At 38.8% G+C, this 72,089-nt stretch overlaps 2 protein-coding genes across 3 annotated transcripts; one reads left to right on the top strand and one right to left on the bottom strand.

The window, feature by feature from the left end:
• Positions 1-49,769: 49,769 nt before the first annotated feature.
• LOC149028856 (auxin response factor 6-like) lies at positions 49,770-58,772 on the top strand. Of its 2 annotated transcripts, none has more exons than XM_089139216.1 (15): positions 49,770-50,198; positions 50,319-50,901; positions 51,372-51,484; positions 52,555-52,653; positions 52,745-52,801; positions 52,888-53,043; positions 53,132-53,216; positions 53,410-53,500; positions 54,064-54,228; positions 54,314-54,436; positions 55,134-55,209; positions 55,316-55,463; positions 55,623-57,016; positions 57,507-57,697; positions 58,313-58,772. In XM_089139216.1, the coding sequence occupies exons 2-15, from the start codon at positions 50,859-50,861 to the stop codon at positions 58,509-58,511; spliced, it is 2,940 nt and encodes a 979-aa protein (XP_088995342.1). In that variant the 5' UTR covers positions 49,770-50,198; positions 50,319-50,858; the 3' UTR covers positions 58,512-58,772. The 2 variants fall into 2 exon arrangements, with proteins under 2 accessions (XP_088995342.1, XP_088995348.1); XM_089139222.1 differs by having other exon boundaries at positions 49,770-50,204.
• A 4,957-nt stretch (positions 58,773-63,729) lies between these two features.
• Positions 63,730-67,151, bottom strand: LOC149028855 (uncharacterized). Its single transcript, XM_089149314.1, has 6 exons — positions 66,986-67,151; positions 66,376-66,526; positions 65,476-66,174; positions 64,704-65,151; positions 64,432-64,513; positions 63,730-64,098 (listed from the first exon to the last, which is right to left on the bottom strand). Exons 1-6 carry the CDS (start codon positions 67,013-67,015, stop codon positions 63,892-63,894), a joined length of 1,617 nt encoding a protein of 538 aa, XP_089005440.1. The 5' UTR covers positions 67,016-67,151; the 3' UTR covers positions 63,730-63,891.
• Between the last annotated feature and the right edge of the window lie 4,938 nt (positions 67,152-72,089).

Raw genomic sequence — 72,089 nt, 5'->3', positions numbered from 1 at the left:
TATTTTGCCATGATTGCCCTTTTTCTAATAAAAAATTAATTGCCCCTTGAAGTATGTTAATATGAGGAAGTTAACTTCTTTTTTTTTGTGAAAGAAAAACTTTAATTAAAGGAAAGTTAGTGCTGATTGCACATACATATTGTAGGTGATGTACTACTACAAATATCCAGCTGTGTGGCTGCAACATAAGCAAAATTTTCAAAACACAATTGGAGCACTGGGTTAGGGAAGTCAACATAAAGTACATGTTTTGTTGTTTCAGCTAAGTCCATTAACTTTGGTAATTCCTCAAGAGACCACTTTGCTGTTGACGGGCTTGGTAAGAGCTTTGTAATTTGATGATGATTGGTCCAAATTTCATCAACCCTTATCCCCTCCGCTTTCGCAATATGCATGCCTAACTGTAGGCCAAAAAGCATATGAGGAAGTTAACTATTTAGTTAACTTAGGTGACTTTTTTTTGGGTATACCATCTACAAATTGGAATATATTTACTATTATTTGTAACATTTGTAAATTAATATTCGTTTTTTATATTTTTACAGAAAAAAGAAGAATGCGGACTGAATATGTAATGACTATGCATCCATCAACGTGACTTTTGGAGCCACTAGCAAAGCTAACCCAGTCCATTATACTCAAATAAGACAAATGTTTCTCGTTAGATCTGCTAAGAAATTGATTTCTCTAACTAAGAAACATGCGGAAATGAGTTTGTAGATTCCAAATTTCTTTTACAACTGAAAAAATATTTAAGGAGGTTTTACAAACTTATTGAAAATAAGGAATAAACAAAATGAAATCATAACCCCTATTGAAGAACTCATACATCAGTTGCCTATATTCAAACTACTACATTGCAATTTCTATTATTTTCTCATTTTTCTAGAGTTTCAATTTTGAGATATAAATCTTTGTTTGAATGATGAGAATACCAAAAAAAGGTTTTGTGGGTTTCTCAATTTCCCATTGACCTGGGAATCAAATGCGAAAAAATGATTGGGCCTCGTGTGGGCTTTTTAGCTCTCATTCTGAATCTAACATAGTCATAACCCGGTTTAGATTCTAGCCCCTGGGAACATTACTTGAACCGATACCGATACTATCATGTATTAGTCAAATTTGATCATATCATATATTTTCTTTTCCCTCAAAAATGCTGACACAATTAAACATGGATTTCAAAAATTTTAAAATTTTTAAGTAAGTGACTTCCAAACTACAACACATGGAGTCTTTGAGATCCAATGGCTGTAGTTTCTCTTTACACTAATCACAGCATGGATTTCTAACATTTTGCATGGGCCATTCAGCCAGATATCGTGGGCTGTTGGATTGAGATCATCGAAGTCAAGATTTCAATCTCGATTGTTGAAAATGAGCTGTCGATATTGAAATCTCGACCGAGATGTGTGATATGACAGCTGATGATCACGCTGAATGGTTCAACGTATTAATTACGTTGAACTAAAGCACCATCGGGATTTCTCACGCCGCATGTCCCAATCTAAGGTAGTCAACGACAACGATACTCTTGCGATGACAAAGAAGTCTTCAATATCAATCAAAAGTAACAGGAATGGTATTATACCAATTAATGTACAAATTTTTGTCTGATCCATTTCTGATGGACATGTGTCCTTCATCTAAAGAAAAATGGATAGCATTATTATAAGAGTAGCTCAGGCTCAAGAGATGTAAGTTTGGCCTTGACAGACAAACCCTAATAGGACATGATCCTAACCCTAAAAGAGTATCAAGGTTGAGGCTTTGGGCGATTGGGCCGAGTCCATTCCAGCCCAACCTGACCTGACTCAGTCTTTTTCTCTCAAAAATGATTTTTTATTTTTGCTCTCAAAAATGATCGATCTCCTTTTTCTATATTATCTTAATTAATTTTCCTTAATATGCTTCTGCTTCTTCTTCTGAGCCTTTGCAGCCCATGAATCTCCCTTTCCACCCATGATCAGGTTGTCAGCTTGAAGTTTTCTAACCTTAAATCAGGGATGGAATCAACCGAATTTTTATCTTGGAATAGGGTTTTGAAAACCTCGACTCATCACAACCATAATTAATTAGTAGGTATTTAACCTTGTCAGGCTCATCACTAATATGAAATTAAAGAAAGCAAACTGGATCTGTAAGAAACCAAAATTCCGGCGGATCCAATGCAAGGGTGATTAAGGCCTTTTGGACTTAATTAGATTTTTCCAACGTCAGCAGATTTCCCTTTAAATTAAAAATCAGCTTCTTTTGGCCCCAGGTGTGAGTGACTTCCAGTGGTGAATCTGGTGATCGATAGATATATTCTACACTATCCTCTTTTCCTCTTTTCCATACCTACCAATATTGTTTACTGCTCTCCCCCATCATCGTAAATACAAAAAGAGAGAGAGAGATGGCCCATGCATGGATTAGAGAGCGGACATGAAATCACCATTTAGATTCTGGATTAAGCAAGTGTGACCCATAAGTAGTTGGACCCATTTGGTGCAAGCTTGTTCTATTCACATACATGAAAGAGAGAGAGAGAGAGAGAGGTGGGGACGGAGGGATTTGTTTGGATATTTTCACTGACTTTGGTGCTTCAGATAAGATAGCACAGAAGAGGTTTATCATGAAGGGCATAATTAGAAGAAGAAGAAGAAAAATGCACTTTGTGAGGTTGTTTGGTTTGTCACCCAAAACAAGATCAAGAAAAGAAGAAAAACATACAAGATTGCTTGTTTGCCTGTTTGCCTCTTCCAATTTGAATATTATAAGAAACCAAAGAAGAAGGAATTAAGAAGATAAAACTATTTACAACAAGAATGATTAGAATAAAAACAACAGGTCAACTTGTAAGGGAACGATTATGTCGGGCATCTTGTTGTATTAAGTGGTATTCTAACAACCAAGGAGACATAATTAAACAATAAAAAAGATGACCCTTTTGCTAATCATATCATTAACTTCCTTTTCAACCTTCCTTAATCATCTTAATTCCATTGTTTTGCTCTTCATACAAATGAACATGTGGGGTTCTTGATTAAGCATGCTCCCTTAATTCTTGATAAATTGAATGAGAAAAAAATAATTAGCGTGATACGGAAGTTTCCTACCCGACCGGGGCTCCACACATCCTCAGTCCGGCTGGCATGATCAGGCGCGATATACACCTGACTAATATAGCAACCATTCTCGATGAGGAAGGTCAACTCTGTCACTGATCGAGCGGAACCAACGACATGAAGGCATGATCTCAGGAAAAACAACAGCCTCGGTCGGGTAGACTTACCAAATACATAAAAAGTAACACTTACAATATAAGAAGAAGGACATACCCCTCCGGTAAGCATCCAATACATTCTGAGCATAGTCTTGTGTAATCCTTGCACGGGACCTTAATCTGTTCATTGTCTGACTTAGCCATTGGAGGCGGTTGCCTGGTACTCTAGCCGGTCCGCATCTAACTCTTTTTGCAGGACTCATAGTCTTTGGCTTGAAGGGGGCTCAGTCGGGAGCAGCATCAATATAACTGTTACACATCAGTTTGGCGCCGTCTGTGGGAACAACAGTTTCCAAGTCATGGTGAGACGAGCAAACAATGGACACACTCCGCAGGAAATTGCAGGGGATGACCATCACCGGGACAATCAAACACATCAAGAAGAAGGGGTCGAACACTCGATCCGAGTGGACAGGATCCTCCCGAGGACAACCCGATTCCAGAAGACCCACACGGGGAAGGTACGTCAAAGGATCCTCAGGGACATGCTACTACAGCAGATGTAGACGAACTTCGAAAGGGCATGCTTGAAATTCAAGGAGTGCTGAGGGACTTGGTTCATCAAATTGGAGTGGAACAAGGCCCAAGGCGAAACACTCGAGCGGGAAGGTTACTAAAGGCCTTCCAGGACAACAAGAGGATCCCGACCGAAAAGGGGTATCCCGAGAGGGAGATAAGCTGAAGGTCAGAGATCAATTCACAATGGTCCTGACCATCGCCAAAAAAACTCCGAATGGGACTAGGATCAGTGCCTTGGATCGTCTTTCGGTACCTTCCAAAACTCGATCTTTGCCTCAAAGGAGTTACCGGGAAGATTTTGAGCATCAAGGCGAAAGTCACCCGCAACCAACCCGATCGAGGATGTCACTGCACGAACACATTCTCATCGGGAGGATACTTGCCGAATCTGATGTAGTAAGGCAAAACCGCCTTCGTCGGGAGGATGGCAGGAGGTCGAGAGCAAGTTGGAGGATCGGGATCATGACGAGGATCTGGACGTGGTTGATCGGGAACCTTTTTTAGATGAAATTATGAACATGCCACTTCCTCAGAATTTCATCATGCCAACCTTCACACCTTTTGAAGGAAAAACCAACCCGAAGGAGCACATAAGCTACTTCAAATTGGTAATGACGGTCCTCGGGCGGGAGGACGAGTTGCTTTGTAGAACATTCTCGGCTTCACTCAAAGGACCAGCCATTAAATGGTTCAGCATCTTGCAGCCGGGATCCATCAACAATTTTATAGAACTTGCTCGAAAGTTCATTGCTCGATTCAAAAGCGCAATCGGGAGCAAAAAGACATCCGATAGTCTATTTGCCATAAGGCAAGGACTGAGTGAATCGATTCGGGATTTCCTGAAGCAATTCGATGAGGTGGCCATCGAGATCGAGGATCTAGACTACCAAGTCGCCTACAGTGCACTTTGGAGTGGCATCACACACCAAAGACTCTTGGAAGTCCTTTTGACGGATAAACCAAAGACGTACGGGACGTTGTTACGCAAGTGCCAGAAGCAGGCTAGGGTATATGAAGTGATTAATGCTCAGGTGAAAGCTGATCGAGATAGAAGACCCGATCAGGACACAGAGAAGAATTCCCCGAATGACAGAAATCAAGGATCAAAGAATAGATGGAAGCATGATCAAAGACGGGAAAGTTACACTCCCCTTAATGCTAAGCCATAAGAGATCTTGATGGACATTCAGGACAAGAAATCTTTGAAGTGGCCTGGGAAATTGCACTCTCTTCCAGAGGATCGAGATATGACACAATATTGTCGCTTCCATAAAGATTATGGGCATCACACACACAGTTGTCGAATCTTGAAATCAGAGATCGAGAAGCTGATCCAGGAAGGCAAACTTGGCCAATATGTGCGAGAGACCCGGGAAGCCTCGTGAGAGATCACCCCAACCAAAGAAGAGAGCCCAATCGCCTAGCTCGACGGACGTAGCTAAAAAAGCTGATAAAGGAAAAGAAAAAGAAGACCGAGAGGGGTCACCAGTTTATGTTATAATGGGTGGCCCGACTATGGAATCAATCAGGAAAGCAAAGCAAAAAGCAAGGTTCTTGGGGGCTGTGCATTTACCAAAAAAAGGCCAAATCCAGCATGCCCAGAGCCCATAACATTCACAGATGAGGACCTGAGCAAAGTCATAGTGCCACACGATGATGCAATCATCATCAAAGTCAAAATTGCAAATCGGGAGGTTCACCGGGTCCTGGTTGATACAGGATCATCAGTTGATCTAATATCTTATGAGGCTTTTAAAAGACTCAAGATAGATGACGATCTACCGACCCCTTCATCAACTCCTCTTTATGGTTTTGCAGGATTTTCGGCGATAGCGGAAGGAACGATCCATTTGGATCTAAAGATCGGGAAGTCACCCCGAGACACGCTGGTTCGGGTCAACTTCATGGTCGTGAAAGATTTATCAGCATACAATGTGATATTGGGACGACCAACGCTCAATGCACTTGAGGCAGTTGTGTCTCCCCGACACATGAAATTAAAGTTCCCGACCGATGCAGGGGTTGGTGAATGCAGTTTCGATCAATCTACCTCCCGGCAATGCTATGTTAATTACCTGAAGGAAAAATGGAGGTCAGAAAGTTCGGAAAGGGCACTGTCTATTGAAGTTCGTGACGATCGGGACGAAGAGAATACGCAAAGAGCGGAGCTAGTAGAGAAACTGGAGAGAATTCAACTCAACCAGTCGCTACCCGATCGGTGGACGTTCATTGGATCAGAGCAACCAGAGGAATTCAAGCAGGAATTGAAAAAGTTCTTGTGCGACAATGCTGATATCTTTGCATGGTCTGCAAGTGACAAGCCCGGGATAGACAGACGGGTAGCAGAACTTAAGCTCTGGATCCAGAAAGATGCCACCCCGGTCATTCAAAGGAGAAGAAATTTTGCAATAGAAAAACATGAGGCCATCAGAATAGAAGTTGAAAAACTTGAGAAATCAGGCCTCATTGAACCAATCAAATGCCCGACTTGGTTGGCCAATGTGGTAATGGTCAAAAAGGCAAACGGGATGTGGAGAATGTGTATTAATTACACGGATCTGAACAAAGCTTGCCTGAAGGACTGTTATCCCCTCCCGAGGATTGATCTTTTGATCGACGCAACCGTTGGACATGAAGTTCTTAGCTTTATGGATGCATACTCGGGGTATAATCAAATCTTGATGAGTCGGGAGGATGAAAAGCATACATCCTTCATGACCGATCGGGAATGTTACTACTACCGAGTAATGCCATTCGGGTTGAAGAACGCGGGTGGTACTTATCAAAGGGCTGTCAACAAAACTTTCCAACACCAGATTGGGAGAAATATGGAGGTATATGTTGATGACATGCTGGTGAAGAGTCTTGTTCGGGCCAAACGCTTGGCAGACCTTGAAGAAACTTTTGACGTTTTGAGAACTTATCAAATGCATCTAAATCCGGATGCTTTTGGAGTTTCCTCCGGGAAGTTCCTCGGGTTCATGGTTTCTCAAAGAGGAATCGAAGCTAACCCGAAGAAGATCCAAGCACTGATCAGAATGCAACCGCCCGTTCTTGTAAAAGAAATCCAATGCTAAACAGGAAGGGTGGCAGCGCTAAATCGGTTCATATCCCGAGCAGGGGAGAAATGCAACTCTTTTTTCAAAGCGTTGAAGGCTACACCAAGCTTGGGAGGAATCACTTGGACAGAAGAATGCCAACAAGCATTTGAACAATTGAAAGCATCACTCGGGACAACACCTGTCTTAGCCCGACCAGTAACAGGGGAGCCTCTAACTGTTTATCTTGCCATTTCACCAACTGCAGTAAGTGTTGTATTGGTAAAAGGAGAGACAATCTAGAACTCGGTCTACTATGTGAGTCATGTACTCATTGATGCTGAGACAAGGTACCCGGACGTTGATAAGCAAGCTCTAGCACTTTTGGTAGCCTCGCGGAAGCTAAGGCCTTATTTTCAGGCACATCCAATAATAGTCCCGACCAACTTCCCACTCAAGAAAATACTCCAAAGACCTGATGTAGCTGGAAGGATGGTCAGGTGGGTAGTGGAGTTGTGCTAGTACCAGATTGAGTTCAAACCAAGAATAGCCATAAAAGCTCAAGTTTTGGCTGATTTTATTGTGGAAAGTAGCCTACCACAAAATGGAAATCAAGGAGTAATTGCCGAGACATCAGACTTGTGGATTCTACATGTTGATGGCTCGAGTAGCCTTTCTGGCTCAGGAGAAAAGCTAACACTCAAAAGTCCCGAGAACTTCACAGTCAGCTACTCTTTAAGATTCAACTTCCCGACCTTAAATAACGAAGCCGAATACGAGGCTGTTATAGTAGGCTTGAGAGTCGCCCGAGCACTCAGAGTACGAGAGTTAGAAGTGAGAAGTTACTCCCAACTCATTGTGAATCAAATAAGGGGGGAGTATAATGCAAAAGATGAAAGAATGGCCAAATACTTGGCCAAGGTAGAGCAACATCAAACACTCTTTGACCGGGTATCATTCCATCAAATACCCTGAACAGAGAATGAACGGCCAGATGAATTATCTCTGCTATCTTTAGCCAACTACAAGAACCTGGACTCGGCAGTCTATATTGAAGAATTAGATTTCCCGAGTACACAAGAAACAACAGTTTTTGAAATCACCAGCAATCCCGACTGGACCACACCTTTGGTTGCTTACCTAAAGGAAAACAGTCTCCAAAATTATTCAAAGGAAGCAAAGAAAATAAAGAATCCAGCTGCTTGATTCACCATCATAGATGAACAGCTATACAGAAGATCCTTCACCAAACCACTTTTAAAGTGTGTTGGACCTTCCCGAGCTAGCTATGCTTTAGCAGAAATCCACTAAGGAATTTGCGGCGCACACATGGGTGGAAAAGCTTTGGCAGAAAAAAGTATTACGATCGGGTATATACTTGGCCAACTGTACAAAAAGATGCTATTGAATATGGTCGCAAATGTGAACAATGTCAAAAGCATGCCAATGTTCCAAAAGTACTTGCAGTGCCCATGATGCCCGTCTCCAGCCCGACCCCTTTCGCAATGTGGGGCATGGACCTGATCGGGAAATTACCGAAGGCTTCAAGAAACCAGGAGTATCTTGTGGTAACCATAGACTACTTTACAAAATGGGTCGAGGCAGAACCGTTAGCTTCCATTATAGAGAAGCAAATGGAGAAGTTTTTTGAGGAAAAAGTTATCTACGAGTTCGGGATACCCCGAATCCTCGTAACGGATAATGGAAAACAGTTTAAAGGAGTAGGATTCAAAGCTTTACGTAAAAGATATCACATTGAGCATCAATTCGCCTCGCTTGCTTACCCCCCAAAGCAACGGACAAGTTGAGGTCTCCAATAGGACACTATTGGACGGGATCAAAAAGAGATTGGAAGACAGTCGGGCACTATGGGTCGTGGAACTCCCGAGTGTACTATGGTCATACAGGACTACTACCCGAACCCCGATTGGAGAAACACCATTATGCCTTGCATATGGAACCGAAGCCCCGGCTCCCGTGTGGAAGTAGTGGCCGAGTCATTCCGATACAACACCTTCAATGAGAAGCAATACGATAAAGGCCTAAGGGGAAACTTGGACCTTCTACAAGAAACCCGAGAAAAAGCCGAGCAAAAAAATCAGCTGTACCATAAAAGAATGGCTCAACATTACACTTCCCGGGTTAAAAGCCGAAGGTACAGATCAGGAGATCTAGTGCTAAGAAGAATTGGGGCTTCCGATCCAAAGAACCAAGGAAAGCTAACTCCATCATCGGAGGGTCCTTATATCGTTGACAAACAAACAAAACCGAGAGCATACCGATTGAAAGACTCAAAAACTAGAAAACCGATTAATCTGTCATGGAACTCCACTAATTTGAGAAAGTTCTATCAGTAGTTTTGTATCTTTTTCAAAACAAATAAATTGATTCGGGTCCTTCCCGGTTATATTTGCACCTTTGTTGAGGACTTGCACTTTTTTAAGGCTAAATTGATTCGGGGCCTTCTCGGTCATCTTTGCACCTTAGTATAAGGACTTTTTCAAGACTAAAATTGATTCGGGTCCTTCCCGATCATATTTGCACCTTTGTTAAGGACTTGCACTTTTTTAAGATTAAAATTGATTCAGGTCCTTCCCGGTCATATTTGCACCTTTGCTAAGGACTTGCACTTTTTTAAGGCTAAATTGATTCGGGGACTTCCCAGTCATCTTTGCACCTTAGTATAAGGACTGTGCTTTTTTAAGACTAAATTGATTCGGGTCCCTCCCGGTCATCTTTGCACCTTTGATAAGGACTTGCACTCCTTTATCCAGAACATGTTATATCCCGAATGAGTCAAAAAAGACGGTAGTTGAAAAACACTTCAAGATATAAGAGACGTTACATAACTTGGGAACAAAAAACTGAACAACACATGTTAGTTAATTACATGACTCCGGAACAGAGATAGTTTGAACATTTGCATATATGACTCGGGAACAAAGACAAACATGACTTGGGACACAAAAAACATTAAGATCACTCCAGCAAAGAGATGCTTCATAATAATTGATATACTAAAGCATCTTTGAACTCTTCACAGTCGCCGAGAGCAAGATTCATGTGCCGATCAAAAGCCATGAACTTACCAATGAGCTGACGCCCATCTTGGATTGTCACTCGTATTCAATCCCGAACGCTTCAGTCAACCCTCAAGGAAGGGCTCGGGGGAGTTTTCTCTTCAGCAGAAGGCCCGACCAAACCTTCATTGGACACATTAGTGTCAACAACGGTGTCGGTCGGGGACCCCCTGGCTTCTTCTTCAACAAAAGACTTCTTCGGGCCATCACCCTCAGCCTCTTCCTCGGACTCTCCTTCAACCTCGTCTTCAGCCTCTCGCTTCCTCTTCATCTTCCTCCTCAGCTTCTTCCTTGGGTTGGTCTTGAGGAGGAGGATCGATGTAGTCTGAAGCATCAGGATACGGGGTGACAGGAAGTTTGGGAAGATCTTCTGGCCAAGGAAGCTTGAGTTCATCATATAGTGTGGGATCCAAAAGCTTTTGCAACTTCTCGAGATGGGGTAGCTGGTTTGCTGAAGGGTCAACTTGAAGGCTTGGCGTATTCCTCTCTTGAGGCGGGAGTAGAAATGGCCACGGACAAATCATGGAATTCCTTGGTAGTGAAGTAATTCTCCAGCACCTCCCGCCTAAAGATTTGTGGCCCGACGGCCTTAAACTCCTCCAGCTCTTTCCTCGGTTGCACATTGTTCTCTTTTTCCTCGGCCAAGAGAGTCTCGGGAAGTTTTCAAATCCTCGTAGCCTTCCCGAGTTTCTTGTCAAGTTCATTGACCTTTCCTTTGTATTTACCTTTGCTTTTGGAAATGTCGTCTCTCTCCTTCTTCAGCTTGGCCAACTTTCCCTGAGCCTCCTCCAGATATTTCTTCGCTTGACCAACCCGAACGTTGGTGTCACATCCACCCAGCCGGTATCCTATTTGGCATACCCGGGAATGTGATCCACAGCCCGAGGATCAAGGATCGAGCAGCCATGCCTCCCATATACACGATAACATAATCACGAACAATATAATCAATGTTTAAAGCAAGTAATAATCAGATCAAGTGAATAAGAAAAGATAATCAATCAAAGTGCGGAAATTATCAAGTATCAATTACATATTAAAGTAATCTCAAAAGAGAAAGAGTGATCGGGAGCCACTCCTTCAAGAATGAATGGAAAGTGGTTAATCAAATTTAGTTACAACCAAGATCAAGAATAAATCCATAAGAGTTAATACAACATATCCAAGTGTTTAACAGTAATCCAGGGAAATGGGGCACTAAGCAAGGGTTTCTTCTATTTTAATGATTATTTCTTCATAAGTGTGGACGAAGTGAACCCAAAGATGGCCTGTCACATCCTCCCCAGCCGGTACCCTATCCCCCCCCCCCCCCCGGGGGGGCCCCCCCCCCCCAGATCGGGTTTCGAGTAATCAACCTCCCACATAAACAATAACATAATCATGAACAATCATAATAAAAGTGCGGAAGATAAACCATAGATCCAATAAGGAAAGAATGAATCATAACTAAATCAGAATACTAGATATAATCAGAGTGTCAAACAAATAAGTAAAGTGAGGCAAAAATCCCACTCTACAACCAGCGGAAAAGTAGCTCTAAAAGATAATAAACTAGACAAAATCTAATCCCAAAGCAAGTACAATGGGTAACTAAATTGTTCTCCACTTTATAGACAACATCCTTATAAGTGTAAATCTCATAAATGGCACAAGGACGCTTCCACTCAATGGTCGGACTAAGCATCGTACGGAGCATAACCACTCGCGGGATCTTCGGTGTAATTGTGGTAACCGCAATCACCTTCCCCGGAGATATGCCTCTTCCCCTTGCGCTTCTTCATAGGAACCGTCATAGTATTCGGACTCACAGGATAGTCTAACAAACATTGTACAATAAAGGAATGAGTTTCAAAGAAACTCAAGGAAGGCGATTAAATCCATAATAACATAAATGGCAAGATTTCGAACAAACATAAATGCAATATGATATGAGACAAGCAATAAATGAATGAATCTAACTCTATGTATGCTGGTCTCTATCGGCGCAGACATGCTTTAAGTCATAGCACCGTACTTCTTTAGGGAGGTCTCAATCACTCATCATCAGTTGGTAATGGGTCCGGCATCCCTCGGGACATTCCATGGCTGGGGGTTAAGTCACCACTCTCTCACATCACCATTGGTCTAAGTACCGGCGCATGTCGTGGTAAAACCTAGCCAAATGCAAGTCTTCTACTTAGTTACATCAAGTCGATCCGAGATACGTCCATTCCTCGTCCCCGACGATCCTTTCCGGTATCCTTCACACTAGAGTCCTCATAGTCCCCGACTACGGACTCATCAACCCTATTGATCATCCACATATGGTAAACGGGAAGCTCTCACGTCCTCTCACGGGTTGGTTACCGGTCTTAAGCGCCCGTGAGCCCAAGTCTAACCATATGCAACCCTACCAATAAATGGCCCCCACAATGTGATTCCTGTCCTCTCACGGGTTGGTTACCGGTCTTGAGCGCCCATGAATCCCCATTGCTACCACGGGTCGTTCGGGTCTCAATACCCCTCCGATTAGGGTCCGACATAACAGGACATCCTAGCCAAACACTACTAGACAATCCTAGATATGTCATCCAACAGTTTAGGAAGGTGTCCAGAGGGCATCTTCGGAAACATCCCATAATATTCCCGTAGTAGTCCAAGGACAGAAGTGTCAAAAGGACACCTCTCCTTTCCAAACCATACTTAAGCATACACATGCATCAATTCATATCATCACATATATGGTAACTTCATATATGGAAAGAAATCAATAATTACAATCACTTTGTATATAATTGATAAGTAAATCAACATGAGTCAATTCAATATGAATAAGTAATGCTACTGTTATCAAGATAGTACCACAGTAGTATAACATTATAAGAATCTAATTAAAGAAATAAATTAACAAGATTCAAATATAGAAACTAAGATATGCAATTTATGTTGTTAAAGAAGTAACCATCCTTACCTTTTATAACTCGCAAAGGAGTCCTAAGAAATCAAGTAAGATCTTGGCAAACTTGAGAAGAAGGTCCTAAACAAGTGTATACAACATATTAGGAAAGATCCCTAGCAGAAAAGATACCAAAACATCCAACACAGACCAATTCCGGAGTTGCTGTACTCATTCGTCGAGTGGATTGGTCGATCGGTCCATCGACCAATCAATCGACCAATGCAGACGATAGCCTAAAAAAAACAGAAGTTTTAAGATATGAAATCCGAATTTGGTGGTACAAAAGGGTACTAATCAAGGGGTAAACTACATCAGTAGTATTCTAACATATAGGGGACCTCAAAACACTAATCCAATCAAGCCATCAAGATCCAAATTAGGAAACAAAAAGTTACCATAATTAGATCAACCATGGATCTTGATTAATTCGAAATAGAAATCAAAGACAAGAACAATAGGAGGATGGATCATTGCTTCAGGTAAAGGTATCATGAAAACATACTTAGATCTTCAAGGAAATAGGCTTAAAAGCATAAATCTAAATAAGAAAACAAAACCTACCATATATGTAACTACCATGATTCATGAAGAACACATAGTATGGTAGAAGAGAACAACTAGAGATTGATAGATCATGGATCATGAAAAGAAAACACAGCAATTAACTACTAACATGATCAATATAGAAGATCCAAGGAGATCGGAATTCAAATCAGAAGTTTAACAAAGATTAGATCATGGTTTGATCATGATTCCTTCAAAAGCTTGCAATGATCATGGATAAGATCATTGTTCTAGCCTCTAATCCTTAGGATGATCATGAGAGACAAGTCCAGAGATGTTTGCAACAGAGAATGCAGCATCTCCTCTACCGTCTCAACTCAAAAAGGAAAGAAAATAAGAGATAGAGGAGAAGAAGAGAGTGTAGACATACCTTTTGATGAAAAGGAAGAGTTTCGACGAAGATCCGTCAAGAAAATCACAAAGGATGCAAGGGAGATGACTTGCAGAGGTCTTTGGTTCGTTCCAAAGAGTTTGGAGGCAGCAAATACGAAGTGGACTCGAGATTGGACTTAAATAGAGCAAGAAAAACCTAATTGCCAAAGACAAGACACTCATTGGTCGAGTGGATTGGTCGATTGGTCCCGTCGACCAATCAGTCGACCAATGTCGACAAAGAAATCTTCAGGGCCCCCCCCCCCCCCCTAGGGGTTCCCCCCCCCCAGGCCCCCCCTAATAGGGACCCCCCCCACCCAAGGCGGGGCCCCCCCCCCCCCCCCCCCCCCCCCCCTTCCCCACAACCCCCCCCCATAAATAGACTCCATCATCACTTTCATGGATTCAAAGCCGGACACCAAGTCCTCCACCGGGATGGCCCAAAGCTGACTTCTTACTTTACTTCGGGTCATCGGACCTACAAATAACAAGGTTTCCGGGTCAAGGTTAGGGCTGGGTTTTACATGGCCGCTCCCTCACCACAAAGGGGCTAACCCCGGTACGAACAATAATCCTCTTCGGCACAATAACCCTAACTCTCATCGTAGCTATCACCCGAAGGGTAGTATGCGGGATCATAGCTCGTCTCGTAGAGTGCGCCATCGTGGTCTTCTACACTTGCAGGATAATCTAACAACATTTGTACAAAAGGAATGAGTTCAAAAGAACTCAGCAAGGCAAGTCGTTTCATAATACACAAATCATACAATACAAGTCACGATATGATGCAAGATGATCTCGAGACATCGATGAAATATGATTCTAACTCTAAGTATGCTAGTCTCTAAGGTAGACATGCTTTAAGTCATAGAACCATACTTCTTTAGGTCGTCTATCACTCCCCCTCAATCATACATGATATCTTGGGTCCGCCGGCGTAATTGGGTAAAGTCCTCATCGGAAACCATGGTTGGGGATTAAGTCACCACTCTCTCACATCACCATTGGTATAAGTATTGGCGCATAACAGCGAAGCCTAGCCCAATGCAAGTCATCTACTCAGTCGTATCATGTCAGATCCGGATACTTTCCCTATGGCACCGACCAACTAGGTTCCGTATCCTTCACACTAGAGTCAGCGTATCCTATGGCTACCACCAACTCGGACTACGGACTCATCAACCCTATTGGTCATCCACAAATGGTAAACGGGAAGCTCTCACGTCCTCTCACGGGTTGGTTACCGGTCTTGAGCGCCCGTGAGCCCAGGTCTATCCATTTGCAACCCTACCAATAAATGGCCCCTTTCGGGTATCCGCAGTATGGTTTATGTCCTCTCATAGGGTGGTTACTGGTCTTGAGCGCCCATCAACCATACCCTACCACGGGTCGTTCAGTCTCAATACCCTTCCGATTCGGGTCTGATACAACAACGATAATCCTAACCATACATCTGGACAATCCTATGTATGTCATCCAATAACCCGGGAAAGTGTCGATGGACACCTTCGGAGAATATCCATACTATTCCCCTCGATGTCCAAGGACAGAAGTGTCAAAAGGACACTTCCCAATCCCAAGTCATACGTAGTCACTCACAAGCTCAATCTCATCATATCATACATAATCAATAATTCATCATATAAACAAAGGCATATCATAACATGATTAATCATATATATAATCATAAAGAATAATTAAGCATGATACTCCGAATGACATGTAGCATACAATTACTGATAAAAATGCATACAATAGTCATTCATGGTTAAGGAGTACACATAGGAAGTATATCTACTAAGTTTTCAAAGTAGAAGTATATTTGCATAATTAACGTACTTGAGGTAACGACCGTCCTTACCTTAATCGAGTCGGGAATAAAATCAAGAGTCACCAAGAATAGCCCAAAAGTCAGTGTTTGTACCCTAGACAACATATAATCAACATTAGAAAAGAAAGCAATCGTATCGGAGGTCAAACGAAGCATTTCGGCCACAAATAGGGATGCTGTCGTATGTTGGTCGACTGGCTGGTCGTCTGTCAGTCGACCAAAGCTTAACAGTAATGGGCAGAATTGGGGATTTGGCCCGAAACTGATCTTCCGGTGCTCCGATCGACATGAGACTTGGAGGGCATGATTTTGGCAATATGGGGACACTACACACCAAAAATTATCACAATCCAACGGTCCAATTGTGAATACCCAAATCGAAACCGTATGTTATATATGCTAAACATCATGTATCGAATTGAAATTGATTGTAATTGCAAGGAATGATGGTGAATTAGTCAAGGGAATGGTAAGAACTAAATTGAAAATCATGAATTCGTAGTAATTTAGACCTAGCATACAACTACATATCAGTTTTGAATCAAGGATAGGTTGAAATGAAAGAAATCAAAGCAATGCAATGTAAGCAATCTTAATGGGAGTATATCATAGCAAGAGTGGGGTGATAATCATGGAATTGAAAGGGGGAAACTCATGGCTAAGTGTTTGCAAGGTTGCAGCACTTCAACCATGGTCTAAAGATCATAAATTGATAGAATAATGAGTAGATTAGAAGGAGAATAAGAGGAATCATACCTTAAGTTGATGATTGAGGTGGAAAACCAATGATTGGAGTCAAGGATCTTCACAAACACCAAGGAAGGCCCAAGAGAGTGTCACTTTTCGTTCTGGAGTGCCAATGATTGGGGTAGACCTTCATTCACGAGTTCCAAAAAGGTAGGGTCAAAATGGTAAGTAATTTTGTGAATTTTTGAAATTCATAATCTCTGGTCGATCGGTTAGTCGACCAAGCGGTCGACCAAGGCTTGACAGCAACTTCAAGAGTGGATTTGGAAGGCCAGACTGATCCGAATTGAGTTGGGTTTTCTCCTACAAGTCAATCAATAAGTCTAGTTTCAAGAAATACCTTCGGATTGAGCACGGGGGTTCAATAGGTGCTTGAACTAATTCAATCTTCTTCGAAGCGCATATTTTCACTAAACACCGACAATGTGCTCAAGTAAGGGGCATCATTGTCAATGTCCATAGGCTCGGATCAAGCATCGAATCTTCAACTAAGAGGGCACATAAGTCTCTTCTACCTCCACTTCCGGTCTTCGGACCTACAAGCAGTTCAAAATCCGGGCCAGGTCGGGGTTAGGATAAGGCCGGATTTTACGCTTGGCCTCGTTGATGAAGCTTCACGGCAAGCGCCAACTGATCAGATTGGTCCCGAGCTCTATTCAAAGACTCGGCAAAGATGTGAACAGCCTCAGCCACATACCTAAAGGAGAAACATTAGACGAATAATAACAAAAAGAGGAAGAAGACAAAGAGCAAACAGGAGGAATATTACCTATATCCTTTAGGAAAAAATTCTCTGTTGGGGAGATTCTTCAAATACTCCCGGTCGGGGTCTTCGGTGGCACCCTTAAGCCATCGCTCAAAGATAACTCGAGTCACTTGACCCGAGTTAAACTCGTGGACTCCAACAGGGGTGGAAGGCCCAACATTATGCTCGAGCTCGTAGAATACGAACCTTCTTTGGGGGAGGAGGAAGAACCCCCTCCAATTTTCTTTTTTCACCTCCCGAAGAAGGCGCTTTCTTCTTTGGACTTTTTTCAGTCCCGGCTGAAGCAAAGAGTCTGCAGATCGGCCCTTGGCCACGTAAGATCTAGCCGGGACAAGCTCGGGCTAGGGTCTTGGTCTTAACAACCCCGAGAAGTTGAAGCCTTTGTCTTAGTGACCGGCTTCCTTCTCCAGGCCTCTTTCATTCCCCCCGAGCGCCGCTTTCATAAGATCCTCATCAGAAATATTGGTGGTCACTACAAGATAAAGAGATATAATCGAGTAAGAACAGGGAATACAAAGTAAAGACCATAGAAACAAAAGCTTACCCGGGAAAAAGCCCCACAGCTTGAAGGACAAAAACATAATCCATGGAATAACCTTGGACTGCAAAGTCATCCCCCTCAACTTGGTTAATGATCCCGACCCTTTCTTCTTCATCGGGATCCAAATCAACAGGGTGTTCGGGAGGTCAATGTCATCCTTGGACCTCTCCCGAAATTGTGTAAGAAAGGGCTCGGGAGCAGGGGGCTTGAAGAAAAAAAGAATTCTCTCCACTTCTTGGTGGTAGACGGGAGAGAATCCTTCAAAATGAAATTCATGTGAAAAGAAGACACCCTCTTTGCTATAAAAAACGAGCCGCTACTGGGTGTGAGGGTGCAAAGAATAATAATGATGAAACATGCCAAAGGTCGGGAAGACACCTAAAGCTCTGCAAAAACCAACTAAGTCGATCATGATACGCCAACTATTCGGGCTCAAGTTGGATGGGCTGATGTCATAGTGCTCTAGAAAATCAATGAAGAGATCGTGTAAGGGAAGACATAGACCCCCGATGAAAGCATCATAGTATAGAGGATAGAACCCCCTCCGGGGGACTATTCACCCTCTCGTTGTCATTCGGGAGGATAACTTTATACCCCTCGGGTATACCAAAAGAAGAAATAAACTTATCTAAGTCATCAAAAAAAGGGAGCAAAGATAAAATTCAGGTCCCGAAGAAGATTGAACAAAATCAACATGCCAAGGAGTCAAAGGATGGGATTTTGCTAAGGCCAAGGCATCCTCATCCAAGGTTCTCTTATCGGCTTGCGAGGAATGGCTCCCCCGGAAACCACTAGGACGCCAGAAAGGGTGGACGGGGTGGAGCTTTTCAGAAAGGGAAACTCGGGACTAGGCCGAAGTATCCGGCCTCAAGAAGACTCGGGGAGAAGAAGCCGAGGGGTCACAAGAAGTGGCCGTAGATTCAGGCCTCAAGGCACTTTGAGCAGAAGGAGTGGCTGACTCGGAAAAAATAGCAGACCCAAAACCTTCCTGAGGTTCCACATCCCGAGACTCAACACTAGGGACATCATCAACTTGAGCCTGAGCCGCCTGGGACCGAGTGGTTTGAAGCTCCTTATCCCTACGATACATCTCCCTCATCTCCTCAAGAATCCTAGGATCCTCATTGGGAGAACTATCGCTAGACGTACGAGAACTCTCATCATCTGAGGACTGCTCATGGAGGTCCTTCAGACGTTCCCCGGTCAAGTTAAACCTCTTTGTCTGATCACTATCGCCTTCACTCGCATATCCTTCGGCCAACGATGCCTTTTTTCCTGATATATGGGAACGGGAACCTTAGGTTGATACCTAAAACCTCTCAAACTCACTTTAGGTCTCTTCGGGGCCATGAAAGGAAAGAAAAGAACTTACTGCTTAAAGACTTGAAAGATCTCAAGAGCTTAGTCGGGAGCAATTCTTAGTCGAGAGCGATGGAAATAGTGGATTGAAACAAAGAAGGAGAGGAACTATTTATACTACTGGAAAAAGCGTTACCTTTCTCGATCGGACGGTTACAACGTTACACGATCAACTGTTCAAGAGAAAAGACGTTATAACTCCTCGAGTCAGTCATTATGGCTATACACATAGCCATTTGACGTGGCAAAGCAAGACTAGACGAGGGCTTCGAGGAAAACCGACGGCAAAACTCCCTTACACTCCCGAATAAGCAGAACAACATTTGGGATAAGACGGTTTTGATTGACCACTGGAACCACGTTCCCGACTCATAAGACCTCGGGCACAGACTTGGTCGGGATTGAGGACGAGACTACATATGATCATAAGCAGATACGTCTCTTACTCTTAACTTATCTTTCTCTACATTACATACAAATGTCCTCGGGACAATCACCGACAGTTTCCTCAATCATGGATAACCAGTACCCTCTCAAGAACCGGGCAGATTATGAGATGATATTGTATGAGGAGGACCCATTAAGATTAGACGTCGGGAAAGACAAATACACCCAACAGCTTAACTTCCTTGCTATCCCACACGTTGTAAACAACGATCGGGATAGGGGGCTTATGATATGGAAGTTTCCTACCCGACCGAGTTAGACCCGGCTGGGGCTCCACACATCCTCAGTCGGGATAATAACCAACTGGCGTGATCAAGGCACAATGTACGCCTGACTAATATAGCAACCATTCTCGATGAGGAAGGTCAACTCCGTCACTGATCAAGTGGGACCAACGACATGGAGGCATGATCTCAGGAGAAACAACAGCCTCCGTCGGGTAGACTTACCAAATACATAAAAGGTAACACTTACAGTATAAGAAGAAGGACATACACTCCGGTAAGCATCAAATACATTCTCGAGCATAGTCTTGTGTAATCCTTGCACGGGACCTTAATCATGTCACCTGTCCGACTTAGCCATCGGAGGCGATTGCCCGGTACTCTAGCTGGTTTGCGTCTAACCCTTTTTTGCAGGACTCATCGTCTTCGGCTTGAAGGGCGCTTAGTCGGGAGCAACATCAATATAACTGTTACGCATCATAGCGGTTCACATTTTTTACTTTCCTATCCTAGACATATAAGATAGCTAGCTAGCTGCCCTTCCTGAACTGCATTACTGCGCCATCTAAACTTGAACCACAGAACAGAAAGAAGCACACTGACCCACCAAAACAGAAACCCTATAAGAACCTTTCTGAATTGCTTCTGCTTTAGCAACAACAACCAAATTCGCATCCCTTCATTTTAAGATCAGCAGATGAGAAAAGTTATTACTAATGTTGTCTAAGCTCTTCTAAGTAAGTTCTCAGGAGATACTTGTCCAACAGATGTACTTTTTATCATCATCATGAGGAAAAAGTTTCAGACAAACCCAAGAATCTTACACATGCATGGCAACTTAAGTGGTTGACAAGAACCCTAACCTGTCTAATTGCTAGGGTTGAAGGTGAGGTTAGGGAACAGTCTCTTGAGAGGGACTATGAGATTCCCATAGGCTATAGCATGATTTGATAGTAGATCAGAAGTCTCTCCATGGTATAAGTAAGACTCCCCATCATGAACTACTCATCCACCCATGTCCCTTTGACCATGTAATCAAGGATTTGAAGCTATAAATATATAATCATAATGGACAATGATCAAGGAAGAAGTTTTCTTTCACTGCACATTGAGTGAATAGGATTTTCAAAACCCTAAAAAAAGAAATCTGGCAAAGAATGCTTTCTAAAACCAGAAGCTCTGAGGAGTCTCAATCAAGGGTGGCTGTCACTTTGGGTTGCTTTGGAAATTCAAAGAGCTTTGAAAGTTGATGTGTTAATATCATCACCTAACAGTGCAGCATTATTTGCACCGTGTGTATAGAGCCTTGTCAGTGCCCCCACAATTTTGTATCTTATTTCTTGTGGGCTCTTCATGTTTGAAAATGACACGGGAAGATTTCACTTCCAAATCTACCAAATATGGGTTAACACATACCACTTTATCAGTGCATTTAGTCCATAGAAGAAAGAATTACAGAGAACAAATCATAGACTCTGGGAACATTATAGGATCTGGAATATTACTATACAGTTCATCATACAGCATGACTCAACTCGGATGATTCAAACTCAACTCTATTTATTAATTGTTTCAACTTAATAAAGAACAAAAGTGAAGGAAAATTAAATTTTGAGTGTTTCACATCTTCTTTTTGGACCAGTGTCGTAGATAGTTGATGATGAATTTCCAACTACCAACTCCTAGACCACAGAGGTCACTGATTCACCATAGTGAGAGAGATGGGTTGGCGTCAAAATTCACAAAAATGATTTGATGAATATGGTGTGGGACCTGGAAATCTAGCTGGGTTTGCGAGCTGTTGCTTTCTTTTATCTTGACGTGTAGAGACTTTAAACTCAGAACAGGATCGGTTGTCTTTTTTTCCCATACTTTTTCTCCCTTTTCCTCATTTTCCTTCTTTCCGTTTTCCCGTGATTCTGATGGGTAAAAGCAAAACACTTTCCCCAACAACTACTTCAAACTCAAGGAGCGAAGAAGAAGATAGAAGAAGGAAACTCTTTTGAAACGTATGGTAAATGTTAAACATGTTTTTCTTTTCCCCAAGAGAAAAAGACTGTTCAAATCTCGGCTTGCATGAACTTCTTTTACCATCGGAAAGGAACTGTTCTCTTCTGGCCTTCGATGGGTCTCCATTAGGAATAAGATATGTTCTCAACCTTTAATGATACCATACAAGCAAATGCAAGTTTTTGTTTTTTCTTTTAGGTATTTCAACGAAATTTCCTAGTTCTCAACTAGTAAAGGACCCGAAATTGAGTGAATTGACCCATTGGAGTATGGGGCACGAACAAATAATGAGTGTAGATCCCCTGACGTATGTGCTCTCTCGATGGCTTTACAACCACAAATTATGTAAAGCCCAAAAGCAAAAAATAATAAAAATAATAAACCCATCATCCTAATCCTAGGAGTCCCCTGTAATATGTGGTCAACAGCCATGGGGGGAGACGATTCCGACTCACAAATAACCCCTATTCACACGAAGGGAATATTATACCAGCCTCTAGCACTAGCAGCAATTAAATGCATGTGTCAACGGGCAACAACTATCTATTCCAAGCTATATATTCCGCTTTGAGACACATGACATAATTTCCTCTTTTCTTTTTCCCTTACACAAAACTCTAGTATTTTTTAGTTAGATTCCTAAGAAGAAAACAGTTTTGCATATTACCTAATAAGGGTGCATGCTGGTTATTTTTAACTAGATCTTGGTGGGTATTCCACTTTTATTCATAGTAGATTCACCTCGATTGTATAGGCTCTTGACCCTTCACTCTTTCATTTAATCTATATACTTCTCAGTTTCCCCCCCCCCCCCCCCCCTCCAACCCCAAAAAAGATCCTTGATAGTTGTTAGTTGACGACCAACCCTCTTAATAAAGAGGACGTCAGGGTTCACTTCTTTCAAATGGTATACTTAATAATCTTCAAGTTTTTTGTCATCCATATGATCAGCATTTCGTTGGAATTTTTAAGGACTTTCAACGTGAACCCTTAGATCTCTTTTTCTTCTTCTTACTTGGATTGGAATCCAATGGAATCCAAAGAGCCATAAAACCTTTTTGCCACTTTGTCTTCATTTTTGTTTTCACTGCTTTCTGATCGCTTTTTACTAGGGGTGTCAATCTGTGCGGTTTGGAGCGGTTTCGGGCTGGGCTTAACGGTTTCGGGCTGAAAACCCCCCAGCCCAAACACAGCCCATTTAAAAGATAACGGTTTCGGTACAGTTTCGGTTTGGTGCGGTTTGGGTTCGGGTTGGTTAGCGGTTTGGGCTAACGGTTTGATTCGGTTTAGGCTAACGGTTTGGACTAAATTAAAAATCAATATTGAAACTTATTTTTATTTTTCCTCAACTCTTCACACAAAAACTACGATAGAGAGAGGAAGAAGACTCCAAGTAAATCTAGTGATGGCATTAGCTTGATGCCTTGATCCAAACACCCCCAACCCCAAAAAAATAAAAAATTTAGATTCTTCTATCATGTGTAGGTCAACCTTACAATCTTCACCCAATGAAATTAGATTTATATGAAGGCTCAACTTAAAATTACTTGTGATAAGAAATAGATTTGCTAGAGAGTGGTAAAATGTGAAAGTAGCTGAACAGAGAAAGTAAAATTGTAAAAGTGAAAATCCTTTACTAAACAGAGAAAAGAATTTCCGCAACTAAAAGTGAAACCGGAAAGGCGAAACGGTAAGGATTAACCGATTAAGGAATTAAGGCATTAGGTTCTTTTTTGCTTTTGGTAGAAAACTAAAGCGGTAGGTTTCTAAAATTAAATGAAATAGCCAAATAGGGTTTGCTACCGTTTTGGTAAAATTTAAAAATAAAAATAATGAAAATTTTGAAATTTAAAATTTAAATTCTCAAGAATATGAAACGTGGGGTGGGTTGAAGTTGAACAATGAGTTAGTGCGCCATAACCGTAAGGAATAAGGGTTTTTTTTTTAATTTTTTTATTTATTCAAACTAGTTAACGGGTCTGGGGTTCGAGCCTACCGGTTCGGGCTAGCGGCGCACACGGGCTGGCTGGCCCGGCCCAGCCCTCAAACCGTTCGGGCCGAGGGTCTTCAGCCCAAACACAGCCCATTAAGGTTCGGTTCGGGCCGGTTCGGGCTATAACGGACCGGTTCGGTCCGGTTTCAACGGTTCGGGTTGAAAATTGACACCCCTGCTTTTTACCCTTGAGTTGTCCTTTTTGAACTGTTGTCAAATTCGTCTTGAACCCAGTGTGACTGAAGTTGGGTTTGACAGAAGTTGTTGGAGGCTTTCTCATTCATTCGTGGATTTCTTCATCTAACCAGTAAGTTCTTTTAACTTTACCTTCTATTTCTTCTTTTGTTGTGAAGTATTCCTTTAGCTTTCTGTAATTCCTTTTTTATTTTTTGCTATGTTCTCTCGGTGTTGAACATTTGGGTCGTTTCCTTAGATTCTTCCCTCTTTTCTTCTTAGTCATCTTCCTGCTTCTCTTATGGTTGGGAGAAAATATGTGGCAAGGAGACTCCGTACTCGTCCTTCTTCCATGGGTACTTCAAATTCTTCTCACAGTGATTTGGGTAGAATAGGAAATTCCGACCTCAATGCCGGTGGTCAATTAACTTCCGATCAATCTGCTAGTAGCCGAACAGTTTTCGATCTTGATGATAGTGGTTGATCAGGTTCCGATCATGATGCCAGTGATCGATCAAGTTCTGATCATACTAGTGATGATCGGGAGGGTCCTTCCTCTCCTTCTAGCCCTACTAGGGACCCTTCTGGGAATTTGTATGAGGAACCTGAAGTTCAATCTCGTCCTTCTATTGTCCTTGCCAGAGATAACAAGAAACTCGGTCTTAGTGCTCGAGCGAAATTCAAAGTTGCAAGGAAACAATGGGTCAATAGCTTAACACCCGAACAATACAAAGCTAAACAAGCTAAGACTCCCTCGCCCAACCATATTGAGTTCAATCCTAATAAGTCAGGTCTTGAATTCAAGACTTTTGAGATAACTGAAGATAACTTAGAGACGATTCGGATAAAATATGACATCCCTTCTGAGTTTGTCCTCTAAGCACCCCTTAAATTGGACCGAGCTAATAGGTGTCGACTTGGGGAGTTCATCCTTCATGAAGACTCTTTAAAGAGTGGTTTTTGACTCCCTGTTCACCAATTTTTTTCCAATATCCTTTTTCATTTTGAGATCTGCCGGGAGGATGTTGTCCCCTAACAGTTTGAAGAAACTTAATATGTTTCGGGGATTTTGCCAACAAAAAGAAGTCAATGTTCGACCCTCCCTTGCACTGTTTTTACATTTCTTCATGGCTAAGAAAATGGAGCAGTTCGGTGGTATTATTTATCCAAACGTTCGTCCTGTTAGTCCGCCGGGAAGGGGACTTTGTTGCTAATGGGACCCTGCCTTCTAATACCAAAGGGTGGCGTCCCAAATTCTTTTATATTCGATCTTCTCGTACTCCTTTTCCAACCTCTTGGTATCAATCTCTCCCTACTTCTTTTCCAACCTCTTGGAATCAATCTCTTCCTAAGATGTCGAACACCTTCCACACTTTACTCCCCCCGAAGAACGAGCAAAAGAGCGGATCCTCAGCATCCCTACCGAGGATAAAAATTATCGAGCTGTGAATGGCTTATGTCCCGAGCATCCAAAGATATTATGTTTCTGGGGTTTTTTGCCTAGTGAGTTTTTGTCCTTGGTTTTATTTATTGACCTCAAATCTTTGGTCAATTTATAATCGTCTTTATTTGGCATTCTTTGTCTTCTTTTTGTAATGTTGTTGAGTTCAGCGGCCTGTGCCAAGGCGGTGACCTCTAAGATCAAAGAGGTTGCTGAAAAGCATCCAGCCCAACCGGAGAGGCCGTGAAGCTCTAAATCAAAAGCTTCAGTTGTTTCTGGTCATCCTCCCCAACCATATAAAAGGCATGCCAATATTGTGGTCGAGACGGCCAAGAAGCGTTCCCGAACTGAGTAACCTGTGACTGAAGAAGTTGTTCCGAAAGAATCTCCAATTCTTTCAAAATCTCAAAGTTTGCCTGCTCGAGATATTCCTCCAAGCTCAAGATTCGGTGGCTCTTATGTTCTACCTCCCTTGCTTCTCCCAAATTGGACTTTGACTATAGAGTCAAGTGTGCTCTGTAACAAATAGGGGGGCACCCCTGTGGCAAATGAATGGCTTTCCAACGTCCTTTTTCCGGTCGACCAGAAGTTTATAGAAGGTCTGACCCCGCTTCGTCGGTATGACATGGCAGCTAAGTAAGTATTACCTGTTCATCCTCCTTTCTATTGAGTACGACCTTGTTGTGTTTAGGAAATAATTGTCATTCTTTTTCTGTAGGATGCTTTGTAATCTCACCCAGACTTTGGGTTCATGTTTTGAGACTGGTCGGCAAGATCATTTGCAGTTGCACCATGTGAAAGAAAGTATGAAGAAGAAAGAGGTTGAAATGTCCAGCCTCAAATCCCGAACGGATGAGTTAGTCGAGAAAGAAGCATCCCTTCTCACAAAAGTAGCTGAGCACCAGGGTTCTGAACAGGCGTCTTCCGAGCTCATCAAGTCCTTGGAAGCCAAATTAAGATAGAAGGACAACCTCCTCGCAAATGCTTCCAATCAGCTTGTTGTTGTGGTAAATGACAGGGCTTCTCTTTGTGCGAGAGGTGGACGATCTCCAAACTCGGTTAACTCCTGCTTCTCTGGCCACTTTTGAGGATCTGAGTGATGAGTTCGCCATGATGTTATTCGTCGCTGGGTTCGAACAAAAAAGTGTATGAAGTTTATGGCTGAAGTTGCAGGGCCCGAATTCAACTATGGTCGACAATATGCGTGTAAAGATGTTTTATCTCAATATCCAACCTTAGGTGTTTCCAACTTTAAGAACTTCGTTGATCCAGGACTTTTTGATGAACTGAAAATTCCAAGACCTCAATGGGAAATTGATAAAGCTCCTTTCCCGGGTAGTGCTCCAATTGAAGTTTCCTGTTTTTTAGATTCAAATTGGGATCCAGCTCTCGAGGAAGAAGTTGGAGAGGATAATGATTTGGGCAAGGATGATGATGGTTTCGAACATGAAGAAGAGAATGTTGCCACTGTCAAAGATGACCCTACATAGTCTTTTTGTTTATGTTTGAATTTGATGGTTGTTTATGAACTTCTAACTTTTTGTTTATTTTGGTCAAACTTGATGTTTATGTTGGTTGAACTTGAAGGCTTTTGGTCGACGGTAGTCGAGCATATTTTTTGTAGTTATTCTGGTCGCTTTAAATATTTTCAGCTTGTATGCTCTTCTTGTTAATTGAGAAAGTGGAAGTAACGATTTTCGAGCAAGGGGACTTTCGAATTGCCCTTGCTCCTGATTTCTGAGCAAGGGGAGTCTCAAACTACCCTTGCTCATGATTTTCGAGCGAAAGGAGTTTCTTTTGAAAAATACCCTTGTTCTTGATTTCCGAACAAGGGGAGTTTCTAACTGCCCTTGCTCATGATTTCCAAGCAAAGGGAGTTTCTTTTTGAGAACTGCCTTTGTTCTTGATTTCCGAACAAGGGGAGTTTTGAACTTCCCTTGCTCATGATTTCCGAGCAAAGGGAGTTTTCTTTGAGAACTGCCATTACTTTTAATTTTCGAGCAAGGGGAGTCTCGAACTGCCCTTGCTCATTAATTTTCGAGAAAGAGATTATATTTACATTTGAATCCACACGTTTTCATTTACAATTGTTAGACTTGTATCCGTGCACGTAGCGTGATCGCAACACGGCAACCGCTGCCGCAAATAAAAATCCATATAAGCCTATCAATTTCCAAAAAAATCTATCATTATCAACGTCGGGAATCGTGGTCCAGCCTCACACACTCCTTGTGAGCGTGTCGGTGACCAATTACACGAGGGTGGGAGTGGGCCACAGGAGGACCATGGGGAACTTTCAGGTAGGAGCTTCCACAAGTTCTGAAACGTGGGCCCATATAAGTTTTTCCAATTTGGCGGCAAGAGTATGGGAACCACATGGCAACAATCGAGTTGTCGACGGTGCTGAAGTTTCCTCATCGGATGCCACATGGACGCATGATTTATGGGGAATCTTCATCAAAAGTGCACACAAATATGGTCTTTGATATGATAATATAGAACAGACCTACCCTATCATAGTATGACCCATGTTTAGACTCAGTAGAGTTGTCCCACGTAGTCCGTCCACATGTACGATATGATTTTTCTAAAATTATGATGTACGGTGAGTGATGGTCCTGGGCTTGTTGGCCTCTTTGTGAACCTTAAATTCTTTGCGATTAATCTAAGCAGAAAAAGTGGGAACCCCGTTATGTTTCACGTGCTATTCTAAAATAGGGTGGATATGGGCCCACCTACACATTCAAACGAAAAGTCATTAGGATTTTTTTTTTTTTTAGAGAAATTCTAGGTTTTTTTTTTTTTTGTAAATTGCATTTCAATTAGCAAAATGGCCGAGAAAAAGCCAAGACATCCTGAGTACACGCTTCAAGAAGCCAAGGAGTGGAATTAGACCATATAGTCCTACTAGCCATGGACTGGGCCTTCTAACTAGATTATCGGCTACAGAGTTAGCCCATCTAGAGATAGCATGAACCGACCAAGACGGTTCGAGGGAAAGAAGATGGCAAATATCCTCAACCACATGATGAGCATAAAGCTCAACCGGGAAGAAGGGATCTTCGAAGAAATGAACCAGGTTTTTTGAATCGCTCTCAAACGAAACATTCATGAGTCCTTCACTTTTAGCCCAAAGTAATGCTTCCCTGAGAGCCATCGCCTCTCCTGCGATGATAGAAGAATCGCCAAAGGGAATGAAATCGCACAAATGCAAGCCCCAACGGAATCTCTCAGAATAAAACATGCACCTGCAAGATCATCTTCAGCAAAGTAGGAGAAATCAGAGTTCATCTTGAGAGAGCTACCATCTGGAGGAGTCCAAACCCTAATCACATCATCAGTAAGATCAACCGAGAGTTTAGCTGCATTCCAAAATTCGTGAAAACTCTTCCATGCTCTGTTTACAATTTGTTCAGGGTTCCATTTTTTTCCATTGAAACAGAGTTCATTTCTTGCTTTCCAGGCGGACTAGCAAGTGAAGGCAAACAAGCTGAACAACTCCTTGCTTGAATTCGAATCCGAAAAATGTAGATCACCCCAATTGTTGATGATCTTGCTCAAGGATTTCCGATCTTGATGTTCAACAATTCCAGACAGTCCCATACCAAACCATATCACCCGAGAGAGTTCACAATCGAAGAGTAGATGATCAATTGATTCCACTTCCAAACCACATCTTCTATAGGTAGGATCAACTATGGTCTGTCTTCTCAATAGATTGTCCCCTGTAGCAGTTGCTTGATTTAGTGCTTTCCATAGAAAAGATTGAATTTTTGGATAACATCTAGCTTTCCATATCATTCCCCATGATTTAGGAGCAATTTCTTCCCAGCTATGTCGATGTGAAGATGAAGGAGATAACAGAGCTTGATCATCCCTCTAATTATACATAGATGATACGCACTTTTCACCGAGAAGGCGCCATTGGATGCTCCACCCATCTAGTTGAGTCTTCAGTAGGTAAAATACTTAGTTGAATCTTCAAAATTTTCTCCACTTCCTGATCTGTAAACAAGTGATGTAATAAATTCCTGTTCCAAGATCTTGACATGGGCTCAATAAGATCGGAGACCCATTGAAGCGGGCATCCGCTTGGTTTGAGAGAGTAAAATTAGGCAGGCTTGGTATCCACTTCGAGTCCCAAATAGGAGTGTTAACTCCATTGCCAATCAGAGTAAATAGACCCATTTGCAGAACATCCCTGCCCTTAATGATGCTTTGCCACGCCCACGAAGAACAAGAGCCTTTTCGTGCCTCCAAAAAGCCACAGTGAGGAAAGTACACTGATTTCATAAATTTGGCCCAAGTAGATTCAGGATGAGCCCACAATCGCCACGCCACTTGAGATAGCAAAGCCCAATTGTGTAATATGGGGTCTCGCAAGCCAAGACCACCTTTGGACTTAGATCTGCATAGTCTAGTCCAAGACATCCAGTGTAATTTCTTTTCATCTCCAATCTGTCCCAAGTAAAAATTTGCCATTGATCTCCTTATATCATTATGGAGGTCCACCGGAAGAAGGAAAATGAGAACCTGCATAAGATGGAATGGCAGAAGCAACAGATTTAATAAGAACTTCACGCCTGGCTTGAGATAGTAGTCTGACTTTCCACCCAAAAGTTCTCTTGCTAACTCTCTCTCCCCTACATCTTTGAAAATAGCAGACTTCTTAACACCAAAGTCTGATGGCAAACCCAGATATTTTTCTGGACCTTCCCCATATTTGATTTTGAGGACTCTTGCAAACCATCTTCGAAAGCGAGTAGGGGTATTAGGGCTAAAAGTGAATGAGGATTTACTCTCATTGATTGCTTGACCACTAGCTTGACAGTACAGGTCCATGCAAGCTTTCAAATGACTTATCTACTGAAGGTTCACTTCAGAAAACATTAAGCAATCATCAGCAAAAAGAAGATGAGATATCTGTGGAGCCCTGTTTTTAACACTGATACCCTTGATCAAACCCTGATTATCCGCTACCTTCATAATAGAACTAAGAACCTGAGATCCGAGGATAAAGATAAAGGGAGAAAGAAGATCACCTTGCCGAATACCACGAGAGGGATAGAAAGATCCTTTCTCCACCCCCATTGACCAAGAGAGTATAAGAGACTGTTGTAGTGCACTCCATTACCATATTCACCCAACGCAATGAGAAGCTCAGTTTGAGGAGGGAAGCTCTAATGAAAGGCCATTCAAAGGTTTGAAATTTGTTGAGTTTTTTATTTTTTTTTTTAAATTTGAAATGTGTTCATTAGTTCTAGTCTTTTATAAGTGAATATAATTGTATCAACTCTAATACGACAACCTGATATCAAATGTTAAATATTTAATTAATGTATCTATAAATTAAAGTTAATATAACAAATTAAGTCTTTTAATTTACTGTTGAGGTGAAAAATGTTCTCTTAACTCCTTGGTTCGCTTCTAATTCGGTCCTGGTTCCTGAGACCATAGCAAGAGTGAAAGTGGGCCGCTTCTGAAGATGGGGAACCACCTCCAATGATTAAGTCGATTTTTGTAGAAAAACCGAAGATTCTGCCTTGAGGAGTAAATGCTCAAGGAGATCAAGAAGAGAATGTTCTTCAGGAATAAATGCAGGAAAGTAATGGCTAGAGAATTCAAGTTAGCTTGGCCGTTACCTGTATGCGCATCAGCTATTTATGCAACAGATCCATAACTAAAATGGCAATAGGTTTACTATAGCCCTACGATCAAGATGACTTAAATGGACGGTTGAGCTAGATGGCTTCTGGAAGTGACTAACACTGCAAATTGATACGCATGGTTCCAAGACAGCTAGTAATCCCTCAGGCAAAACAAGGGATCAGCGTTAAGATGATCTTGATGTGACATCGTTCCTCAATTGAGGGGACAAAATGGGGGTACGCAATACTCGAGGCAAGTAGGAAGCGAAGAAGAAGCTTCCCATCTATCCATACGCATTTAATAAAACTCAGTGCATTCAATGCTGAATTAAATGCTGAGGTTTGACGTTTAGGCAAGAGGGCGCCAAATCTTCCACCAGCGTTGTTTTGGTTGAAAAGTTATAAAGCGACAGCTATGTGTCATCGAGGCTAGTGATCCCTGACTTCTCAGCTGACATCTGCTCCGAGAAGTGTCATGACTAAGATCCATCAGCGGGCTTTATTTGCACTAGGTTTGGGTTCAAGCGGTCTACTCCGGTTCAAGGGTCTTGATCGTTATGACCCTAACATTTACGTATTAGATTAGCCCAATCTAATTTTTATACATGAAAGAATCTTATTAAACACATAACAATAGAGTCAGGATTTTAAGAGGTTGGCCTTAACCTAACCTTATTGCAACCTTAGGTATAGCTACTAGTCGAAGAAATAATACAAAAGTGACCCTCTTCATTAGACTTGTTTGATGTGAATTTGATGTGACAGAAGAGATTAATGATAATAAATTCTCTAAATTTGTGAAGGTATCAACATATGTAATGAATATCATTCTAGTGCATATCCTCTCCACCAAGTCCTTTCCCAACCTCCCACTCTCACAGCTAAGTGTGCCCATGTATCAAAGGTCAGGTTGCATCAATCCAACTGTGAGTCTGGTAAGATAGATAGACAACCAACCGGGTGGAAAATAACTAAGCTCATTTTATTCACAAGTAATGTAAAATAACACCATATATTTATAAAGAAAATTTATGTCAGCATCTAGAAATGTTAGGAAGGTAAACAACAATGTAGAAAATATTCTAGTTTTTTGTCATTTATCATAATTAAAACTTCCTAATTAAGTAATGGTTTAAGTGGTGGTGTTGCAAAGGGCAAGACACTAATTAAAATATATGATAAGCATATAATAATATGTCTCTCCAAATTGTACTCTACTCTATTTTAATGCAAGGTTGCACGAGATTTGCATTTCCAAAGTGAAAGAGAAAATATTTATATATTTAATGAACATACCTATTTTATGATATTAAACATATAATATAATATAAAAGCTACTAAATGCCCTAATAAATACACAAAGGAACAGACACCTGATCAGAACTGCAAACCTGATTCTTGCTTTGAAATGAAGGTGTTCGCATCAAAAACAATATTTTCAGACCAAATCATATACATTGGAGCCTTGATGCATTTAAGTTTCATTAAATTTTTATGATCATACTTGGTACATAAGGTTCTTAGGTTTAGCAAGATCTAATATAAGTCCTTTTTCAAGACTAGAAACTCATAAATACTTCTTCCATTTTTTGGTCTTGGGAGGAGTGAAATGTGCACTTTGGTTTCGATGCTTAAAACTAATTATTTTGGAATACCTTTTATACCTATCGTCTTTATGATTTTTCAACGAGTGAGGGGGGCATGCAACTGCTCATCAACAATTGCGTCAAAATCGACCCTTCATACAATTTTAAAAAATAATAACAAATAATCAAACTTTTTAGGGATAATTACTATATCCCCTGTACTATTGTTTAATTACTATTATATTCCCTACACTTTTTGAAATTACTAATTTAATCTTAGAATTTTCCTATAATTACTAATGCCCCCCTTGTCGTTAAGTTCCTTTAGTTAAGCGATGATGCGGCATCTTTGATTTATCTAAAGTTCAAAAATATCGCTAAGATTTTACTTACTTACATTTTACATTAAATTCTATGAATACTCTTAGTAATTAGAAAAAATTACTATAATTAAACATTCTCATTCTCTAATCAAACTAAAGAAAGCAGAGAAAGAATAAAAAAATATTTTGTTTTCAAAATATAAGGAAATAAAAAAATGGTAATTCTTTATATTTACTTTTTATTTATTTACTTTTTAATTTGACATTGTGAAATCTTAAAAAGTTATTACTTCCAATCAGTTTTTATTTGACATTATCAAGTTTAGCTAATTATTGATAGAATTTTTTGTATAAATTCAAAAATGATAAGAAAACAAGTGTAAAATTAGTATTTCATATTTTTTTTTTTTAAATGCAAATAATATTATTTTTTTTAGTTTCTTATTTCTAGAATGGAAAAATAGATATTAAACATTCAAATAGTAATTTTCATAAACAATAGGATCCTTTTAGAAATTAAGTAATAGTACAAGGGGACAATAGTAATTATCCCAATTTTATAATATATATAATTTTTTTTATGAATTTATGTCTCTTATTCTTGTTTTGACTTTCTAATTTATTTTTATATACAAGATAAAGATTGAGAAGGTGATCCACTATATATATTCCAAACAAGATATGATGAAGCTAAGGTGGGTCTATCCCCAAGGGTTGTCCATATCACGTACATAGCCCACATGAGATCCCACAATCTAGGTGCATGGTATGGGCTTTAATTCTTCATTATTCATTCACTTTGTATTGTTTTTTTTCTTTAAGTGGGGTAGCCATTGCAGTGCAATTGAAGCATTTTAGCTTTATAGTCTTCGAATTTAACTTCTTATCATTTCTATTTTTAGGTGAATGGATTTTATATTCAATAAAGAATACAAAATATAAGCACCAGAGAAGAGAAAGGAGTACAAAGCGTCAGAGGTTTTAATGGGGCATTTCCTTTTCTTCCCTAAATGAGATACTTCAGCTTTTTACAATATGATGATATGAGGCACATGAGAAGAATGGCACCTGACCATCCAAAATTTATTGATACATTCTTTATTTTTTTATCTTAATATATTGGGTAATTTTCATCTGGACCCCCTAAGGTTTGATCCATGTCACTTTTAGTCCGAAAAAAATTCTCCTTTGCATATGGCTCCCCTTAGGTTTCTAAAAATGATTAATTAAGGACAAATTATAATTTTGATGACTAAAATACCCTTATAGTTAAAAAGACAAATTATAATTGTAATTTAATCTTTTTATTTTATGTTCAAGGATCTTAAGATTTCAAATTTACAAAACTCAATGAGATCCTATTCCCATTACACAAGAAAAGAAAACCCTATTTCGAATACTGACATCCACAAGCAGAAACTTAAACTATCGTATCAGCTTAATTATGGGTCTTTAATGGAGGAAATACGCATGTTCAGAGTTTCAAAGGAAGTGGGTTCTTATCAAAACCAAGGTTACAGATCTCCCAACCCATCTCAAGGATCTCTATTTTTCTATTAACTCACTTTCCTAAGAACTCGTCTATTCCATCTCCCAAACCCTCACAGATGCTCTTTCCCTCGCCATAAAATGTCGTCATGCCAGTCTCTCCGGTGGTAAGCGCATGACTCACACTAGCCTTTCCATCTGGAAGGGATTTGAGGCATTCCTGAATCGTCGAAACTCTTCGACTCAGGCCAAACACCGGTATCGAGAACACCGATTATGAGATCTTAGGAGGCTTGATCTAGATCTTGGTTCCCATGGCCTGCCTAGAAACCCAACTCGGTTTTGAGGCCAAGGAATTGAGGAGTACGAGTGGTGTGGAGGTTATAAACAGAGTGTTCATACACACCCAGAACAAAGTCCGATCGGCGGAGGGATTTTGCTTGTTCTTCGTCTAGAGAGGCGGTGAAGCCATGGTAGGCAGTGTCGTAGGTAGAGAAGGGAAGAAGGATCACTCTCTTGCAGATAGGGAATCCCGAATCGAGGAGCGCCGCCATGGATTCCTTGCTGAGCTTACTTGAGGAGGACGATAAGAACGTCTTAATCACCGTTGCACAATGTGTGGTGCCGGTTCTCGTTCGGTTACTTGATTCTAGCGCCATGAAATGAAGAAGAATGCCATATCGGTCATTTCTAGGGTTTCATTGTGGATGGTATTAAGCATGTTCTACTTGCGAAGGGGTGCTTCTGCTTGCGTTCTTGGTCGAGTAGGTTTGCGAGGAGAAGCTTGTTTGCTCTTCAAGCCTTGACTTCTTCCAAAGAGCACTATACTTTGGGTGTGAGGTGGGATTTCTTCTCTATTGGAGATCCCCTGCCGGTCGCCCAATACCCAATTTCAATATTCGCTTAATTTGTTTGTTCAATCCGATAGATTACACAACTGTTTAAAGCTTCGTGCCTCGTTTATTTGCGAAATTTTGTGGATCTCGGATTCGTTTTCTTTTCTTGCGGAATGGGATTTCATTTAGTTTAATCAAAGGGTATAAGCTTGTAAATTTAAAATCATAAGAACCTTTAATATAAGATAAAAATTTAAAATTGCAATTATAATTTGTCTTTTAACATAAACCGTTAAATCAAAATGACATACATGGTATAATCTTGACCATTGCATCATAAGGGTATTTTGGTTATCAAAATTATGATTTGTCCTTAACTAATCCTTTCTAGAAACCTTAGGGGAGCCATATGCAGGAGAATTTTTTCAATTAAAGTGACATTGAACCAACCTTAGGGGGTCCAGATGAAAATTACCCTAATATATTTTAAGTAAGAAATCATCTTGTGACATAGCGTTTGTATTATTATTCCTTTCTTTTATCTATCGTTCTTTACATTCCCATTGATGTACTATAAGAAATTTCTCTCGTTGTCGGTGTTGTGAAAAACAAATTATTTATATTTATCTTATAAATTTGATAAAATAAAAAAATAGAAAAAAAGTGGGGTGGGGGAACAGCTAAAATAAGCTCCACAATTCTTAATGTACAACCGCTTTAATGTCTAAGTGGACCCTGTCAGCAGCTTGGCAATAGCATTTTATATCAGCCCACTGATACAATATTCATCTCCATCTAATTTAAGTTGTTTTGGAAATGACTTGAAACAAAGGTAGGTAGAAGGAGGTTGTCAAGCTATCAACTATCATATATTAATAAATCCAGTCGACATCTGTACTAGCAATTATGTGAGTTAGATCTCCTTGGATTGCCATGCACCAAATATTTTGGAGAATTTGAATTATTTGGCTACAAGTTGATCTGAAATTGTATAGTCAGAAATATATATTTGAATTTGTATTCGTAATCATTTAAGGGTGTTCGAAGTTCAATTTTTTTTTATCAAAATATTTGCATATTTGCCTGATAAACAATTAGATTCGGATTCAGATAAATGCTCAATCGAATTGGATAACGTTCGATTAGAGGGAAATAAGTAGGATGTTTAAATTCTAAATTGTATTTGACCAAGTGACATTTTAGCACTCACTAAAGTTTCTACTAGTTTACCCTAATTAACAGGTTGACCTCACCCAAGCTCTATCAATTATTTGTAACCAATGGCCCAAACTATGAAAAAAACCATTAGATTAAACATTTTTTCTTTCCCATGGAGCTGATAATCATATTTGAAAATAGGAAACTGGAAATAAAAAATGACAACCAACAATTGGTATTTGGATAATTTATTAGATTGGGTATTTATCAAATATCCGATAAAGTTCTAATTTTGAATTCGCATACCTTCTATAAAGGTCCGCCGGACATGAGATCGAAGTCAGATAGCGGTATTGCTTGTTGAATTTGGATATTGATATTGGTGTATCTAAATTGAATCCGATTTGTTTACAGGTTTAATTACAAGATCCAGTATTCAGATATTGAAGTACATAAGATTAACATCATATGTTGTGAAATAAAAAAATTATATATAAATATCATTTATGTTCACCACCTCTTCACTAAGAGGTATGGGTCATTGCCATGGAACAACTTTTTGGTGGTGAAATCATATAAATATGGTAGAGAATATACAAAGAAAAGTAGCGTGCATATAATCAGGGTTATTCTAGTTGTAAACTTCTTTTATATATATTTTTTATGAGAAACCTTCTGATATTTAGTTTGACAATAAATTCTATATATCATATTTTTTTTGAGCAAATTGCACTGGCACCCCAAAATGGAAGCCTTAAAGCCTTGACAACTCACTTTATGTTTAAAAAGCACAGAGACTCTAAATTTGGATTTTCATTGGATATATTTGTCAAATTTATCACTGAAAACAATTAAATCACTGTTTTTTTCCAAAAATTTCCTATAATAAACAATGTTTGAAAGGTTTTCAGTGACAAATTGGACAAATATATCCATTGAAAATCTAATTTTGGGATCTCTGCGCTTTTTAAACATAAAGTGGGGGTGTCAGTGCTTTAAGGCCTCCATTTTGGGGTGTCAAGGCAATTTGCTCTTTTTTTTTTTTTTTTAATCCATATGTCACAACATAAATGATATTTAAAAAAAAATTAAATGTGGGTCCCTTATTGATGATTTTTTTTCTTCTTATGTGGGTGATTTCAACGATTGACGGGTTGATGATGGGTGATTTATGACATGGTGAAGGGAGAAGATTAGTCTTTTTTTTTTTTTTTTTTTTCTCGGTAGGAAGGAAGAAGATTAGTCACCCACCCATATTGATTTTAAGAATAGGGTACTGGAGTATTTTAGTTGAATTATATTTATTAATACCTTGAGTATATTTTGGTTTTTCAATCGTTGAAATTTGAATTAGGCTAACCATCTCAAACATTGTTAAGATATAAACGTAATTTATGACATAAAAGGGACCCAACAAAAATTTAGGCCTCACTAAAAAGATCCACACCTAAAATTTTATTTTATTTATTTATTTATTTTTTTTTTTTGGAATTGGTAACTGATAATATTAGAAAAATAATATACAAAAATTACATTCGATAATAAATCTTTCCCTCTACATCATGTAATTACCTAAAATTTTATTTAGAAAAACTATAAGTGTAACATGTAATCCCTCCTCTTAATGACAAAATTAAAAGTGCACACTAACATCTTTTTCCCAAGGGATTTTGATTGAAATTTGCCATTTTAGATCATTATCATTGAATTTGGGGTAAGAGTGTAAGCGTGTGCATGTGGTCCTAGAATCTCATCCAAAGATTTTTTCAATTTTGTCTTCAACTAAGCTTGTGGAAGGAAGCTTGAGAAGATCAAAGTGGTCCTATCAGATGGTCAAACTGGCCTTGGTGAGTATGAGAAGTGAGGACCATGGTGGCAAGTTTGTCCAGCTTCAGTGAGTTTTGAGTTAAAAATTGTAATCATAAGTCAACTTTAGGTAGGAAATGTTCAATCAAATTTAAGCTTTATTTGGAAGACCGACTTCTATTGATATATATATATATATATTGATAAATTATTCAATTTTGACACAATTTACGAGATTTGTGATAGAAACAAAGGACTTTTTTTTTTTTTTTGGTAATAAATTTCCATTAACTGAAAGAAAATGCAACCCAGCGAAACAGCCTAGGCAACTGGAGAGCATAACTCCTGAAGCCAAGGAACGGAAATAGGCCAAACCGTCGTACACGGGATCGACAGGGCCCTCCTTGCAAGAGCATCCGCAATCTGCGTTTATCGCTCTTGGAACAAAACAGAATGAGCACGAGAGGAAAGATGAGCATAACTCCCTAATATCCTCCACCGGAGGAGCTAAGCATAGGGGAGGGGAGGCGGAAGCATTGTTTATGTATTGGACCAGTATTTTACAATCGACTCTACGAGAAGATGATTACAATCTTCCGAAAGTGCAAATATCAATCCAGCTCTCATGGCGATAGCTTCCCTTCCAACACCGAGTTGCATAGTACCGGTTCGGAGACTCGTCAGTAAAATTTCTCCTTTATGATTTCTGAGCAGATAACCGACACCACCTTTGTCACTTCCTTTACACCAAGACACGTCCGAATTCAACTTTAATTTACCTTGAGGCGGAGGTTCCCATTTTTGTTGATTTTCATCAGGTTGAGCATTATTTAGCACTTCCTCACCTCCTGTTGTCTTGATTACCTCAAATTCAGAATGTTCTTTTTGAGCTGCCTCAATAATTTCTTTTGGGGTAGTTTGTTTTCTCCCAAAAATCCTGTTATTTCTTGCAATCCAAAGGTGCCAAACAATGAAGGAACATAGGTTGAGTATCGATTTGCTTACCTCCTTTCCAATCTCTTTTACAAGGACCAACTTTTGATCCATTCTGTTAGTAATGGTGTTTCCTCAGGTGGAATGTATGTAAGTGAGCTACCAAACCATACTTGCTTTGCAATCGGACACTCAAAAATAATGTGATCCATAGTTTCCAGACTGCACCCACAGTATGAACATGAAGGATCAATTTGAATCGCCTTCTAACCGACTCTTCACCCGTTGCTACCCCCCGTGCACATGCTCTCCATAGGAAATTTCGAATCTTTGGAAGTGTCTGGCAGCTCCAAATATTTTTCCATACAACATCTTCAACTTGTCTTCGATTTCTAGATGTGCTCGGTTGGTTTTCTAGCTTTTCCTCCTCAAGATTTTTTAATAGATGATATGCGGATTTACAAGAGAAAAGCCCATTCTTTGCTGCCCCCCACACCAACTGGTCATCTCGATGGAATATGCTCAAGAATTCCTTGAATTGTTGTACTTTCCTCCTGGAGAAAAGAGTGAGTTGAGTAGTTCGAGCTTCCAACATCTATGATCTTGATCAATCAGTTCTGAAACAAAGGACTTGGGTCTATAGGCCGTGCGATACTGTATGAGTTTACCTAATTGGTCGACTTGTTTATCCGATTAAAAACTATAAATATATATCTTGTGTTTTCTTATTAGGTCATTGTAAAATTTGATATTTTTGTTTTAGGGTTTTGGGTAAAAGTTTTTATAACATGGGTTACCAATTGATTGTGAGAGATATACATTGTAATTTTCTTCTTATATAGTGAAAGTTCTTTTCATTCGTAATAAAAATGAAAAATTACATTTAAGCATTAATACACATGTCTAAGTATTTTTTTACCGTTCTAGACTCCTTGATTGGTTTTACAACAAAAGCTAGTCGATTTACCGACAGACCAACTAATCAATTGGCAGTCAATCAATTTGCTTCTAGAACACTTAATCCAAATTGGGAAGTTCTTACCCTCAAGCCTCTTTGAGCTTCACTTTGTTTCAACCTATCATTAATTTTTTACGCATACTAATACTATTACTTATACAGAAGTTTATTAACATATATGCAAGATTATTCTATTGGTCCTTGAGGGATTGTATACTTGTATGGAGAAGTTTTTATTCAGTTTCCTTGTTTTTATATAAGAAACAATTTTTTTCTGTTTATATGCATTTTCACTATTTATGGTGTTGAAATCATATATGGTTACACAAAAAACTTTTATTTCAAAAAAATATATATAGAAAAAAAATTGAGTTTTTATGGTTTCAAAAGAGAAGGGTATGTTTTGATGTCAAAAAGAGAAGAAAGTCCCTCTGCTTTTTCAAGAAAAAAAAACAAAATTTTGGTGGGGGGAGGGTGGAGAATTGGTTTTTCAAAGTGAACTCAAAATTGTGCCGAAGCACCAGTTTTGTTTCAAAAATGAAAAGGAACATAAGAAATAAAATAGATTATACACACATGATTTCGACTACTTCTTTTCCACCAAAAGGAATAAAAACCACAAGAAACAAGAACATTATCATACAACCCCTAAACATGGTTTGGATGAATCGGTGCTGTCATTGCAACAATTTGGGCCAGTTTCTCATGCCCTCCTCAATGAAGAGACTAACCTACCATCCCCACTTCCATAAGCCCTTTGAATATCCCATATTCCTAGCCCCAATCTAATGTATTCTCTCTCTAACCTTCACCCAACTTAGCGAAAGTCGTATGTGGATGTAGAAGACAACAAAGTTTACTTGATTTGTTTGTTTATTGTGAAATTCCACTCAATGGTAAGCCTAACCTTGTTTCACATGCAATGCTTCAGATTCCCTAGATCCTTAAGTAAACAGTTGGACTCTCTCATGCCAAAGATTCTGACTTGGTAAGCCTAATCAAAGCAAAAAGCTTACTCTTATCTCTCGGGATATGTGTTGCCATCAAAAATAGTTTGGAGGCCTGGGCTTCCGTAGAATGGAGAATGTTAATTCTTCACTTCTACTCAAATAGGGATGACGTTTGATTAATGAACCATCTCCTTTGTGGGCTGCCACTTTCAAAGCAAAATATCTTCATAGGAAAAGCTTCTTCGATCTAAGAGTAAGAAAAAAAAATATGGATCTTGGCCCTGGAAAAGCATTTGTAGCATCATCCCATTACTTGAACTAATGGAAAGTAGGGAGGTAGGAAATGGAAGAGATAACACATTTTGGTTTGACCCTTGGCGAAAGAACTCGCCAAACATTTCTACAACTGAACCTGAAACTAATATATGGTTTCCACAAATCACTGTGACTAAGATGGTTAGAAGTGTCCAAATTAACAGGGAGTATCTCTCAAACCTATAAAACTTTCAATCTATCTCTTCCAAACTTTCAGTTCTATTGCAAATGATCATTGGGCATCATTAATTGCATCCAGTGGTGAGTTCTCTACCAAATTGGTGGGGCGAGCATTGTTGAAACAAAGATACCCAAGGGATTACAATGATTCTACCATGTGGTGGAAATTTTTTTGGATGCTACCTTCCAATACACCCTATATTTAAAACTTTCTTTTGGCGTCTTGTGAATGTAGGGCTACCGATTAAGTCTATCTTATCCCAGTGGTCAAGGACAAACCCTGTTTGTGATTTGTCCGGCAACAAGGAAAAGATGGTTTGGCATGTCTTCATCTTATGCGTGTGAAATCCCCACAATCCTAACCTGAAAATTCATATTGTAGGTCCGAAAACACGGAGTGTAGGAAGAAAGCAACTATGGGTCATCCAGGTAAAGACCATTGGATTGGATTCCAAATCAATAGAATTAAATGGAGATAACTTTGAGTTGGGAGTTTTATCAGAGTTTGGAAGGAGATCTAACTCAGACGTTGATGGACTTGGTAGATGGATCAAGTTTACTGTGATGACACATGTAGAAGGTCCTAAATATCAGGTAAGACCCTTCTATAGTATAGAATAGGAACTAAAGCAAAACTTGGGTTTTCAGGGTCTTGGTTTTGCTCCTAGAACAACGGTTCCAAGGGTTGGTTGATTGCCCTAGTTGCCTCAAATGACCAGCCTGGTTCCAGTAGAAAAAAGGACAATTTTGGAAACTTGATTTTTGAAGCCCTAATTAATGTGTTTTCATTCTAAAACATATCATTATAATCTAAAGCTATCAGAGAACGTTAGAACTAATTAGAGAACAATCATCAAAGGTGAAATACAATGTAGAGAGCATCCAACAAGGTTTTCGAATGACATTTTGCTTTTTTAGAAGTTAGTATTCATCTTCTTCGTTCTAGTTCTCTTTTATGATTGATTACCCCTACTGTCAAGACCTAGTTGAAGGCTTCTAATTACTATATCAACTTACTTCTTTTACCCTCTTTACTCTAAAGTGAATCCCCATTCACTTTGGCCTATCCGTGAATCTTTCGGATCGATTTCGGAGAAGACCTAATATATGATTCGTTAGGTTTTCATTCTTTTTGCTTTGTTTGATATCTAAACTATGATAGATCATATTCTAGTATTATTTCAGTATTTTCTAAGTATTTTAGGAGTAATTTATAACCCAATTGGGAATCCTTCTAATGATCTAAGTCAAATCTATCAGTACTTTGAGGCTGGTTGATTGGCTTGGTTGCCCAGGGCGACCAACCCAAGCGACCAAGCCTACTTTGGTTGCCCCAAGCAACCACACCTTGCAGTGTTGGTCTTTTGTTTCTCTTTTCAATGTCAGACCTCTAGGGTTATTTCTTACTTCGAACCAACATATTAATAGGACTTTTTGGAAAGCATGAACATACTCTTTGACTTATCTTACAAGTTTGCAAATCAATAGCAAGGTGAGAACGTTCACTTGCACATAACCATTGTTACTTTTTTGATTGTTATAAAACTTGCTTATAATTTCACATGCTGCTATTTTAGGGTTTAGGAATGATGATTATGACTCTGAAATTGCAGTGTATAAATGAATAATGATGCCATTGATATATGGATCAACATGTGATTTTATGGACTTAGATTGAGTTATGAATTTGGATTGTGATTGCACCTTCTTGCTACTTGTGGAAAGTAAATCTATGTTGTGATTGTGAATTGGAGAATACCTTTTTGGGTGTTTCTACTTGGGACATCAACAGAGGTGGTATGGCATGCCATCCTTTGGTGTCCTCGGCACTTTTCTCGATTGCTAGATGCCATGACTAGGAAGTCTAGAAGAGTTTGGTTAGGTACCCCGTCATATCATCACCCTATCGGCAGGGTATTGATGCCGAGTGATCCATGGCAACGGTATTTGGTTGGTGGGCGTCCAAGACAATGAGAAGCATAAGGGGACACAACATTGTCATGGGGGCCATTCATTGATAGGGTTGCATATAATGGATTGGGCTTGCAGGCCCTAAGAAGGTGAGAAGCATGAGGGGACATGAGAGTTTCCTACCCATGATATGTGGATGACCAATAGGGTTAAGGGAAGGCGTAATCTAAGAAGGAAACATTGACTCTAGATAGGAAAGGATACTGAACCAAGAAAGCAAGAAGTATAAGGGGAGGTATCTGGACCTAGAATTATGTGACTAAGTAGATGACTTGCATTGGGCTAGGTACATCCCTGACATATACCAGTATTCATGCCAGTGGTGTGGTGAGAGAATGGTGACCTAAACCCCAGCCATGGTGATAGTTCGAGAATGATGCCTTGACCCCTTACTCGGGATCTCAAGTCCAGTAACCAACCCTTAAGAGATCAGAGTGACGAGACTTACCCATAGGAGGTTGGTGTTTTATCTTAATGCGTATCTACCATTAGAGACTAGCATCCATTAGAGTATAATTGTATTTTTGTATTCTGCTTCATGTTACGTTGCACTATATGATGTATTGATTTAGACTGTGATATTGGTTATTTGTTTGTGAACTGCTCATTGAGTTTTTTGAGCTCACCCTTCGGGAAAATTGTTGTTTTAGAGTTTGTTGCATATCTAGATGTCATAGAAATGCAAGAATACAAGACACCGATGACCAATCCTTATGGTGTACAAGATATTGGGGATTATGACTTCTTACAAAGTGAGGAATATTCATGTCTCAATGTGCGTATTAGAATTAGTTCTACTCATGAGTTGATTTATACCGTTTATGATATGGAGATTTTCAAGTTTCGAAACTATATTTTACTTAAGGACACGTACTTGATGTAACACATACAAGTTTTGATTATATTTTTTCCCTTTCTAGTTGATTACTTTAGTTTTGTAATCACTTTCGCACTCTAATTTGGTTTTGAGATCCTTGTTACTTGACATATTTCTTTTTTTAATATTAGAACATTGATTTATTCTTGCTTATGATTGGACTATGTGTAGAATGGTTGGTGATTGTATGAGACTTGATCTGTGAGGCTTTGGATCACTCTTGGGTATCAATTGAATGGATACCGGCTGGGTGGATGTACAATGCAAATGGACCAAAAGAATCTAGATTTTAGGACCGCTAGGACTAAGAACGGGCCACCTAGCCCATCACTCAATCCTGCATTTGTGTAAAAGCTTCCTAGTTATTACACAATAGGATATGAAAACAAAGAACTGGTTTTTTTCCCCATCTTTATAATAACTTGCTTTTTTCTTTGGAAGGAAAGACATACAATTATCTTTAATAAACAAAAACCAAATCCTCACATGGTTCTAAGCAATGTTACCAAATGGATAGTTGAGTTGAATTTAGATGAATTCGATATTATTGATGCAGGCCAAACACCAATACAGGAAGATGGCTATGAAGGATGGCGAGTGCAAGATTCTAATAATAGCACCCATATAAACACAATACACTTACCTACTTTGTTGTGTGCAGGGGTATATAATAGACTTCGACAAAGCATAGGATAGAGCTTGGGGATCGTTGAAAATGGATGCATTCAATATATGGGTGCTAGGCGAATGACAAAAGGTAGAAGTTTGGAGGCAGTACTGGAGGCAATCCAATAGGGTATTACTATAGAATCTGCATGCACTTTGCATTACTCTTAAGGAAATATGGTACAACTAGGATGGAGTTCTATGCATACTCCTCAAACCAAGCTAATCTTGGCCAATAACCTCAGCACAACTTTTGATTAACATCTTGACAAACTACGCAGAAGCATCTTTTTGTAATTTTAAATCCACACCACTCTTATCTAGCTTTACTATATTAGCTCTTTTGGCTGCAAATAGAATATGCAGCAATACAACTCTTATTTATGAGAAGAATCATGTCTCACAGAACTATCCTTAAGTAATATATCTTTTCGTTACTATAAAATTTTTTTTGGTGAGATTCCAGTCCCTTTGCCTCTAACCTCCCTTCTTCCGTTCTCCAAACTTCAAAAGTTTTCAAAAATGGACTGAGGGTTTAAGGTAGGGCCTTTAGGATAGTATTAAGGGGCATTTAGGTCATTTTGAGTTCTTTTTCGTGCGTTAATTCCCATCTGCTGGATCATTGAAGGGTTGATTGGCAACAAACTGGTCCAATCGACCATCCGATTTTCTGAAAGCAATTGAAGATTACCAAGAACCCTATTATGTCCAAAACTTCCTAGCTACAAAACCAATTGACTTAATTCTTTTTACATCATTTTCCAAACTCAAAGGGGGCCATTTTTTTAATGAAGTTTTCAAGACTGAAGTCCAACTCTAGTCTACTCAATTCCATTCTAAAACTTGGATGGGCTTTTGAGTTATGTCAACTTACTTAATCATGACTTTCATTGAGGTGCATCTCTTTTTGGGCCTGGGGTGCCCTCCGGTGAAGTATGGCGGGGTGGGGGCTTGGGGGGGGGGCCTTTTCCCCTGGGGATCCACCTTCTCCCATTGGGGGGGGGGGCCCCTCTTGTGTGCTTGGCCCCCCCCTGGCATTTCCACTCGAGTTGCGTGTGTGCTCAGCTTTTGCCCTTCTCCTCTCTTTATTCGATCACAACACCCTCTTTAGAATCCCTCATGGAGTTTGGGTTTTGATATTGTGTTGTCCATTTGAATAGATCATAATATGCTCACACTTGTTCTTCTAGACTCGAGTCCTAGAACATGGCATCGGATTAGGATTCATCTAAGATATTACAATGTTCACATGTGTTGGCTCCTTTCTTTGGAAGAAATCTCCAATGGATTATAGGATTCAGTCACATAGAATATTCTAATCTAAGGGTTAGGATAAATTTACTGAGTGCCCTTAGATTAAAATATTATTCGAACTGAATTCTATAATTTATTAGACACTCATTGAGAGAATCGCTTCAAATAGAGGATCCAAACCCTGTTTACATCCTCTCAAACTGATAGGTCTTCTAGTGTTATGGTCAAACCGAGAAGATATTAAAGGTGGCTTTCATGTGCTCTATCTACAAGTTAAAGTTGATTTGACTCCATATTACTTTTTCCCTTTTTATAATGGCAAGAAAGAACCAACTATATTGGCTACTTTACCATATGGTTGATTCATTGGGTTTGTGGACATAAAAGTCTACCACTATCGAGGTCCTTATATGGCCTTTTTACTTACTTAAGTATCAAATTAATGGTCACCATTTGATGGATTCCCACTTAGTTACTTAAATTTAGAATTTGATTCAAGACAAATCATCAAGTGTATGGTTGAGTTAGCAAACTAGCATAAGGAGTCCAACTCATTTAGAGTAGTCTTTGCTCATGATTTTAAATTAGAGTGGACTTTATGGTTGTGCTTCAATCCTTCAATCCTTCAATCAATTGAGTGTTGATTCAAATCATCAAAGTAATTAAATAGTTTACTAATCCAATGGATATAAAATCTCTTATTTAAGGTGGCTTAACAATTTTAAACCAAAATATTAAGGTGAATTAGTTAACCACACTTCGGTGATTCAACTAACATGATTAAATATTTTGTAATGGCTTGGAAATCAAAGGTCATAAATTAACCTTTTAAATTATATATACATTATAGAGGTGGAGTAAATCTTTGAAGGCAAGTTTTTGTGCAATAGTAAAGTTGTCAACTATGATCTGATTGTAAATGAATACTCTTTGAAAAAGTGAGGATAATCTATGCGTGTCTTGCTCTCTCGAGACCTTACAATGGTGGAACTTTTATGTATTAGATGGATAAATTCTAATGTTAATCTTCTTTACAAAGTGAGGAAAACACTGAGAGAAAGATAATAAAACCCTCATGTATTATGTATTTATAGCGTGTGTATGAGAAAGAGAACATAATTGTCCTTTTTATATTTATTTAGTTTTTGTTTGTTGAATTTTTATTTGATACATGTTTAATATATTAAACTTTTTTTTTTAAGGTAGTAGTTTAGAATATGAGATAGTCACCTTAATAATTTTAATGAATGAGTACAATAAAATTTATTCGAGACTCTCCTTTTTGTATTTTCTAGTAGGGTCCCTCTTTTATATTTTACATACAAAAGATTTAGATAGATTCTCTTGACCTACTACAATTTATTTATCAAATTAACTTAATTAACGCATTGTTTAGATTCACAATTCATATAAAAAAAATTCATAAAATGGACAAATCTAACTTATTAAGTGTTTCAGAAAATAAAAATAAAAATTACGTGTCAACATAGTTCAATGAAAAATATTTATATCCAAACTCACAATTCTACCCGACATTAGGGTTGGATTTTTCAAACTTACTTTGATACCATTTTTTTCCTTCTTAATTTGACTTTTCTTTAGGTTGACTGTTAGGATTGGGAAGAACTATGGGGAGGGGGACATAAAAAGATGGCTCAAGTTATTTCTCTTTCATCAATATTTTAATTTAGATACCGAATGATGATTAAACCATTTTAATATTTGATTGATAGAAATGGATGGACTTAATGGTTTTGAAAGTCTCATAGATTATCTTTCATAATAAAATCCTCGAAAGAGAACAAATTTGATCCCTAACAAAGTGAAATTTGAAAAAAAATTTTGAAAAAAAAATTTGAAAAAAAATCGAGGTGCAATTTTTAGTTAGAAGTTAAATAATAAAATATTAATTTAGGGCAAAAATATATGGTCTATTCTCACTAAATCAGTCACTTGTCATTAATATTGAATACATGACAAAATAATGTTTATTGAGTTGGAACACTTGAATAATACAGTGTATTAGATTTGAAGGATAAAATCCAAATTATAATTTTTAAAATGTTGTAGTTTATGGTAGTTTTGCTTGACTTGAAAACTTATTAACAACTCTTATAACTCACAAAATCAATCCTCAATTAGTAACTTGATAATGTTCTAAGAAAAATTAAATAGTCATTTTTTTTGTAAAAACAAAAAAAATAAGGCCAATAATTAAATATTTAACCCAAATTAGGAAGAGTTTAAATTATAATAAGCTTTAGGTAAAGTTTATGACTTGCTACTCCTTTCCAAACATAAATGAATTTATAAATTTTTGGTAAAAGGAATTCTGACTTACATCAGCAACCCCATGAATCACTTTTCATATGAAAAGACTGATCTACCAAAAAGAATAATTCTATATAAATCCCATCAATTAATACATTAATTAATGCATACCATTTGCATTAATAGTTATGTGAAGCTTATTAATCATTTAAAATAATTACTAAAAGCAATTAAAAACTAGTATTACTATTACCTTAATTATGCTACGTTACATCCAATCACATATTGTTTATGTTAGTTGGTACAAAATTTATAATAAAATTTGAAAATAAAATATTTAGTGTTTTGTAGTTTAAAATATTAAAAAAATTAATAACTAATAATTAATGCAAGAATTATTCACATAATATATCATGGAGTTGAAACTCACCCACCCCAGAAAAGTTTTGAATCATAAAAATATAAAATGAGTATTAAAAGTACAGTCAACTAGGGTGTGTTTGGAACATCCACCTACAATCGATTCATTTGATATAAAATTTTGAAATCCAATCAAAACCCACTTTAATGCTTGAGGGATGGCAACTGGGGAGCAAATCATTACATTGTTAGGTTATTTAAAGTTGCATATGTACATCTAACAAAATGGTTATAGCCTCTTTTATTGAGACAATAAGTTTAAGGAGGTCAAGAATTCATTGATTCGAACCTTTGTACTTTCACATCTTTTTTATTTTTCTAAATTTATACTTAGTTGTTATGACTCTTTTGATGATGATAGACAAGGTTTAAAGTATCACATGATACCATACGATACTAGTCGATACGTATCTATGTTTGACTCAATCGATACGATATATCTCGATACGTTTTTTCATTGAATTACAATAAAGAGCAATACAATACTCAATACAGGACGATACGTCTCTTAAAATCAAATACGTTATTCAATACCAACACTTTAAACTTGATGATAAATGAGAGGTGAAGTGAGAATCCAAACTGAGCCTTTAATGGGTGAAAGGTTTAAGGTCAAAGTTGACTCAAGAAGCACACGAACACACTACTCTCCAAGCCATGCACTTCAATCAATGCTCACAGCTATCAGCCAACTCATTGGAGGACAATTCTTGCAATAAAGATTAAATGGAGGGGTGTTATCGTAAACAAAAGAATATCCATTTCTGATTTCTGAATTGGTACGTATATGTGCTTGCCATGGCGTGTATGACTGAATGTGTATGAATTTTGATTGTGAAAAGTAGAGAGAACATCAGAAAACAGTAAAACCCAGAAAGAAAAAGATTAAATTCCAATGTTTTCTCTCTCTCTCTTCTCTGTATAAAAATGGAGAAAGAAAATAATGGCGGTTTTATTGATTGATTACAGCAAAGGAGAAAGAGAAGAGCAGAAGAAGAAGCAGTAGAGTTGGGAAAGAGAGAGAGAGAGGGAAAAGCAACTGTGTTGAGTGTGATTTTGCAGATTTTCAGCAGCTTGGGGAAGAAAGAGAGAGAGAAATATACTTCTCTGCAAATTGGATTTGGGGGGAAGTCCTTCCAATGGTTTCCTCCTGAGAAATGCAAGGCTAGGAGTTGGAATTTTGGAATCTCGTGTTTGTTTTGTATTGGAGTGGGTGATCTGAGTTACTTGGATTTTGAAGTATCAGGTTAGGGTTAGTGTTCTATTCTGGCTTTGTTTCTATTCTGGAAATGTTGAGGGGTTTTCTTTTTTTGATTGAAGTAGCTCAGAATAACTGAGATCTGAGTGGTTTCGTCGTTTTCTGCAGGTGGGTTTGGGTGTTCTGCTTGTTTTCTTATGTGGAAACCCTAGGAGCTCTGTTGTAAGCTCGGAATGTGTGGGGTACCATCTTCTGGAATTGCAGGTTGAGTGATTGGTGATTGAAGTGCAAGGGAAGGGTTTCAGTTGGTGAGGATCTGGGATGGATGGGGCTGAAAGTGATGGTGTTCTGTTGTGGAAGTGGTTTTGAGTGAAGGTGGGGGTGGGAGGGTGGGTTATTCTCTGTTGCTGATGAAGGTTTTGAAGTTAATATCAGATTTGTCGTTTAATATTTCTTGTGGATAGTTGAGGTCGTGTTTTGCTTGGAAGAAGACATTAAACAGATGGGGTTGATAGGTTCAGGTCAATTGTATGTGGGTTATTGGATTTGAGCAAGGTGAAGTGGAGGTATGGTTGTCTGGGGCAAGAAGGGAGTGAAAGCGAACCTTTTGGAGAAAGTTTTGCTCGTTTCTGTGGTTTAGCCTTCGTTTTGGGTCTTGTGTGGCTCGTTTAGTAACTTCTCTGTGAAAAGTCATACTGAATCTGCAAAATGAGGCTCTCTTCCTCTGGCTTCACTCAGCAGACCCAAGAAGGTGAGTTTATGTGCTCTAGACTTTCTCAATGCTTTTTTCTTTGCCCCTCCCGTTCTTTCGAATTTGGTAGTCTTTCATGTTTCCATCTGTATTGCTTCAGTGTTCTGATGCATCAGTATGCCCTTTCGAGGTTTGAACTATCTGCAGCTGACTACCTATATGATCTTTCTCCTAAAATACTACCTTTTCTGCTATTTTGTTAGCATTCAGTTCAGTGAATTTGGGGGTTTCAGCTATCAGTTTCTAACTTGCTTAGATGGTATTTTTCTTCTGAAATATCTGCTTTCCAACCTCTATATTGGCTTTTATTTTTTAAAATGTGAGGTATGGTATGTATCCGCCGGCAAAGGAGGAGCGGAGAAGATCCTATTCCTATTCCTCACTGGTCTTTTGTGTTTAGTGTTATTGGGTCATTTTATGTGCAGAACCCTGTTCTTTTCCTAAGCTATGGTTGGTGGAACATGTTTCAGGGGAAAAGAGATGCCTGAATTCTGAGCTATGGCATGCGTGTGCGGGACCTCTTGTTTCTCTACCTGCGGTTGGGAGCCGTGTGGTATACTTCCCTCAGGGTCATAGTGAGCAGGTCTGTCTACTTAAATTTGAATTTGCTTACTGTGATACACGTAGCCATGCTTCCATGGGGGTATGACCAACTAATTTATGCTCCACTCATTGCTTATATTACTGAGGTTATTGTCACGGGGCGCCATTTACACGGTGGTGTTGCGGGGGCTGTTTGACGTCCAGATGCTTTTGCCTATATTCCACGTGCGTCAACTTGGGAATCCTGTTAGATTGTCACTACCACCCCTGAGATTTTGTTTTGATTATAACGCCATATTGTCAAGGTGCTCCATTTGAATGCTGGCTACATTCAATCCGACTGCTCCCCTCCCCCGCTGCGGGTGATTTCTCTTTTTCTCCATCTCCAAATGATCAAAGAAGAAGTTCTTTAGATTGATGTGACATTCTGAATATCTTAGCTAAAATTCACGGCTTCTAAGGAAATAATTTTAACAGTAAGATAGGAATAGCTTTTTTACTTTCAAGATTTTTCCTTGGCTGGATTTTTCTCCTAATAGATCTTTTATTGCTTTGTAATCTGTCTCCTGAATATCAATATGGACATTCTTAGTCCAGCCATTCTATTCTTCCGCCCTGATTTTTGTGAGGATGCTATCCTCGTATCACTAGAAGTTATGTTTTCCCCAAAAAGCAAGTACATATCACAGAACTTTATCTTTGCGTGGATAGGGGTGCAGAAAGCTTTTCGCCTTTGCTTAGAATAGCTTGGATCTCGCTTGCTAGATAATTTTTGCAGATTTATCTTCTATAGGTGCTTGCCTATATTAGTTGATTTATGTCTGTGCTTGTGCTTGTGTCTTTATCTTGTGTGGCAAGTCACATTGTAATATGCTCCAAGCTGTTCTGAGGTTGTTCCCTGTCCCATGCCAGATATTTTAATGGTTTGTGATTTTTGGCAAATTTAAAAGCTATTGTTCCTTTATTGTCCATCTTTTTTAATTTAATTTTATCATTTTGAGAACATGGTTTTAGCTACCGAGGCAGGTATCAACTATTTGTTGAACTTGCTATTTTTGTGTCTGCTTTGACTGATTATCCAGTGTGTAAATCTTAATGTTTCCCATGCAGGTTGCTGCATCTACCAACAAACAGGTGGATGCCCAAATACCTAATTATCCAAACTTACCGCCACAGTTGATATGTCAGCTTCACAATGTGACCATGCATGTAAGGTTTTGTTCTTTTGGTGGGGCTTATTGCCATGATTTAAATATTCTTACATGGTTGTTCCTAAGTCTTAAGTTTTATTACTTTGCAGGCAGATGTAGACACAGATGAAGTTTATGCGCAGATGACTTTGCAACCACTGAGTCCTGTAATCATATCACTCCGTTTGTTGTTTATGCATTTGCTTTCTTGTAATATTGTTGATGTTCTAACCCAAGTATTGTTTTTCCCCAGCAAGAACAAAAAGAGCCTTACCTGCCTGCAGAGTTGGGTTCCCCCAGTAAACAGCCAACCAACTATTTCTGTAAGACATTGACTGCAAGTGACACCAGTACACATGGAGGATTTTCAGTGCCTCGCCGGGCAGCAGAAAAAGTCTTTCCTCCATTGGTAAGTTAACTCCTCAGGCTGTCTTCTGTGGCTTTTCTCCCCTGGGCTCAATTAGTGCAATCATATCTTTGATTTTCTGTTTGTTCAGGACTTCTCACAGCAGCCTCCGGCTCAAGAATTGATTGCAAGAGATCTACATGATAATGAATGGAAATTCAGGCATATATTTCGTGGTTAGTTTTCTATTATTTGGCTTGTGGAAAAAGTGTATTGTTTTATATGATATATTCAGTATGGGAAAAAGTCTATTGTTTATATGATATATTCAGTATGGCCTATTTCACTGGTTTGGGTTAGAGCAACAGTAACCCAATTTTGGGCAAGTCTTTTGTTCTTTGCGTTGATGTATTCCATTTTCAACTGTAGGCCAGCCGAAGCGGCATCTTCTTACAACAGGATGGAGTGTGTTCGTAAGTGCAAAAAGACTTGTTGCTGGCGACTCCGTCCTTTTCATCTGGTATCAGTAGTCAAGTTCTGCATTGCTTTCCATTGTTTATTCTCACTAGTGATTAGCTGGATCAGGATGAACTATGGTTGGGAGTGGCCTCTGTTTGGAATGTCCATTTGGTGCATTTGTATGAAGTTTATGAAAATCGACTTGATTAAATGACTTTTTAGAGTTATAGATCTGCTTCGACAGTCAATAAAGACTTTGAACACATTTACAGTGTCATTCTGGGTTGAATTTTGATGTAGATAAAAGGTGGGCCTTGATGCAATGGTTGCACCATTGTGGCTAAATAATCACTGGTTCAAGTCCTGGAAATAGCCTCTCTGTAAAAGCAGGGGTAAGGCTGCATATGTTATGACCCTCCCAACTCCCTGCAGTGGCAGTAGCTTGTGTGCACTTTGTACTGTGGGGAACTGTTGAAGTGGGTGATTCTTCTTCAAGCATGTATGCCACCATATGTAATAGTTGCATAACCACTTCCATTGGTCATGATCGGTTGTATGATAGATGTACACTATGATCTTTGATTTAGTTTCACTGCTCACTGTAAAATATCCTGCCTCCATCAGGAATGAGAAGAACCAGCTGCTTTTGGGAATTCGTCGTGCTAGTCGTCCACAAACTGTGATGCCTTCATCTGTTCTTTCAAGTGACAGCATGCACATAGGGCTTCTCGCAGCAGCAGCTCATGCAGCTGCAACAAATAGTCGCTTCACTATATTTTACAACCCAAGGTAGAAGTCGGTTCAGGATGAAAATTAATTTTTAAGTTCTAATTTTATTTTTTCAGCTTTGCTCAATTGTGTCGCTTGCTTGCAGGGCTAGCCCGTCAGAATTTGTCATACCTTTGGCAAAGTACATCAAGGCAGTCTATCATACCCGTGTTTCTGTTGGCATGCGCTTTAGGATGCTGTTTGAGACTGAGGAGTCAAGTGTTCGTCGGTAGGTCTAAGTCACTCTTTTTAAACAACTACATTTAAACATATGCCTAATCAACTTCAGAACCAATAACTTTCCAAATCAGCTTTAAGGTGCAGAAGTGGGTGAATGTGGAGGGTAATCATGGTTTGAAGCTGGAAAGATCGTTGTAGTGTCTAATCTTGGAAATATGCTGGGCCTTTATTAAGTTGGTCGTCTAGTTTTGTTTTTGTGGTGTCTCACTTTCTTCTGAATGGAAGAGGTGACTGCTCACTAAATATGAGAGTCCTGAAGGCCTTAAGGAGTGTCAGTGAATGCATGAACTCCCCAGTGAGAGGTTTGAGTTCTAAATGTTATGGATAGGGAATTATTCTTGCTAGTTGGTTTAAACTCGGCATAGGTCATGTGATGGAACAACCAGAGTGGTCATCTGTAGCATTATTGTTTTCTTTCTGTATATAGGTTTGTGCTGAGATTGTTGCCACCATCCAAAAGGCATGATTTGATTTATTTCTGCTGTTTATACCGTTTCCTTATTTCTTCTGTTCCTCAGGTACCACCTCCTTATAGTTAGGAAAATTTATGAAGTGGTTTTAGTAATTCAAATATGCGCATTTTAACCAATGAACAGTCCTATTGGTTATGTCTTCTAGTCATTTTCTGGTTTCAGTCTGCTTTAATAGGCAGTAGGCACTGATCATTAAATTATGTTTGTTCCCAGGTATATGGGCACAATTACTGACATAAGTGATTTGGATAGTGTTCGTTGGCCAAACTCACATTGGCGCTCAGTGAAGGTATGTGGAGTTAACCTTGGGTGATTTTCCTGATTGTACTTAACAGCTAATGTGCTTAAAGATCTAAGTATGGTTTTCTCTTTGATGGCTGCTTCTATCATTGCAGGTTGGATGGGATGAATCCACTGCAGGGGAGAGACAGCCAAGGGTTTCCTTGTGGGAGATTGAACCATTAACAACGTTTCCGATGTATCCATCACCATTCCCCCTCAGACTTAAGCGGCCGTGGCCTCCAGGACTACCCTCCCTCCATGGTAAGTTTTCTTATTTCTTATTATTATTTTTTTTTATGGTAAAATTATTTATTTTCTTTATCTAGGTGTAACATGCAACCAAGGTCTTTCTGTAACTGTATCGATTTCAATTTAACATTTTGTTTTTGGTTTGTCTTTTCATCCCTTCTCTCGTAATAGGCATCAAGGATGATGATTTGGGCATTAATTCTCCACTTCTGTGGCTCCGGGGAGATGGTGGAGATAGGGGTATTCAATCCCTAAATTTTCAGGGATTAGGGGCTACACCTTGGATGCAGCCAAGGCTAGATGCCTCCATGCTTGGCCTGCAGTCAGATATGTATCAAGCAATGGCTGCTGCAGCGCTTCAGGAAATGAGAGCTGGGGATCCTTCTAAACAGGCACCTCCATCTGTTCTCCAATTCCAGCAACCTCAGAATGTCTCAAACAGATCTCTCATTCAGAGGCAGATTTTGCAACAACCTCAATCTCAGCATGCTTTCCTTCAGACTGTTCAAGTAAATCAGGCTCAAGCTCAGGCTCAGGCTCAGGCACAGGCTCAGGCTCAGGCTCAGGCTCAGGTGCAGGCACAGGCACAGGCACAGGCTCAGGCTCAGGCACAGGCTCAGGCTCAGGCTCAGGCTCAGGCTCAGGCTCAGGCTCAGGCACAGGTTCAGGCTCATGCACAGGCACAGGTTCAGGCTCATGCACAGGCACAGGTTCAGGCTCATGCACAGGCTCAGGCGCAGCTTATTCAGCAACAGCTGCAACAGCGTCACACCTATAATGATCAACAGCAACCACATCCACATCCACAGATTCAGCAGCAACAGCAACCACATCCACATCCACATCCACAGATTCAGCAGCAACAGCAGCAACCGTCTGATCCCCAGAACCCTAGAGTTGTCTCCACACTCTCTCAGCTTGTATCATCATCTCATGCTCAACCTCCGTCCCTACAGACTATGTCTTCTTTGTGTGAGCAGACAAACTTTACAGATTCTGGAGGGATCCCTGTTACATCATCCAGTATTTCTCCCCTCCATGGTCTTTTGGGTTCATTTTCCCATGAACAAACATCTCACCTGCTTAATTTGCCAAGAAGCAATGGTCTTGTGTCCTCTGCTGCATGGGTTCCAAAGGGAGTTGTAGTTGAACCTAGTCTCTCTTCTAGAGCAGCTAAATGTGGTCTGCCCCATGTTGAACAGCTCTGCTCACTTCCACAAACTAATGCTTCTCAAAATTCAGTCTCACTGCCACCTTTCCCCGGTAGAGAATGTGTGGTAGACCAAGAGAACGGTACGGATCCCCAAAGTCATTTTCTTTTTGGGGTCAATATAGATTCCTCCTCTCTTCTGATGCAAAATGGAATGTCAAGCTTACGAGGCATTGGCAGTGAAACTGATTCAATGGCAGTGCCATTTGCTGCTTCTAATTTTATGAATGCTGCAAGCACTGATTTTCCGCTTAGTTCAGCTATGACAACTTCCAGTTGCTTAGATGACTCAAGTTTTCTACAGTCCCCAGAAAACACAGGCCAAGTGAATCCCCCAACCAGAACCTTTGTTAAGGTGAGAGGACTTGTCTGTGATTTTTCCTGTTGGTTCATCCATAAGATTTCATCCTGTTTCATGGAATTCAGATTATATTTAATTGCTGCTCTTGTGATGGTTTCACCTCTTCATCCTGTATTTTATAAATATTACTTTACACATTCCATTGTACTTTTTTTTCGTGCTTCCGTTGCTCTCTTCGTCTCCTTTTGATAGGGATCACAAAACATTAGAATTTGGGGTTTTTAATATGTTCTATTGGTTTCAAGGGCATATGTATATGGACCTGGGGGTTCAGCTAGATTTGTTCCAAAGTGTGTGTATGCACACTATGTTTCTGGCATGTGTAAAGGGGTAAACTCATTTTGTTTACATTGGTAGAATGCTTGCTGTTACTTCTTTTCACTAGTGTTTGTTATAATTTATTTTACTTTAGCTTCAACAAGCATGTTGATGTCATTTTGATCTGAAGATAGCTCACTAAGCTGGATTCTGTATTTGTTGACAGGTTTACAAGTCAGGGTCCTTCGGACGGTCACTGGACATCACCAGGTTCAGTAGCTATCATCAACTGCGAAGTGAACTTGCGCAGATGTTTGGCCTTGAAGGCCATTTGGAAGACCCTATGAGATCAGGCTGGCAGCTTGTATTTGTGGATCGGGAGAATGATGTTCTTCTCCTTGGTGACGATCCATGGCAGTAAGTTCCAACCTTCCCAGATAGTGGTTATCATTTTCCTCTTTCTTTGTTGCTGCTGTAGTTGTAGATTGATGCTAAAAGAAACAACATTTCAAAAATTGACTGGTTCATTTAAAATGTTATGGCTTGTGCATCTATTGTGTCTATTATTCATATTTGATTAAACAATTGCCATATTTGAAGCAAACAACATGTGTGATGTTTCTTGATGTTTGGCCTCATTGGATAGGGATTAGGCGCAAACATCAACTGTGTGAAACTTTTGAGGTCAATTCATTGATGTTTGTGATTGACACTGGAATTGCTTCGAATTCTGAACTCTGATAAATTTTGATTCCAATGTTTTACTTACATCCATACATTGAATAAGGAGCCATGCACCTAGGAGACATCATGCGAGTACTTGTGAAGTAGATCCTTTCTTTTCTGTATTGTTGAGCTGCCAATGCTGTAGTACTTTCTGAATTTTCTTCTGACGTGTATTCTGTTGCATGGTATATTGATGCTTTTTTCTCATCTCCGGTCATAATATAGCTTATGGTTGACTGTTGTTATCCCTTCGAAGCTTCTGGAATATGATTGACATCTTATGCGTTTATGCTACTTTGCTTCCAGGGAGTTTGTGAACAATGTGTGGTGTATCAAGATACTCTCACCTCAGGAAGTGCAACAAATGGGTCAGTCAGGTAGGGAGCTTCTGAGTTCGCTCCCTGTCCAGAGGCCCTCTAGTAACGGCTGTGATGAGTTTGTGAGCCGGCAGGATTCAAGAAACCTTAGCACTGGAATTACATCCGTGGGATCTATTGACTACTGATGAACTCAGATATAACAATTTATTTCTGTAAGTTTTCCCAGTTTGTCATTGTCCCACTCCTTGTACTATTAGCCTTCAACACATTCCCTGTGAGCGGAGGAAAAGTAGGAGTAAGTACCCCGTTTGATGCTTATATACAAGTTACTTTATGTAATTATTTTCATTCGACATAACTTTTGTGTATTTTCCATGTGTAATACATTCAACACATTGTAGTTACTGATGTTTATGAAGTTCAGCTGTTTGTGTGGCTTTCTTGCATTGTTTCTTGAAGGTGAAGTGATTGTTTTTAAAGTGTTTCTCTTGAATTTGACTTGTTCATTGTCTTTCATTTTACTTGGGAATTTTAGCAAAAGCAAAATCTAATGTTAGGCTACAGGAATGTAAGGAGGATTTGTAACTGGACATTCCTGTGAAGTTAATAGCAGGGGAAGATTTTTAAGGCAATGGCCTCTAAAGGGACTTGTAAGTTTGCTTTCAAATAAATGATTTTGGCCTCTCCCTTCTATCTGGAATGCAATGATTTGATGCAATTGACTGTTCTTGTTTAATCTGGTCTTGGGTATAATTGATGGAACCCGTAATTATATGTTCCGTGTCTCGCCGCTGGCCTGTTAATTACATGTCTAATTTAAGTATTATGAGATTCTCTCTCAGATTCTTTTGCATCTATGTTAATGTTGTTATGAATTCCTTGTTTGGATTGATCTTATTGGTCGGGCTTTTAGTTGATTGGCTACTTACTAATCTTTGGCTTCTACAGTTGTATGTTGCAGATTTCAATGTTTGTATAAGCTTTTCTTATCTAAAATATAAAATTTGCCTATATAAACCTAATAAATCCAAGAATCCAATCCAAACAATTACATGAAGCATTAGAACTCCATGAAGCTTGCCGACTAACTTGTATAGAGAGTGCTTTTGGGTTGTAAATTTGGGTGGCTTAGAAGCTTTTGTGGTCGAGGTTTCATGAGATGGTGGAGCTTTGAACTCCTTTGAAAAGTGCAGGTGTTTTAATGGATTAGATGGTGACAGCACACACAGGCCATGCATTGCCAATAAAGCTGAATGCAAAAATCACAAAAGGGTGTTTGTTGTTGGGTTTCTTTCTTTCACCATGTGAGGGTGGCCCAAGGCTGTCTTTTTCCTCATCAGAGACTGTTTAATATTTGCAGTAACATCACATGTATACCTCTCTCTCTCTATATGCTGAAACTGATCTGCTTCAGGTTCTGACCCCAGTTTTATTGCCCTTTCCATCATGAAAGTGAAGCTTTACCATCGCACCATATTCTGGAAGAGTCCTGAGTCTGGATCCTCACCCCATCGGGGGAGCACAAACTGCTCTCCGAAGGCTTTCCAACCACACAAATATGTGGGGCCCACTGGTGAAAAACACTTTTTGAAAAGAAAAAAAAAACTTTAAAATTTTACCTGTGGGCCCACGTGTTTGTGTGGTTGGGAAGCCATCGGGGAGCAGTCTGTGCTCCCCCGACGGGGTGAGGATCCGGACTCATTCTGGAATTCTTTTTTTTGTGGTACATATACTGGGATTCATGTGTACCAACAAAAATTTATGAGATTCGTAACTTTCTCCTTCTCTTTTTATTTTTATTTTAATTTTATTTTTTTTTACCAGTAGGGACTTGTAAATCTCTATATAGGGTCTGAGTATAAATATTTTTTATTTTTTAGGATTTGATTGCTTATTATAATAGGGGATGGGACTATTACATGTCACAGAGGGGACTTGAACTATGATGGGTTTTATCAACTGAGCTATCTGTCGATAATAAAATATTTTTGGGTAAATATCACTTACATCCCCTCTTAGCTGGACAAATAGCACTTACACCCCCTCTTAGTTGGATGATATCACTTACCTCTCCTCTTTCCTAATAAATATATCAAACATTTCCCCTTTGTTAACTTTTTCGGTTAAATTTAAATATTTTCTAAACCCCTTACTATTAGCTAAAAATATATAAATTTTTATTTTAAACCCTAAATTGCTGTAATCAGTTAAAACATAAAATTATCCTCAATTAAAATAATTATTAAAAATCAGAACTAAAACCCAAATTATCTTTAATTATTAAAAGCCCAACAATTAAAAAAGCACGGACTACTATTTTGGGTTTTTAATAACTAATGATAATTTGGATTTAGTTTTGGTTTGTAATAAATATTTTAATTGAGGGTAATTTTGTATTTTAACTGATAGGGTGATTACGGCAATTTAGGGTTTAAAATAAAAAATATTTTTAGCCAATGGTAGTTTGGGGTTTTAGAAAAATATTTAATTGTAAAAGTTAAATTTAACCAAAAAAGTTAACAAAGGGGAGAGATGTTTGATATATTTGCTAGATAAGATGGGAGGGAAATGATATTATCCAACAAAGAGGGGGTATATGTGCTATTTGTCCAGCTAAGAAGGGAGGGAGGTAAGTAATATTTACCCAATATTTTTTTATTTTTTGGTGAAGGTTTTTAAGTTAGTTTGCAGAACTAGGGGTTCAATGTTTTGTTTTGGGCTTTAATGATTTTAGGTTGAAAGCATCAAAATTCAACGCCTAAATACAGGTGATTTGTGAATAACAATTTTAAGCTCGGATTGACTAGCTGCTTGAATTGGGAATGGGTCGGTTTTGAGATCATTACCAAATCTGTTAGAGTAATTTTTTAAATTAAAAATTATATGAGTCTTAGATCTTGTTTACGTTATAGAGAAAGTCACTCTCTTTTACTTTTTTACCTCTTCAAAGAGTACAATAAACTCAGAATCTTAATAAAATTCTACAGAAAAAAAACTTAATAAAATATAACACATTAAGTATCAATATAGAATTGTAGACACATACACAATATAATTTTAATTGAAAAAAAAAAAAAAGGGTTAATTGATACGAAAAGGTGAAAATGAAACATATATGTTTTAGTATAAAAAGGTTCAAGATGAAAGCCTTTAACTCCCAAAGAATAGGTGATAATAAAAAGCTAAAGTTAATATTGAATGGTGGACATGATCTAGCTGAGGTCTTGACGGCTGAGAAAACAGTCACAGAGTGGTCTTAGATTTGATTGGAATTGCTTGTCCATCGATCACTGATCTGATAGTCAACGGTTGGGCATTTATAACTTTTGATTTGGGCAAAGGCGATTCGGTGCATTCGGTTCAGGCTGACGGGCCACTAAGGGGTTGGGCCGAACCATCCCAAAACCTAATGGTTTTTTACCCCTCTGCCCATATCTTGTCCACTAAAGTTAGGTTTGGTTTCGTCTTAACGGTTGGGACTACAATTTGACACCCTTCCTTGACACAACCCTCAACAAAATCCACTTTGTGGGTCCCACATGAGATGTACTCTTTGAAATGGTATGGCCCATGTACATCTTATAGATGTGAGAGGAATTGAGATAACCTTATTTTGAATTTCTTCTTTTGGTTATAGATTACTAAATATTAAGGAATATAATATGTTTCTGTAAATAGTCATGGAGCTATCATAGTCTTCACTTAATAGTTTGCTCTGATACCATGTTTGAGTAAATTTGATGATACCTCTTAAAACAAGTCCATCATAAATTTATATATAATGTGATTTAAAACAACTCCAAGGTTAAAAAACCAAAAAGTGTCCCATTAAAGATTGAATACAATATTATGCAATACTCTCAAAGGGAGATGTTTGGTATTTACAGAAACATATTCTATGCCTTAAATTTTTTACTTTATTGATCATATCTCTCTCTCCAATTGATCAAATAAAGTGTTGAAATAGACATTGTAGGCCTTCTTCATTGCACCTCTTGAGGGCTGGATGGGATTTGGAACTCGCATCTGATTGCTGGGCGTATGGTTCACATACTCAACAACAAGCCCAGACCACAATAGACATTCTAGGCATCATTCAGGTGTTCTTATTTTATGTAATTGTGTACTTCATATTGGTCTTCTATTACATTCCCACGTAGCATAACAGCTTTGCTGACTCCCTCGCCAGGAGAGCTTTGTTTGGTATGAGAAGGATGGGGATTCCTTCACTCCTTGGATGTCTTTATGAATGATTGTTTTCTACCCAAAAAAAAAATGAGAAAATCAGTTTGTAGGTTGGATTTTGCTTGGGAGCAGCGTTGCTCGGAGCAATGGACGGCGCAAATTCATTGCTCGGTCTAGATTATCTAGACTGTGCAATTATCCTATATGGCAATTTTCCTTCATAACTTTACCCCCAACAAATTTTTTGCTGAAATACTCTAGGGGAATATTGCTAATATGGTGCTTCGGATCTCGACCTCCTGTGGGAAGTCCTTTTTTTAGTTTTTTTTTTTTTTTTTTTTTTTCGTTTTGGGGGGGCCCCCCCCCCCCCCGTGGGTTTTTAACCGCTCTACTAAACAAAGCTCTACTCTTGTAAAGAGATTGAGAAAAGAATCACATTCACTGCTAGAATATTCCTTTGTTTTAGGGTTGATGCTATTTATATTTTCTTCCAAGGAGAAAGACAATGATACAGACGAGGCCAACCCATCTCGATCCAATCTAATCATTGACAAGTAAGACATGGTTGGGCTTAGCTTGGCCTGTCTAGTTTTAGGATCAAGACAGAATTGTACTTCGCTAAAAGTATTAGAAACTGAGATTGGGTTTTGAAAAGTCCAACTTGCTCGTAGATATTAATTCTGATAAATTTTGAATGGTGAAACTTTGAACATTCTTCCTCAGTTTGATTTCCTCCTGTGTATGGTACATGCTTCCTTTTTCAATTTCTTTCTCAATGGAGAGAAAATACTATTTTAAAGTGAAGATTGGAGCTGAGACGAACAACAACAACAACAACAACAATAACCTTGTCCCAACTAAATGGGGGCACGGATTCTCCCTCCAACGGCGGCCTGCTGCAGGCCTAGCTATCATATCCTTTCTCCCACCTCCTAAGGTTACTTGGTCTCCCCAGCTCTTCTGCCTTCTGGATTATTCCCTCCGGCGCTTGTTCCGTGGCGTGCCTCACGACTTCGCTTTCCTTGGGCCCCCTCATTGTCGTTTCTCTTCCATCCTGTTTTGCCCTCATCCATCTTGCTCCTCATTTCTCCTCGTTTTCTTGATTCTTTTTGTTGGTACTCTGCTGGTCCCGGTTCTATATTTTCCTTTGCTTTTGGCCCGTCCTGCCCCGGCCTCTCCTTCTCCCCCTTTTTAATTCTTTGGGCCTCTCAGACTGAGCTTCTTTAAATTCACATTAATCTTGTCATTTGAGGAATACAGATAACACAGTATCATTCATGGCTCTGAGGAAGATTGGGGTTGGAAAGGGTTAACATAAGAGAGGCTGTAATGAATTGGTGCTTGTACAAGATGGGAATTTCCTCAGCCAATCCAGAGGTTTTAAGATGCCCAACTACAACAGATGAAACGTGATGGTGGAATGCGGCCTGTGTGGCGGATATAATCTGCTTGTGCAGCAGTCCTTGCTGCTTGTCTGTTCCTTCTGGCTTCTGCAGCAGCCCTTTTTTCTTCTGATCTCTGCCTTGCAGTTGTAATCTTCTTCATCATCTTCTCTTGAGCATGGATTCTCCTATGTTCAACTTGGGCCTGAGACATTAATGCAAATTCAATAGTGTGTGTCAAGGTTGTTTTCTCATTCAAACTCTTGGAAATCTTGAGTGAAGCCACTGAACAATGTACATCCAGATAAGCAATGATCATATCAGGCCTAGAACTCTCAGAACATGTCCTCTTCCAAAAATAAAAAGGGGTGGGGTGGCAATTGTGTCTATGGTGGATCATGAAAATGCAAATTTAGTTTGATAGTTCAGGTCCCTTGGAATTTCAGGTAGACTAGTTAATAGTTTATTTTTGAATTGGTCAATACCTTCCAGGATGGCGTTAGATAAAGAGAAATAAACAAATTACAGAGTGAAGTACCTCTATTCTCCTCAACTCCTCTTCTATTTTCACTTTCTGTTGACTCTCCCATGCCTGAATTTTGATCTCTTCACGCTTGTATCTGAAAAGTTTTCAGAATTCATTTTCCAATAAGTAATGCAAGAAGTTATATGTTAAAAAATAAAAAAGAAGCAAAACTCTGCCTAGAGTCCACCCTTCTCAAGATCACCAGGAACTGAACATAAAGTTGAAAGGCCCTAAGCTTTTGGACTTCCATTACTGGTGCAGCTTGAAGAAGTAGAAAGGCAAACCTGGCTGTGTGTCTAGATTGTTCAGCTTTTTCCCATGCAGTTGCACGGTTTTCATATTCGATTTTTATCCGTTCCTTTGCATCATTGCGTTCAACCGAACAAGCATTCTGTTCCGTCTCATCTTTACTTGCCCAAGCAGCAATATTCATCTTTCCGAGTTGAACGCCAAGTGCCACAATCTCTTTTCTTGTCTTAATCTTCAGTTCTTGTTCAGATAGCTGTTTCTTGTTGTCTTCTTTTTGACATTCTGTGGTACTGTCAGCAGTGAAGTCTGTAGGTGTGGATGTTGGTGCTCCCCTTCTAGGAGTTGATGGAATTGAGGAAGTTGGACTGCGGAGAGGGGTGGTTGCTCCTACAGGAGTTGTAGTTCTTGAAGGCTCTTGGCTTGGAATGGGTGTCATTTCTGTTCCCATGTCTCTCATTGCCACTGACCTTACAGTGGGAAAAGCTGCATAATTATCACAAACCATCAAAAGAAGAACACGTTGAAGAAATATTGCTCAAATAGCAGATTGAGAACTTAGGAAACACATCCGAAATCTAATATGGAAATCTCTTCATACAGTAGTTACAAGGAAGAGGTTCCCAGAGACCTCACAAGAAATCTGATTGCATGGGATTTTGCATTCACATATTTAGAATTCTGTTGACAAATACTATCTAATGGGAAGTTCAGATATTTGGAGACTCATCTCTTGATTGTCAGCATTAAAATTTGACAAAGGAGAAAAAGAAAGAAAAAGAAAACGAGAACAACGAAGGCGCCATTTACCTGCTGTATTTGTGGACTTCCATGGATCAGATACTTCCTTTTTATCCATTTCCTTCTCGTCTTTGTTGAGGGGACAAAGATCAATTGCGGCATTGGCTGGACCTGGAACAGTATCAGTGCCAGGACTAGTAAAGTAGAACTTCTCCAAACCTGCTTGTGCAGCAGAATGATGGGAATCAATCTGCTTAGTGTCCATCACTGGAATAACAGATCCCTTTTGATCATTACTGTTGAATTCAGGAACAACCTTCACCAAGTTTGTTGTTTGCCGGTTCACTTGGCTTTGCAACATCATCTTCTTAGGATGACTAGTGTGTAATGGTTGCTTATTGACCAACCATTTCTCTGCATCATTCCACTTAGAAGGTATTGATCGAGAGAAGTGCTTCCCCATTGGATTATTTAAGGACCTCTCACCTTTGTGAAACTCAAAGTTAGATGAACTAGCACTACTCTCATAATCAGGACCATCTTCTTCTTGAGATTTCACTGGGTGAACAGTCCTCAAATTCCCACTAGCCCCCCTTGATGGATGCTGAATTTTGATACGATTGACATCACCAGTTTCCTTCTGTCTGGAACAAACCTGATAACCTTGGCCAGAATTTGACATTCCCTCTCCATATGCTTTTACGGAAGATGAATTCATGCTGGGAGCTACAGAGTGAGCAGAAGATTCACTAGAGTCTTTGGAGCCACCTATAAGAAAGCAAAACTTAGCATAGAAATGATTCATTTAAACAAATTTCACATACTTGAAATCTAGGACCCAAAACTCAACCAAACGAAGTTTGGATTTTTAGTCTTCGTTGGTCCTCAAGTCTAAGAATACTATTGAAATGGAACGAAAAAAAATGTTTTAGATCCCTTAAAGAATGGTTAATGGGAGATCTTACTGACCCTCATCATCAGAAGCTCCATTTTTGGAAGCCAATAGACTGTTTTTCACGAGCTCTGCATCATCATTAAGCCTTGCTGGAGATGTTCTTGATGAATTATTATGAGATCCCATGAGTTTCAGCCTCAATTTGCTAGGGGAAATTATGCCTTTCTGCAATTAGATTTAAAAAATTAGTACATATTTGATTCACCAACTCAAACTCATGTAATGTTCTTAGGTTCGATTTTGCTTTAATTTGTAACTGAAGTTCTAAAAAACCAATAAGCTTGGTTTCATACCCTCAGATCAGGCTCTCAATGCAAAAGCCTCAACCAGGCTGAAACTACTGGTTTTTAATCAACCCTCTTACAGGAGGCTAGAACAATGAAGAAAGAACAAGAAAAAATTGTCTGATCTATTGAACCCATTTTAAATTCATCATAATTCCTGCATTTCTTCCTGACCCACCAAAAAGAAATGAAAAAAAAAAAAAAAAAAAAAGGAGATATCTGCAACTGCAATATTCAAAAGAATAAAATTGCAGTCGAGAAACAATCTTGAAGAACTAATTCTGTAAACCTAGCAAGAACTAAATAAAAAAAAAAACATGAGAAGGAAGCAAATTCAAACCTGAAGTTTGTCAATCCTCTCATACTCCATTGGATCTGGCCGTGTAGTTGAGAGAGATGCAGCAGAGTTAAGATTTCAATGGGGAAACCAATCTTACTACTCTTGTACTCTGTCGTCCGCAAGTGACAGAAGTAACAGACAGCTTCGCAGGACTGAAGTAAGAAACGAAGCGTCGGCGATGTTTTGACTATCAGACGAGGAATTCGCGATTTAATCTTGTAATTAAAAAATTCTCAAGAAATTTTGTTATGGTTCCCGATTTTGTGATGCATAATATTTTTGAGATTCAATGAATACCATCTCATGCCTTTGTACCAATCTTTGTACCATCAAAATATTATCCAAGGTTTTTCTTAGATGAGATCCAAGTCTAGTGTGGGATCATGGTTACGGACCAGAAATGGGCTTTTATATAACTATTGGATGAAAGTTGAAAAGATAATTTTAAATAAATTATCAATCACGATCATTGTTAAGTTAGAATGAGAACCAATTCTATGTGGACTTTGGGTTAAGGACCAGAAATGAACTTGGTTCAACATGTTTGGATGAAGTGAAGAAGATAATATAAAATAAAACGCAGGTTAAATCACTATTCACTGAATTAAATGGATTTCTCTTTTTTACAAAATTCAAGTTTTAAGGTAGTTATGGTAATAATTAACTACATGTAATTGAGAACAATTGCTCCAAGATACCACCTTAATCCAAGGATGTCAATGGTGCGGTAGCAATTTTTAGATTAGTTCACTAAGATCCTAATGAAATTAAGATCAATCAATAGATATAATTTGAAATTAACATAAATAAAGCAAATAAATCTAATTAATAGAGACAAAACAAGTAAATTTAGGAGTGAATGATGAAACAAAATTTGAACTTATGCCAATTTGGGATTAGGTCATTAAAATGGTAAGTGATTTTAATCAACCAATCATACAATTTGAAATCTAACATAGATAAAGCAAATAAATCTAATTAATAGAGACAAAACAAGTAAATCTAAGAAGAGGAGTGAATGATGAAATGAAAAATTGAAATAGAGAATTAGGGATAGGGAAAAGATTAAGTGTTTTAATTGTAAAATTACAATTTATATCTCTTAGAATTTGCGTTCGGTACCAATTAACGTAAACGGTTTCGGTATGTACCAACACCCTTAGTGCCTAATCAGAATGAAAACCAAATTTTGTCTAGGCAAGTCAAACCAATTAGGGAAGACGAAACAATGGTGCAACAGTTAGAAACTTTCTGGTGGGGGAAAAGATGGGTAGGAAATTGACACCCTTACCTTAATCTTACTTAGGAGGCCTATAGGATGGCCGCAATCAATGGGTCCACCAAAACGAACAGCCGAAACTATCCCGATTTTCAATCACTGAAACGAGCCATGAATTCTGTTAAACATCGCTATCAACAAACACGTGTTTCCTAATCCACGTAACAAACAAGAAATAATTCGTCGCCGAGTATTAAACAACAAAAATCATCGCCGTGGATTACTTTTATATTTATATTTATATTTAAATTATATTATTGATTTTCCCTCCAAAAATACCGTATTCCTCGTGGCCAGTCAAAACATACTTTCCAACAAACTCTTAAAAATTATATATTTTGTCAGTTTTTTTTTTTTTTTTTTTTTTTTTTTTTAAACTTTATATATATATATTTTTGTCAGTTTGTTTAGAGAATTCTAATAATGGCCATCACCCACACCTAACCCATCTTTCTTAATATCTCATTGCCTAGAGAATAGAGAATAGAGAATAGAGATAACCCCACCCTTAAACAACCCTATTCACTGCCCAACATGATGGAGTTTATGATGGAGTTCATTAACTTACTAATCTTGAGATTAATTAATTTAACAGTGACTAATTATTTTATTTATTTTCTTAAGGAGGTTACCTAGGATTCCAAGCTCTCAATTCTCTATGTCTCCTCAATCCCCACAACCTCATTGCCCCCAAAACCCTAGGTAGTAAAGGCTTTAAAGCCCATAGTTATCCTTGTATGTAAAGCTTTTCTTCTTTTTTTTTTTAGAGTAAGAATCCTTCTTCATGTATCAATATTATATCAATCATGAACCCTTTCCATGGATTCTTGAAGAATACTTCTTGAATGAATTATTACAAAGCAAATGATATTATCACAGGTGAAATCTTTTAGAATATGCCAGTTTTGCATTTCAAATGAGTAATTTTAATTTACTTATAACAACACAAGTAATTTAAAGAGATTTTCACGTGTGAGTTTCTTTAGTGGACCGTAAATTAATTTTGAGTCTCCTTGATATAATATATTATGTGTGGATCTCAAGTAGACTAACACTACTGTTAATCGTCGTTATGTATATTTAAGTTTCAAACATAAAAGGACCAAAGTGCCCTTTAGGTTATTTAATATATTTTATTAATATATGATTTTAAAAAGAGATAATTGGTCATCAAGCATTAGTTATACGATTAAATAATATATAATCTAAAAAAGAAAAAAGAAAAAAATTATAATAACATAATGTAGTAAATAATATGAAAGGCATTTTGATCCCTCAATGTTTGAAATTTGAATATACTTAATAGCGACTAAGAGTGTTAGTCTGGTTAGTCTAGTTAGGACTCACACGTAATATATAACACTAAAGGGACCCAGCATTAGTTTGTGGTCCACTAAGGGGACTCACATGGAAAAATCTCTAATTTAAAATACAAGGAATTTTGACTGTTGATTCTCTTCTTTTAATGAGAATGTTGGAAGTTGAAAGCAAAACCCCTCTTCATTGTACCTCGCAACAATAAAGTTATAAATATTAGTGGATAAGACCATCTATGTGTTTGTGTGAAACAAAAAAATTTAATATAGATGTATATATTTGCCCTGCAGTCATTGATATGTATATACAAATTTCAGATAAAAGTCTTACTGATTTTGTTATTCTCCTTGTCATTTTCTGTGTTGTTCAGTGTTACTTGTTGGAGGAATTTTTTTTTTTTGTCTTCAGTGTAAGCTTGTCATAGGCTTTTGAACCATTTTATTCTCTTAGCTGTGGAAAATGTGGATGAGTATATCAATTTTTTCTTGGGTAAAAGAGAGTAGGGTTGTTAGGTTTCAGAATCATCGACTCTAATTTGAGAAAAACCCAAATCTCAGAGAGGGACAACCACCCTCAGAACAATCCAACAACCCACCATTTCAGATTAGTTCAATTCAATTTCGTCAGTTTGGTCAAGAATTTGACAACCCTAATTAAGGTCCATCTAGAAAGACAAACATGTGTAAGAATTTGAATTTATGAATGATATAGCAAGTTGGTGAGATTTTGTATTGTAATTTATGGTTCTCAAGTCTCCCTTTGGATCCATATGGAAAATTTGCTTCTCATAAAGAAAGAAGTTAGGTTTGGATTCTCAGTTAATAGGCTCCACCATCTCTATTACAATTATAGATATTCAAAATGGATGACCAGATAGTAATAATTGCAGCATTGATCTTTTGTGTCTTTATCACTTCACTTCATTTAAACTGTTCTGTATGGATCACATGAATTTAAATTTGTGAGGAAGAAGTCAATTTGGAGAGACAAATTGGTATTTGGAGGTTAAAGTGTTCAATATTTGGTTAAGTGTTTTGTGTGTTTTTTTTGACTAGGTTGGACATTATAGTGTTTTAGAAAATGAGTTGTATTGAACTATATTCAAACATGAGGCTTGACTAGTGTGGCATCTTGAAGACCAACATTCTCATAATGGACCCCTTGATGGTTCACCTTTCTTTCCAAACTTTGAATCAAGCACCTTTTAGATTGCAAAAAAGGTCTTATTTTACATTCTATGGGTGGAAATTATGATATTTGTCTCTTCTCATTGTGGTCCTTGAAAATTTCACCTTTCCTAGTAAAGAAAGCTTTGAAAATGCTTATACCTAATGTTTGAGGGTACTTCAAGTCAATTATTTGTTTCTGTGCTGTAGACAATGCCGCATGAGAGAGCCCATATGCTTGGACCACCAAGGAAGAGAAGGAGAGAGAGATATTAAAGAAGCAAATAGTGTAACCAACACTCTTGCTAAGAGAGCTTTGTGTAGCAATCAAGACCTAATCTAAGGAATCGGGTAATAAAACAAATTACCCAAATGAATAAGATAATTCAAGAATCTTGTGTAACTAAGTTGGAAATAACCACAAAACAAGCAACAACAACCACCACAGGAATGAAAGAAAAAGGAAAACAACACACAAGATTTTTACGTGGTTTACTAATCAAAATGTTCGAAATTAGTTACATTTACAGAGAGAGATTCAACTATTTTAATCTGTAAAATAGTACAAGATTTGAGAATATTAAAGTGTTACCTTAAACCGGTAATATCACCACTCAAGCTCTAATAATATATCCTTCCACCTCTGAGCTCTGGAAGAAAACCCAATTCGAGATTGAGTTTTAATGGAGCAATAATGGAGAGAAAAACGCACAAGGGAAAACCCTTTTCTTGCAAACCACAAGAACATGAAGACAAAAAAAACTCAATCTCGTTTTGTTCAAGACCCCTCATAGAACTCATTAGAAATTTCTTTTTATTTTTTTATTTTTTATCCTCCTTAACTTCTTTCAAAGTCCTCTTAATGATACCAAGCGCCTAAGCCATGTTTAACAATAAGTGGAACTCACTAAGTTCAAACTATAAAAAAACAAAAAATAAAAAAACCATCTCAACGCTTTTTCTTTTTCTGTAATGAATAAGACAACGTGGCCTTTCTCCGCTCCATGGGTTTCTGACTTATGCAACTCAAATCCTATGCATTGTGCATGCTTCAATAAATAAATCTACTAGATACCCAAAAGAAATTCCGTTTTTGATTTTCATGATATCCCAACCCTCAAATTTTATGATTTCATTGATATTAGAATGGTCTTTGCATTCTAATAAAAGAGTTGGAATGTTATGATTTTCATTTGAACTCTATATGTGCGGAAACTTTTAGCTCCAAGTTCACTCAACTATGATGTGTCAGTGTATTTTGATTTCACTTTGAAGTTGCTAGTTTAATAAAAATATTAAATTGATATCAAAATTTAGTTGGAAGGTGATAATCTGTTGAAAC

The sequence above is a fragment of the Hakea prostrata genome, chromosome 1 (assembly GCF_041222555.1).
Source record: "Hakea prostrata isolate BN-2017 chromosome 1, UWA_Hpros_2, whole genome shotgun sequence".
Classification (NCBI taxonomy): Eukaryota; Viridiplantae; Streptophyta; class Magnoliopsida; order Proteales; family Proteaceae; genus Hakea; species Hakea prostrata.
Note: the sequence above shows the minus strand (reverse complement) of the source record. Positions and strands in the feature narration are given on the sequence as shown.

Bases quoted from the DNA above. Each gene is read 5' to 3' on its own strand.
- LOC149028856 (XM_089139216.1), top strand. From the start codon at position 50,859: ATGAGGCTCTCTTCCTCTGGCTTCACTCAGCAGACCCAAGAAG. The intron at 54,437-55,133 runs GTAGGTCTAAGT...GTTTGTTCCCAG, and splicing joins GAGGAGTCAAGTGTTCGTCG to GTATATGGGCACAATTACTG. The intron at 55,210-55,315 runs GTATGTGGAGTT...CTATCATTGCAG, and splicing joins CACATTGGCGCTCAGTGAAG to GTTGGATGGGATGAATCCAC.
- LOC149028855 (XM_089149314.1), bottom strand. From the start codon at position 67,015: ATGGAGTATGAGAGGATTGACAAACTTCAG. The intron at 65,152-65,475 runs GTAAATGGCGCC...ATAATTATGCAG, and splicing joins GAAGTCCACAAATACAGCAG to CTTTTCCCACTGTAAGGTCA. The intron at 64,099-64,431 runs GTACTTCACTCT...TTAATGTCTCAG, and splicing joins AGGAGTTGAGGAGAATAGAG to GCCCAAGTTGAACATAGGAG.